Source organism: Triturus cristatus, chromosome 10 (assembly GCF_964204655.1).
Source record: "Triturus cristatus chromosome 10, aTriCri1.1, whole genome shotgun sequence".
NCBI lineage: Eukaryota > Metazoa > Chordata > Amphibia > Caudata > Salamandridae > Triturus > Triturus cristatus.
In genome coordinates, this window is record NC_140593.1 from 298,417,194 (window position 1) to 298,489,282 (window position 72,089).

Here is a 72,089-nt window from a genome sequence, read left to right on the forward strand (position 1 = left end):
CGATTGAGAATATATTTTAAAATATATTTGTTCTGATCTGGGATAAATGTTAGTTTCTGATATGAAAAAGAAGACTGCAAAAGACTGTTAGTGTGGCAGCAGAAACTAAGCCAAAGTAGTGATGTTATGACATGCAAGCACGATGGTTGAGAAAGAGATGTGAGAGCAATGCGACTATGAAAGTAAAGACGGAGCTTCTGATTATATAAAGTAAGGTTGTACAAGAATGTCAGACTGGATGTGCTTTGATGGGAGAGGAAATATAGAGTAAAATCAAAATTAGAGACGAAGGGGCATATCAGCGATAATTTTATCACCTACGCTAACGCGTGAAAACTTGCGTTAGCGTAAGAATTCCTAATGCCCAGTTTTGCATCTCTAATGAGATGCAAAGTGGGCGTTCCTGACATGACATGACAGGAGAAATGTCGCTAAGCGACATTTCTCCTATCATCAAGCCCCACGCTATGAAACATTGCGGCAAGAAAAGTAGCGATAACCCCTGTTATCACTACTTTCCTTACGCCTGCTTCAGGACTGACTTAGCCATGATATCCTATGGAAGGTGGATATCATGGCTATGTTTGTGAGGCCCTATCATCAAGCTAACGCCACATTGCGTGAGATTATCGCTGGGTTTCCAGCGATAATCTCACGTTAGGCAGCTAGTGTGAGGATTTTTATCGCTTTTGAGATAAGCGTTGCTAATAGCACGCTATCTCAGTGATAAAAATCCACGCTAGCCGGCGATAATTATCCTAGCGCTAAGTGCGCTTAGCGATAATTATCGCCGGTTGTTGCTGATATGCCCCGAAGGGGCATATTATCAAGCCAGGCGATAAAATTATCGCCGCTTCTGCTTCGTAATATTCATTCTCCCTTATATTGTAGAATCATCACAACAAAAAGGAATTCATCTGCAATAGCATTGACTATTGGTTTTGTCAATGCTTGGTTCCACATTGAGGTCGTGTCTGTTCGCAACAAATATCTCAGGGAGTTTGCTGGTTTTACCTGAGTTAAGGACTTCTGTATGAGCATGTTCACCACATATTCTAAATTCATTCACGATGTTTTGCATCTTAATTGCCGTTGATCTTTTACAAATACCTTTAGTACAACATTAATTTCTGGGAAAATATATTTTTGAATCTATGTGAGAAATTATCCAGTTAATTCTGCATTGATGAATCATAATAAATCATAAGCAATTAAAAGATTTAATATAGCTTTATTCATTGGAGTGACTTATCTCATCAGCAATCTTATCCTGTTTATTACAATGAAAAGCTGAAGATTTGGTTTAAATAAACAGAGACTGCTCAGTGACTGGTAAGATAAATTGGTTTTTATATCATAGAAGAAGAAACAAAAAACAGAATATGTGTTTCCTGCTGACAAAATAAAAAATAACAATGGGCTTCAGCTTTATTGTTTTACTGCAAGGATGTAGTAACAAAACAATGATAATGATTGACTACACAAACCTATCACTGTACCTGGCTTTAATGCATTTTTTTTCAAATGCACACATAGATATACTTTCTTCCGAGGCTATACAAGAATTACCTCTTTTCGTGTTATGGTCTCTTGTAGTCCGAAGGAACAGCTCCATTTAGATCTTGTCGCTTAATTGTAGTTATAAAAGAACGACATTAAGATTCAATGAATACATTTTTTAAGACAAAAAGCAACGTTAATCCTAAAGGATGCAGTTATTCATAGTTCAGTTTACCTTAATGACCACTAATTCATCAGATTATTATAATTAAATCTATTTTTCGTTAAGCATCTAAACGCCATATCATTTGCCATGTGTTCAATATTGAGACAGAACTCTAGTATTGTTTAGTTACATAAGATTGTTCACAGGGGATATCGACTTGCAGGAACACGGGATTGAAGGTAAACATGTAAGCTGGATAATGGAGAACCCGCCTGCACTGTCTACCCAACAAACAGGAACAATGTTGGACAGTTGTAAGAAAATGTATTATTAATTGTGGTGGCTGGAAGTTCTTCATACCTTATACATTTACTAATCTGTTAGGCCTAGTCAAAGGTTTCAGTAATTTAAACCTGAGGTAAACCCCTGGTAGATATGGTTACAGAGTAGAAAGGCTTAAATTACAGAAAATATGGAAAAATAGAAGTTCCAAGAAAGTTAAAATGTCAAAATGATAGCTCACTAAAAATATGCTATAAGCAAATTAACATTAAAATAACAAACATCAATTAAGAGGAGCAAGAGATATGAATTTAAAGAAAAAGGGCCAAGAAAAGAAGCATCAAGGATAGTTTATGGTTGTAATTACAGGAATCTAGGAGTTATTTAAGCCTGTTGGACCAGGCGCTCTCTGGAGGGTTACCTTTAGCTTTTTGCCTCCAGCCCTCATGCTTTGCTTCATTTTTCTTCGGATTAAGCTAACCAGTGCTAAAGTGCTCATGCTCTCTCCTTAAAACATGGTAAAATTGAACTACACCTAACTGGCACATTTAATTTATCTGTAAATCCCTAATAATTGGTACAATATGTACCAAAGGACTGTAAATTAAATGCCACTAGTGGGACAGCATGCAAAAACAACAATTGATGGACAGAATGCAGAACAATGTCATACATTCACCCCAGTACAGAGATCTGGGCCTAAATCCATCGTTTTTTTGCTCACCATGCCGTTCCAGTTTGAACCCAACCATATGCAAATCAGTCTTGACCCTGTGCCTCATGGGAACAGTCCAGCCCGAACTGCCAAGCCAGGTCCTCCCTGGATTGGAAACAAGCATCCTAGGACCGGTTTCTGGCTTTTCAGCCGTCTTCAGCCAGGCTTGCTTGATTTCCAGTGGCATGGAGAGCAAGGGACCCACGTCTGGGCATACCCTTCCCACTCGGGGTGACAAATGCAAAAACAACAATTGATGGACAGAATGCAGAACAATGTCATACATTCACCCCAGTACAGAGATCTGGGCCTAAATCCATCGTTTTTTTGCTCACCATGCCGTTCCAGTTTGAACCCAACCATATGCAAATCAGTCTTGACCCTGTGCCTCATGGGAACAGTCCAGCCCGAACTGCCAAGCCAGGTCCTCCCTGGATTGGAAACAAGCATCCTAGGACCGGTTTCTGGCTTTTCAGCCGTCTTCAGCCAGGCTTGCTTGATTTCCAGTGGCATGGAGAGCAAGGGACCCACGTCTGGGCATACCCTTCCCACTCGGGGTGACAAATGCAAAAACAACAATTGATGGACAGAATGCAGAACAATGTCATACATTCACCCCAGTACAGAGATCTGGGCCTAAATCCATCGTTTTTTTGCTCACCATGCCGTTCCAGTTTGAACCCAACCATATGCAAATCAGTCTTGACCCTGTGCCTCATGGGAACAGTCCAGCCCGAACTGCCAAGCCAGGTCCTCCCTGGATTGGAAACAAGCATCCTAGGACCGGTTTCTGGCTTTTCAGCCGTCTTCAGCCAGGCTTGCTTGATTTCCAGTGGCATGGAGAGCAAGGGACCCACGTCTGGGCATACCCTTCCCACTCGGGGTGACAAATGCAAAAACAACAATTGATGGACAGAATGCAGAACAATGTCATACATTCACCCCAGTACAGAGATCTGGGCCTAAATCCATCGTTTTTTTGCTCACCATGCCGTTCCAGTTTGAACCCAACCATATGCAAATCAGTCTTGACCCTGTGCCTCATGGGAACAGTCCAGCCCGAACTGCCAAGCCAGGTCCTCCCTGGATTGGAAACAAGCATCCTAGGACCGGTTTCTGGCTTTTCAGCCGTCTTCAGCCAGGCTTGCTTGATTTCCAGTGGCATGGAGAGCAAGGGACCCACGTCTGGGCATACCCTTCCCACTCGGGGTGACAAATGCAAAAACAACAATTGATGGACAGAATGCAGAACAATGTCATACATTCACCCCAGTACAGAGATCTGGGCCTAAATCCATCGTTTTTTTGCTCACCATGCCGTTCCAGTTTGAACCCAACCATATGCAAATCAGTCTTGACCCTGTGCCTCATGGGAACAGTCCAGCCCGAACTGCCAAGCCAGGTCCTCCCTGGATTGGAAACAAGCATCCTAGGACCGGTTTCTGGCTTTTCAGCCGTCTTCAGCCAGGCTTGCTTGATTTCCAGTGGCATGGAGAGCAAGGGACCCACGTCTGGGCATACCCTTCCCACTCGGGGTGACAAATGCAAAAACAACAATTGATGGACAGAATGCAGAACAATGTCATACATTCACCCCAGTACAGAGATCTGGGCCTAAATCCATCGTTTTTTTGCTCACCATGCCGTTCCAGTTTGAACCCAACCATATGCAAATCAGTCTTGACCCTGTGCCTCATGGGAACAGTCCAGCCCGAACTGCCAAGCCAGGTCCTCCCTGGATTGGAAACAAGCATCCTAGGACCGGTTTCTGGCTTTTCAGCCGTCTTCAGCCAGGCTTGCTTGATTTCCAGTGGCATGGAGAGCAAGGGACCCACGTCTGGGCATACCCTTCCCACTCGGGGTGACAAATGCAAAAACAACAATTGATGGACAGAATGCAGAACAATGTCATACATTCACCCCAGTACAGAGATCTGGGCCTAAATCCATCGTTTTTTTGCTCACCATGCCGTTCCAGTTTGAACCCAACCATATGCAAATCAGTCTTGACCCTGTGCCTCATGGGAACAGTCCAGCCCGAACTGCCAATCTCTTGACTGGGGGAGAATGTATGCATTGTCAGCATTCCGTCCATCATTTGTTTGTTGTAACGCTTTTCGCCCTAAGTGGGATGGGTATTCCCAGACGTGGGACCCGTGCTCACTACGCCACTGGAGTCAAGCTATCCTGGCTGATGACGGCTGATAGCCAGAAACCGGTCCTAGGATGCTTGATTCCGGTCCAGGGAAGACATGGCTTGGCAGTTCGGGCTGGACTGTTCCCATGAGGCACAGGGTCAAGACTGATTTGCATATGGCCATGTCTAAACTGGGGTGGTGTAGTGGGCAAAAGAACGATGGATTTAACCCAGATCTCTTGACTGGGGGAGAATGTATGCATTGTCAGCATTCCGTCCATCATTTGTTTGTTGTAACGCTTTTCGCCCTAAGTGGGATGGGTATTCCCAGACGTGGGACCCGTGCTCACTACGCCACTGGAGTCAAGCTATCCTGGCTGATGACGGCTGATAGCCAGAAACCGGTCCTAGGATGCTTGATTCCGGTCCAGGGAAGACATGGCTTGGCAGTTCGGGCTGGACTGTTCCCATGAGGCACAGGGTCAAGACTGATTTGCATATGGCCATGTCTAAACTGGGGTGGTGTAGTGGGCAAAAGAACGATGGATTTAACCCAGATCTCTTGACTGGGGGAGAATGTATGCATTGTCAGCATTCCGTCCATCATTTGTTTGTTGTAACGCTTTTCGCCCTAAGTGGGATGGGTATTCCCAGACGTGGGACCCGTGCTCACTACGCCACTGGAGTCAAGCTATCCTGGCTGATGACGGCTGATAGCCAGAAACCGGTCCTAGGATGCTTGATTCCGGTCCAGGGAAGACATGGCTTGGCAGTTCGGGCTGTACTGTTCCCATGAGGCACAGGGTCAAGACTGATTTGCATATGGCCATGTCTAAACTGGGGTGGTGTAGTGGGCAAAAGAACGATGGATTTAACCCAGATCTCTTGACTGGGGGAGAATGTATGCATTGTCAGCATTCCGTCCATCATTTGTTTGTTGTAACGCTTTTCGCCCTAAGTGGGATGGGTATTCCCAGACGTGGGACCCGTGCTCACTACGCCACTGGAGTCAAGCTATCCTGGCTGATGACGGCTGATAGCCAGAAACCGGTCCTAGGATGCTTGATTCCGGTCCAGGGAAGACATGGCTTGGCAGTTCGGGCTGGACTGTTCCCATGAGGCACAGGGTCAAGACTGATTTGCATATGGCCATGTCTAAACTGGGGTGGTGTAGTGGGCAAAAGAACGATGGATTTAACCCAGATCTCTTGACTGGGGGAGAATGTATGCATTGTCAGCATTCCGTCCATCATTTGTTTGTTGTAACGCTTTTCGCCCTAAGTGGGATGGGTATTCCCAGACGTGGGACCCGTGCTCACTACGCCACTGGAGTCAAGCTATCCTGGCTGATGACGGCTGATAGCCAGAAACCGGTCCTAGGATGCTTGATTCCGGTCCAGGGAAGACATGGCTTGGCAGTTCGGGCTGGACTGTTCCCATGAGGCACAGGGTCAAGACTGATTTGCATATGGCCATGTCTAAACTGGGGTGGTGTAGTGGGCAAAAGAACGATGGATTTAACCCAGATCTCTTGACTGGGGGAGAATGTATGCATTGTCAGCATTCCGTCCATCATTTGTTTGTTGTAACGCTTTTCGCCCTAAGTGGGATGGGTATTCCCAGACGTGGGACCCGTGCTCACTACGCCACTGGAGTCAAGCTATCCTGGCTGATGACGGCTGATAGCCAGAAACCGGTCCTAGGATGCTTGATTCCGGTCCAGGGAAGACATGGCTTGGCAGTTCGGGCTGGACTGTTCCCATGAGGCACAGGGTCAAGACTGATTTGCATATGGCCATGTCTAAACTGGGGTGGTGTAGTGGGCAAAAGAACGATGGATTTAACCCAGATCTCTTGACTGGGGGAGAATGTATGCATTGTCAGCATTCCGTCCATCATTTGTTTGTTGTAACGCTTTTCGCCCTAAGTGGGATGGGTATTCCCAGACGTGGGACCCGTGCTCACTACGCCACTGGAGTCAAGCTATCCTGGCTGATGACGGCTGATAGCCAGAAACCGGTCCTAGGATGCTTGATTCCGGTCCAGGGAAGACATGGCTTGGCAGTTCGGGCTGGACTGTTCCCATGAGGCACAGGGTCAAGACTGATTTGCATATGGCCATGTCTAAACTGGGGTGGTGTAGTGGGCAAAAGAACGATGGATTTAACCCAGATCTCTTGACTGGGGGAGAATGTATGCATTGTCAGCATTCCGTCCATCATTTGTTTGTTGTAACGCTTTTCGCCCTAAGTGGGATGGGTATTCCCAGACGTGGGACCCGTGCTCACTACGCCACTGGAGTCAAGCTATCCTGGCTGATGACGGCTGATAGCCAGAAACCGGTCCTAGGATGCTTGATTCCGGTCCAGGGAAGACATGGCTTGGCAGTTCGGGCTGGACTGTTCCCATGAGGCACAGGGTCAAGACTGATTTGCATATGGCCATGTCTAAACTGGGGTGGTGTAGTGGGCAAAAGAACGATGGATTTAACCCAGATCTCTTGACTGGGGGAGAATGTATGCATTGTCAGCATTCCGTCCATCATTTGTTTGTTGTAACGCTTTTCGCCCTAAGTGGGATGGGTATTCCCAGACGTGGGACCCGTGCTCACTACGCCACTGGAGTCAAGCTATCCTGGCTGATGACGGCTGATAGCCAGAAACCGGTCCTAGGATGCTTGATTCCGGTCCAGGGAAGACATGGCTTGGCAGTTCGGGCTGGACTGTTCCCATGAGGCACAGGGTCAAGACTGATTTGCATATGGCCATGTCTAAACTGGGGTGGTGTAGTGGGCAAAAGAACGATGGATTTAACCCAGATCTCTTGACTGGGGGAGAATGTATGCATTGTCAGCATTCCGTCCATCATTTGTTTGTTGTAACGCTTTTCGCCCTAAGTGGGATGGGTATTCCCAGACGTGGGACCCGTGCTCACTACGCCACTGGAGTCAAGCTATCCTGGCTGATGACGGCTGATAGCCAGAAACCGGTCCTAGGATGCTTGATTCCGGTCCAGGGAAGACATGGCTTGGCAGTTCGGGCTGGACTGTTCCCATGAGGCACAGGGTCAAGACTGATTTGCATATGGCCATGTCTAAACTGGGGTGGTGTAGTGGGCAAAAGAACGATGGATTTAACCCAGATCTCTTGACTGGGGGAGAATGTATGCATTGTCAGCATTCCGTCCATCATTTGTTTGTTGTAACACTAGTGGGACAGCAGCACTCATTGTGCCACTAACTAAATTAACCTTTACAAAAAGTTTCAGGCTTGCCACTACATGGAATGGAATTCTGCATAGAAGGTGACATTTCAATGTAAAATATAGCATATACGTGGGCATTCAGACATGAAACAAAGTTTAGCCTCTTCACCCAGTTAAAAACTATCCATTGCATACCCATAATTGAGTCCCAAATCAGTGTCAACCTACACATGGAATCAATCAATTCCAAAGCCAACAAAAGGGATGGGGGTTCAATGACAGCTCCTTTTCACAGAAAACCCATTCAAAACCTGCAAACTCTCTAACCCTGTTCACATTTTTTTAATGCATTTTTATATAGTGCAAACTTTACCCGAACGTGTCAGAGTCCTACACAATAGAATCAGTTACATTACATAAGGACTTCAGAGTACATGATTTACATAAAACATACAAACAGATAAACTCTAAAATCACATATGAATGGTAGTAAGTGCATAAGTCTGCTACAGATACTAGTGGTAGAGTTACATACACAAAAGCTGCAAATTCATTCGAGATTACATTTTAAGAGGAATTCAAGTGATTAGGGTTGCACAATAATGTATTACATATTTGCATCTTCTCGCCATTGCTGGGCTTCTTGCGGTGCTCGATCAGCCAGCTCTCAGGGCAGTGACCTTGGGCCTGGAGGGATCCAGGAGTTGGTGATGGCCAAAGGGGCAGGCAGATCTGTGCCACAGAGTGATGCCTCCCGCCGGGTTCAAGCACCCACAGCTGCCACTGGGTCCTGACCTCCACAGCACAGGGTCTGTCCTTGAGGCACCCCTGGTGGGAGCTCTCTTGCTGCTCCATCACTTCTTCACCTAGTCTCAGGCTCCGGGCATTTCTCTGCAGCAGGTCTCCGGTGCTGATGGGTCTCCTAGTCACAGCTCTCCTCCACCATCTTGAGGGCCGCATCTCCGTAGTAAGGGGTGCTGACTGCTAAAAACAGCACTCTTCGTTGCTCTGAACATGGCAGTCAGCACTGGTGGGTCCAGAGGGGTTCCATCGGAGCTCCATGTTGCTCCCCAGGCCCTTATCGTCTGCAGGATTGGATTGGAAGGGGGACTCCGGTGGGAGTTCACCCTGTGAAGCTCCCACTGGAGCACCGGAAGTGGTACTCACTCCCCCATGCTGACCCCCTACTACATGCAGCCATTGTCATATGGACAACTGGTGTTAACAGAGCGTGCATACCAGCCACATATGCAAACCAATTTAGGAGTCCAAACTCTTTGCAAAAACTTTCGCTTATTAACAGCGCAGAAGTTATAAAGAATTTGCTCCACATGTAGCTCACTAAATTACCATCAGAGTCAAAAGTGTATAGCAAACTTTGGATCTAAAAAATCTGAATAAATAATCACACAGAGGATAGCACCACACGTAACTGAACCTCACACAATGGGGACGATTCACAAAGGGCTTCCGCAATCATTGCAAAGGCCCCAAAGTCGTGGCAGGGTTCCTGAACTCGTGGAGGGGGCCCACAATTGGTAACTGCAGTACAGAGGTCCACCATGAGTGTGCAGGCCTTTTGTGAATTGGGCCCAATATTTCTATAATGAGGGCATCAGTCTTTGCAGCAAAGCCCTTGATTCTGTGGAGCAACCAGATAAGGAAACAAGGAATACTTAACCAAACAGCAAACTATCATAGTGTTTAGACTAGCTGGGGTAGAAGTATTGGTTAGCTACTGCTTCTCACTAGGTGTGCTTCTGGACATGGTTGTGGATGGAAAACTAGAGCTAACTTTATCACCCCCACACACAACCTGCACTCCTGCCATCCCAGTCCATTTCAAGATATTCATTTCAATTAAATTTCCTGTGGACCAGCTGACATCTCACAGCCAAGCCTACACCAGGTATTGCATACAGTAGGGCATCATCCTTCTGAAATTCCAGTCTTGTTCTATTACTTCCCGCAAGAATTTGAATCACTTGACAGCTCATATTCCGAACTGCAGTAATCCAACACAAAACCCACCCATACAACAATCAGCACTGTTGGAACTCCATCAGTGCCTAAGCCATCTGCAATGTTGTGGGCTACATCTCACATGTGGATGTCACATTTCCTGGTGTACCACATGAGTCAGTAAATGCAGCTCAAATGGATGACAGAGACTACAACAGAGACATATGGTGAGTTATACAAATGCATATATTAATACATTTTTCGGGTGCTCTTTTACAGTTAAAGTATACAAAAAGTGATGGCTTGAATGCTTGAATTAACCTAAACCACTGGCAATTACTTGAGGTGCATTTCAATCCATTGTTATTTTGCACAACATGCCACCTCAGTTTGGACGCAGCTATATACAAATCAGTCTTGACCATTGTCTACTGGGAACAGTCCTGCCAGAACTTCCAAGCCAGGTCCTCCCTGAACAGGAATATAAGCAGCTCATCACTGGTTTCGCCCTAGTTATGGGCTCATCAGCCAGGTACAGCTTGGTTCCAGTGACACAGGGTCAAGACTGATTTGCATACAGCTGGGTCAATCAGTCAATCAATCAGGGGTTTGTATAGCGTGCTACTCACCTGTGAGGGTCTCAAGGCACTGGCGGAGGGGGCGCTGCAGCTCCGGGTCAGTCGAAGAGCCAGGTTTTGATGTCCTTCCTGAACGTGTTCAGGGTTGGGGAGCGTCTGATGTTCACAGGGAGATCATTCCAGGCTTTCGCTGCGATGTAGGAGAAAGCTCTCCCGCCGGGTCTCTTTCTGTGCATGTGGGGAACCTTTGCCAGGGCGAGGTCGGCAGAGCGGAGGTTCCTCTTGGGTACGTGGAAGGATAGTCTCTCATTGAGGTTGTTGGGTACGATGTTGTTGAGGGATTTGTAGGCGTGGGTGAGGAGTTTGAAGGTGGGGAGCCAGTGGAGACCTCGCAGGTGTTGGGTCATGTGCTCATGGCGTGGTGTCCCGAGGACGAGTCTGGGTGCGGCGTTCTGGATGGTTTGTAGTTTGTGTAGAAGAGTTTTGTTGATTCCGGCGTAGAGGCTGTAGTCCAGTCTGCTGGTTATGAGGGGGTGGGTGACAGTCCTTCTGCAGTCTGGGGGGATCCATTTAAAGGTCTTACGAAGGATGCGAAGTCAGTTGAAGCTGGTGGAGGCGATGGCATTGATCTGGAGGTTCATGGAGAGGGAGCAGTCGAGGATGATGCTGAGGTTCCAGGTTTGGTCTGTAGGGGTGGTTGGGCTCCCGAAGGCCAAGGGCCACCAGGTGTTGTCCCAGGCAGTTGTGCAGGGTCCGAGGATGAGGATCTCAGTTTTCTCTGAGTTTAGCTTCAGGCAGATGTCCTTCATCCAGGTGGCCACGTACTTCATTCCTTCCTGGAAGCAGGGTCTGCTATCTTCGGGATTCTTCGTGAGTGAGAGGATGAGTTGGGTGTCGTCGGCATAGGATACGATGTTGAATCCATGCTGTCTGACGATGATGGCGAAGGGGGCCATGTAGATGTTGAAGAGCATAGGGCTGAGAGATGGTCCCTGGGGTACTCCACAGCTGATTTCCGTGGGTTTTGAGAGGAAGGGCGGGAGTTGGATCCTCTGTGTTCTGTCGGAAAGGAAGGACCAGATCCAGTCGAGGGCGGCTCCTTGTATTCCAGCGATGTGAAATCTGGCAGCGATGTGAGACGGTGTAGAATGGTGCGGAGAGGTCTAGAAGGATGAGGGTTGCGGTGTGTCCCTGGTTCAGTAGCATGCAGATGTTCTCGGTGGCATCCAGGAGGGCTGTCTCGGTGCTGTGGGTGATGCAGAATCAAGACTGAGAGGCGTCTAGGATGGAGTTCTCTTCAATGAAGGCAGTTAGGTGGGTGTCTCTCAGCGACCTTCACCACAAAGAGGAGGAGAGAGATGGGCCGGTAGTTTTTCAGGTCCGTAGGGTCGGCTGTTGGTTTCTTAAGGAGGGGTTTTACCTCTGCCCTTTTCCAGTCACCTGGGTAGATGCCTGACCTGAGGGAGGCGTTGATGGTTCATTCCAGTTCGGGTGCGATGGCTGCGATGGCCCTGTGGAATATGGGCAGTGGGCAGGGGTCCACTGGGGCTCAAGAGTGTGTTTTCTTCATGGTCACAGTGATGAGTTCGACGGTGGCGGGTTCCCAGGACGTTATGGTAGGTTTGTCCATGGCGGTGGGTAGGGGGGTGGTGTTAGTCGTTGGTTCGCTGAAGTTGTTGTAAAGGGCCTTGATCTTCAGATGGAAGTAGGTGCTGAATTTGTCGCAGAGTTCCTGGGTGGAAGTGACGTCCATGGATTCGCTGGTGGGTTTGGTGAACTGCTGTATAACGTTGAACAGTTCCTTTGCATTGGATACGTTGGTCTGGACTTTGTCTCTTATGAAGATCCGTTTGGTGTCTCCTATGCGTTGTTGGTAGTCCTTCAGGGCGCTCCTGCGGTTGTTCCGTGATTCTGTGGTTCTCTGGTTCTGCCAAGTTTTCTCTAGGCGTCTGCAGGCGCGTCTGGCTTCTTGAAGTTCTGCGGTGAACCAGGTGGCTTTTAGAGGGCGTTGTTTGGCAGGGGTGGAGGGGTGTGAGCTTGTCGGTGCAGCAGGAGAACTAGTGCTGGAATTCTCTGGCTGCGGAGTTGGAGTTGTTCGTGGTGACGGGTGGGCTTTGACGGAGGGCCATGCGGAGGTGTTCCACTGTGACCTTGCTCCAGTTCTGTCGTGGCGGGCGAGGAGCGGGTTTGGGTGCGGTTGTGGTGTTGAAGGTGAAATGGACACAGTGGTGTTCGGTCCAGGGGGGTTGGGTAGTGTGGCTGAAGCGGATGTTCGTCCCTCCTGCGAAGAGGGGGTCTAGGATGTGACGTGCTCTGTGGGTGGACGTGTTGATGAGCTGCTTCAGTCCAAGGTTGGTATGGTTGTCGAGGAGAGTGGTCCGTGGAGGTGATGGTGTGGGTTGCGGCGAGTTCGGCGATGGTGGTTGCATGGTGAGTGTGAGGTCCAGGCAGTTGATATATGAGTGTGCCGTGTAGCGTAGTCCTGGGGCTGGTCTGGATCTGGAGGTGTTCAGTGTTGGAGTGGGGGTCACTCGTGCTGGATGTGGCGAGTCAGAGGGGGGTCTTGTGTGTGATGGCGAGTTCTCTTCCTGGGCGGTCCAGCCGGTCTTTTCTCTGGATCTTGTAGCAGTCAGGGATGGCAGTGGCGATGTCGGGCCAGAGGAGGTGTTGGTCCAGGTTTCTGTGAAGAATGCGACATCGGGTGAGAGGGTGCCGATCAGGTCCCAGATCTCTACGGCTGTCGGTGTAGGGAGTGCACATTGAGAACGATGTAGGTCAGTGTATCAGTGGTGACTGCATCGGGCGTGCCTTTGGTTGTTGTGGGAGCTTTGTCGATGGTGAAGGATCTGTGGCAGGGTCTGTGTGAGAACTGCCCATGGGTGATGTTCGGTGAGGATCTTGCGCAGTTGGCGTGCCTTTTGGGTTTGAGTGCATGGAGGGTGGTTGAGTCATAGCGATGGGATCTAGGAGGACCAGGGATCCTGGCGCTGGTCACGGTCGGGTCGATGAAGGCCGCAGATGGGCTTGCCGTAGATGTGCGTTCGGCGCGCCAGCGGCGCGCCCACTGCACGTGGAAGCCATAATGAAGGGGAGGGGGAGATACAAGCAGCTGGGAGGTGGGAGCAGGACGGTAGGGGGAGGAGTCACAGGTCAGCAGCGGCAGCAAAAAACAGAAGGGGACAAAGCTAGGACTGTAACAAAACAAAGAGAAATATTACGAAACACAAAGCAGCAGGCACAATTAGAATAAAGATAAGCACACAATTAAGCAACACAATGCGACAGCAAGCACCGGAATCAGGGTAGACTCGAACCCTGCCACGGAGGTCTGTGGCTTCAGGGACGATGCAGGGCACAGCGGAGCTGCCGGGGAGAGTGAGATCCTAGGACCGAGGTCTGTGGGTCCAAACGAAAATGGCTTGGAGTGTAAAGTAACAATGGTTTGGGATATGGCCTGAGTAATTACCAGGGGCTGAGATTAATTGAAGCAGTGCAGGGTTGCTTGTGTTCCAGATATAGGTGGAATAGTGTGAGGCATTTCCCACACATGGAAAATACCATTTCCCCAGGGTGACATACATACCACATGTGGTAAATATCTTTTATTATGAGTTTTTAACTTGTGAATGAGGCACACATGTGGAGTCGGTATTTAACACGCCAAATTCTGTATATTTTGCCATTTTATGGGCCTTTTACTCTGATAAATGTTGGCAGGTATGACCTGCCAGCATGTACCAGCAGAAAACTGTGAGGGTGTGATAATTTTCACACAGCGCATAATTCTGATCCCTTTGTAAAAAAATATTTACACAGGAGTTTAAATTAAGACCTGCACCTGTAATCAGGTCTGTAGAATGTAGCAATCCATGGTAGTGGCAGATGTGTTGTATGTACTTATATGTGTTTATGTTATATATTTCCACAGTGCAAACTTAACTAGAAGGTAATGAGGAGGTGTACATGGCCAAAGATTACCATAAAGACAACATACAATAGAAGAGATAGCTGGGTTGTGGATGATTAATCCATTGTGATGTATTGTTTTAGAAGAGGTGTGTCTTCGACGATTTTTCTAAATAGGAGCAGTGTTGGGGTAGTCCTGATGGATGCAAGGATGTTGATCAAGATACTGGGTTCAAAAACAGAAAATGGCGGCTGCTTTGTCTTTCCTTGCTTACACTTAGTCTAGAGTGTGGTAGTGTCCAGCCTGCAGGTGTGCCAAGGACCATCAGAAAGGGTGAGCTTGTCTGCAAAATAAGCAGGGATGCAGGTAGTGATGGCTTTGTAAATGATGCAGTTGATTTGATGAATGCGGACCGGCTTGGGGAGCAAATAAAGTTCTATCAGGATGAAGGTAATGAAATCATTTGTTTTCAGGCCCTGGATGAGATGTGCTGTGACTTGTAGATTGCTCTCCTTAAGTAGTGCCAGTGTGGAGTCTGGGGGGCCTTGGGGCAGGGCATTTCCACCATCCATATCCGAGAGTACGAGGGGGCCTTGAATAGTAGATCTGAAGTTACTTTCTGGGAGAAACATTGCAACTTTCTTTAGAAAAGAGAGCTGGCACCAGGCCATCTTTGTTTATTCTGGCAATGTATTTCTTGAGGGTTTGTTTCGTGGTCAGGGAAATGTTCCGTGGAACTCACTTTGATGGGATGAGGTCTGTGTCCCTTGATGGTAGTGAGTGGTCAGTTCCTTCTAGGTTCTGTCTCTTTTATGTGAGTGGAGTTCTTCAAGTTAGATACTCGTCAGCTCCAGTTCAGCTAGGTAACTTTAAAGATGAGGAGCTGCAGCACAGAAGAGCACACCATTGTCAGAGAAGGGATTGGAAACAAAAACACAGAAGCCTAAAAAAACCTTCATTGTATTCTAGTGATATGTATATATCCACACTATATAACTTTTCAAGCATCATTTTCCAATAAAATTATATATTTAGTATTTTTAATTTAGCAATTTTCACGTTAGGAATTTCAGTTTTTGTTGAAAATAAGGCCCAACTAATATCATAGTTCAATTAAATCATAATTGAAAAAACATTTTTTATCACTAAGACTGAATTGTTTTTAACACACCCAAACCCCATTAGGTAGGCAAGACGCTACTACACACAGCCGTTGCTCTGTACAGAGCTCATTACAGGGAGCTCAGTCCCTCAAGGTACCCAAGCTAGTGGCTTACTCACCTAATGGGGTATAAGGTGAGTAAGCCACTAGCTTGTCCCAAAGATGCTCTAGAGGAGGGAGGCTGTGCACAGGCAGGTAACAATTTAGGCAGTGTTACTGATGTGGTTGAAACTCCAGATTCAGGGCGGGTCCCCTTAGTGTGTTCCATACCCTACCCTCCCCCACTAATAGAGAAAGGGGCACAGATAACCAGGGGAATATTCCTTGTGTTAAAATCATCTTGTGGAACATCGCAGGATTCCGCTCTAAGACTGGGAATGAGGAGTGGCTAGAGTATATCAGAGGCTTTGACCTCATTTGCCTACAGGAACCCTGATTTAAAGAAGATATATTCCTGGATGGCTATCGCGCCTTCTCCATCCCGGCCTTACCTTCTGGTGCAGGATGGGCTAAGGGTGGGATTACGGTTTTCATATCAGTAAAATATGGATCAATAAAAGTCACTAGTATAAGTACATCACCTTGCCATCAATTGATTATGATCCATAACTTAAGTAAGGTCAAAATACTCCTGGTGAATTGGTACCACAATATCTTTGATCTAAATTATTGTAACGCTATTGAGACCCTACAGCATGAGATCACGCGAATCACTGGGAAGTGGCAGCCGCTATGCATCATTTGGGTAGCAGACTTTAATTGTACAGTTTGTAAGCACAGTTTGCAACGTGTATGTGAGCTGGAAGACACGGAGGGACAACCGCAGCTCCACTTTTGTTCACTCACTCCAGGTAGAAGCCCTAAATTCTGTTTTAATAGGGAACAACTTAGGCTTCATAAATTGTTGGGCCAAGGATCTTTCATTACAGTGTCCCAAATGTCAAATGTCAAATGTCAAAGATTTTTGTATAGCGCGCAAATCACCAAAGGTCTCATGGCGCTAGCAACCAAGACAAAAGAACCGGAATGACTGAAAGTGATCATGTAACAACATTTATTGGGAAAACAGCCAAGTTTTCAACTTTTTACGGAAAAGTAAATGGTCAGATATAGAAAGCAGGTCCAGAGGAAGCTTGTTCCAGAGCAGAGGGGCCAGGTATGAGAAGGACCAACCTCCGTTACGAACTGTCCGAATGTGGGGTTGGACAAGAAAAAGTCTGGAACTGGACCGCAAAGGGCGTCGAGGGACATACCATTGAAGTTTTTTGCCAGATAGAGTGGACCAGTGCCATACATTATTTTATGCGTAAGACTTAAAAGTTTAAAATGCCCTCTTTGGCGGATCGAAAGCCAGTGCAAAGTTTTTAATGTGGGGGCAAAGGGGGTGCGGGAAGGAAGATTCAGAACAAGTCTGGCGGCCGTGTTTTGAAGGACTTGAAGTTTGGAAATTAGATCCTGATTGAGTGCGGTGAAAAGGGAGTTACCATAGTCCAAGCGGCTAACGATGAGACCCTGGACCAGAGGTTTTCTTGCTTCAATGGGTAGCCATTTAAAGATCTTGCGTAACATACGCATCATCCCAAAACAGGTCCCAAGCACTTGATTTATATGGGTCTTCAAAGATAAAGAATTGTCAATCGTAATGCCTAGGTTGCGGACTGCGGACTTAGGAGAGGGACAGGTGCCCAGTTCTGATGGCCACCAGGCATTGGTCCAGAGCTGTTCAGCTTTCCCAAATAGAATAACTTCAGTCTTTCCACCGTTCAATTGGAGCTTGTTTAGACTCATCCATTCGTTTACACGGATCAAACAGCTCTTAAAACGGGTTTGGACATCAGGATGGTCGGGGTCACAGGTCACTAGCAGCTGGGTATCATCGGCATAGGATAGTGTGTCAAAACCATAAGACCTGATGATATCAGCCAAAGGTGTTAAGTAAACATTGAACAGCATAGGGCTGAGAATAGAACCCTGCGGGACCCCCACTGTTACAGGATATGAGCTGGAAACGAACCCATCCACGGAAACCGCAGTGGATCGGTCAGCAAGATAACTGTCGAACCAGTCAAGGGCCCTCCCTCTGACACCAATCTCCCACAGACGATGTTTATCCCACTTATGTTGGATGCGGCAAGGCTAGTTCCATTGATTTTATGTTAATATCTAGAATTTTTTTAAAGCTTGTTCTTGATTTTGTGGTAGAAGAACCTCACTGTCTGAGTGACCACAACCCCCTGATAGTCTCCCTTAATTTACAGACCCGAGTGGGGAGGGCGATGATCGCCCGATCCATTATCACCGGAACAAGGGAGTTAGGCTAAATTGTGGTAAAATCAATCCCCTCAAATTTGAGGGTGATGTCATCAAGGGCAACTCCCACTTTATTATGGGGTGCTTGAACTCAGACTTGCCCCCAGAGGATGTTGTTCGGGAGTTTGGGTCATTTTGCGCTGAGGTAGCCATAAGGTTGATGAGGAGTCCTAAGCAAGGGGAATATTTACCATTTACAAAGGGAAATGCGTTTCGATTGCAACATAAGGTGCTGGGGTGTGGGGGCATCACAATAGCCGCCAGTTACAAGTCGTCGAAAATAAATTCATGAAAAGGCTTTTAATGACACCTAATAGTGCCCCTAACCGCCTATGTCATAATGAACTGGGGATAGAGCATATAGAAGAACGTGTATTGTGAGCCCCTCTATTCCTATGGGCGAAAATGTGGCTATCTGAAGAACTAGCATTCTCTCGAGAAATTATAAAAGATTGTCAAAACTTGGCCAATGCACTAAAAATACCATGGCTTCGTTTTGTGAAAGATAAATATCATGTAATTGGACTGGGGCAGTTTTATGATAGCCCTGAAAGCAACCCATTGAATGCTAGAGGCGCTATCAAAGAGGCTTTACATTCAAGGGGAAACATGCATTAACGCCAGCAAGATGAGATTAGTCCCCTGTATTTGTCCCCTCCCCCAATGCAATAATATTTAATATTTACTACTAACCTGCAGATTAGATTTTATTTAACTAGATTTCGGTTAGGTAACTGGCATGACCTCTCACCTTGTCCATGTGATAATTTACAAGTCAAAGCACTTTGCACTTTATCTTATTCTGCACTTTATATAAAACGCCAAGAAGCAATATTTTAATTCCACTGTTAAAGAAAATTCGCCCTTGTACATATACTGATGGTTTTACATTTTTGTACTCACTGGCTACCCCTGAGATTTGTATTGCGATAGCCAACTATATAAAAGTATCATTGGCCATTAGAAAAAGATATGAGTAATAACACCCCGAGCATTCTCACAGAAATCACCGTATACAAAGAGTCGTGGGACCTTGGCATTTTTAATAACTATTTTCTAACATATTGTTTAAACTGTTCGTTTGTTGTCATAATGTCTCTGGGAATTTTAATGGCTTTATCAATTGATACTAGGTGGTTTTCTCTGTTTCATTGAATTCAAGCAATGTGCACATTTTAATGTTTGGGATTTTAATTAACCTGGAAATATTGGAGGTGTATTCAGCTGCCACAAATGCCACAAGAAAAGCACCTCAACTTAGGAATTGACATCCCTAATAGTCTCCCTGTGCGATGTTTTTGAATGTCTGCCTAACTAGTTTATTTTGACGGTTGAAGCTATTATGCTTGAACCAGCAAATACATTTTAGTAAAGAATATAACAGTAGTGTATTGACGTTTGGCCTAGGCCAGGTTCAGACGCTGGGATTCTTGATGCACTAAATGTCTTTTGGTATTCATTTATGGCTGGTTAAGCCGAATAAAGATGATTGACTGACTGACTGAGTGAGCCACTACTATGCACAGCCTCTACCATATGCACAACTGTTCAATAGGATGCCACTCCCTACAGACACTCAAGCCCCATTAGGTCGCTGTGCCCCTACTACACATATTAGTTGTCATGTGAACAACTTTTCATAGACAGCCCACTACCTGCAGACTCTCTTAACCTTTTAAGTGCTGTACCCCATCTTCATGCAGCCATTGTCATGTGGACTACTGTTAATGTAGAGCGCATACCAGCCACGCATGCAAACCCGATTAGGAGGCCAAGAACTTTGCAAAAGTTTTCACTTATTAACTGTGCAGAAGCTATAGTAAATTTGCCCCACAAGTAGCTCATTAAATTTCCATCAGTGTAAAAGGTGTAACACAAACTGCCACTTTGGATGAGAGGAGGCATATTTAAGATAAAACAATTTCACTAAGCGCAGATTAACTCTTCTCATGTATTTCAAGCATATTTTTTGAGTAATTCTGCATGATTGCACTACAAGCAATTATACAAGTTACATCCACCCCTAGTGAAAATGTCAGCTTAAGCACATTTTAAACTAAAATTATTTGAGTTACATCCACCCCTAGTGAAAATGACAGTTGCAGTACAAGATTTTAAACTGAAAAATCACTGACATTTACCAATTATAGTTTACTGAGATAGCTCGACCATATCTTCCCACCATGACTAGTACTGTCATCAATGATATCATTGGAGAGATCATCAGTGAACTCATCAATTAAGTCATTGAACATGTTATGAGTGATTCAGTCATAAGCAGAGCATGGTGGGGGCACAAGTTACAACTGGGGAATTTCAGTGGTTTTATACGTTTAAAATGGTATGTTGCAACTGATATTTTCACTTAACTTTAACATCACTTTAACCTTTGTGTTTCTTCAGTGAATTTCTAGGGTTTCTTTAACAGAAAGTAAAATACTACCTCAGTACCCAAATCCCAGTAAGCAGCCAAAGCTTCACAGCTCTGCAGTGCAGAGCCTTTGGCCATGCACTGTGTGGAATTGGGAGTTGGTGCTGGGTCAAGCCTGCCCCCGTGAGCAGCCAGGCCTCATGGATACCCACACACAGTTCTTTTTGCAATTCATTTTCCTGGTCCCTCAGTAATCCTGCTGGAGTTCCACAGGATCATGACGTCCCCCAAAAATCACTACCATGCCCCCTTAAGTCCTTTTTCAAAAATCTTTTCAGGACAGGGGACCAAGGACCACAGTCCTGTAATGGCCACTGCAACATTTCTTTCCATATTGCATACAGCCAAACAGAGCAGAATTTACTCTGAAAAAGTAGCCTCATCTAATCAGAAGGCTTGAATTTTTTAATTTTAGACCAACAGTCCAGATATCTATATATTTTTAACCTTTGTTTAAGAAAAACTACTAACAAATTTACAAAAAATAACAAAAATCATGCTTTCTGGGTAAAGATCTAGCTTTTTTCCAAATTTAAGTCATTGCATGACTTTTTTTGGGTTGTTGCACTTTTCAAAAATCCTTATAAAATTGTATGGGGAATTTGCTTTTGGCTCCTTATTTTTTCGGACCCTGCTTGACGGATCACCCCAAACCTTTCTAGGAAGAAACTGAGGTGAATTAACTTTTTTTGAAAGTTTTGTGAAGAATCGCAAAAGTTATTAGCAAAACCTAAAATTCAATTTCCTGTGGCGACCACTACATTGTAACATATATTGACTGAAAAAAACAGTTGTGTTGACATTGTTAAGTCTTGAAATGAGATAACATCTAATGTTTGATGTTGGACCTGGCCCTTTTTTCAGGGTTATCCCCCAACATTTTTCCTTCCTTCCGTCTTTTTTCTGACCTGTTTTTGTTGTCTTTAGAATTCTGGGCATTTTACCACTGCTAATCAGTGCTAAAGTGCATGTGCTCTCGCCTTTAAACATAGTATGATTGGTCTACAACTGTTTGGCATATTTAATTTACTTGTAAGTCCCTTGTACATTGGTATCCCATATACCCAGGGCCTGTTAATTAAATGATACTGGAAGGCCTGCAGCACTGAAGTACCCTTTCAAACATGTCTCAGGCCTGCCTCTGCAGTGCCTGCCTTCACAGCTTACTGCCACATTGACTTGGCATTTAAAGTTACTTGCCAAGCCTGAAACTCCCCTTTTACTACATATAGGTCAACCCTGAGGTAGGCCCTGGGTAGCCCTATGGGCAGGGTGCTGTGTAGGTATAAGGTAGGACATATGCTTTTACTGTGTGGCATGTCCTGGTAGTGACAAACACCCTAATTCATTTTTCACTACTGTGAGTGCTGCGTCTCTCACAGGTTTGCATTAGAAATTCCCTGATATTTTTTTCAGTGGTAATTTCTGATTTGAAAGGAGTAGCATTGCCATGTTTGGCATGTTTAGATTAGTGATGATAAATCCTGCTATTGCATTTATATGTGCTTATTACTTTTTATGCCTGGCAGTCAGACTCAAATCCACATTTAGGGTAGAGTGACAGCTAGGATTTGTGCATACTTTCCAGACAACAAAACACAGGAACTGTTGGGTGTAACAGGATTGCAACTTCATTCATATGCTTATGGAACAGTCTTCCTGGGCTGCGATAGGCAGAGGTGGGGCAAATTTACATTTGTATAGGGTGGGACTTGCACACACACAAAGTCATGTTGATTATAAGTTCAGGGGCCGTGATCCCATGATTTTAGACACTGTGTGGACTTGTAACCATTTGCTGCTGGATCTACAGGCTGCACATTGCCAGAAAGATCTGTTACGCTGCCAGGAGGGACTGCCTTTGAACTGCATTACTTGTTCTGTAGACCTGTGGCCTGCTGGGATACAAGAAGTACTGCCACTGTGCTACAAGGACCCCAAAGTACTGGCCTACTGTTTGTTTCCCTGCCTACATGCTCCCAGTGCTCTCCAGGGGCTTGCAGGATTGTTTCTTCATGCCCTGTTTTGCTGGGATCCCAGCAGCCTAGATAATTCTATTGCCTACTGCTGGTTTTTGGAGTGCGCGGTGAGCGCTACAATTTGTCCTTATCTCCTACCAGGAACTGGTGTGTGGTGTGCATTTCATTTAAGGGAGCAGTATTTGGCCATCTTCCCGATCCGCTGCAAGTTGCAGGAGTGCTCAGCATATTCTAAAGAAATTGTACCGCTCCCTAGTAAGGCACGTTGCCTGCGTCACATGGAAGTTACCACCATTTTACTGTAAGCACTGCAGGGGCAGGTCTGGGGGGCTCAACCGCCTTGTGTACACTGCCCGAGACATTTACCATTCAGTAGTTTCCGACATTCCCCTATGTAGTTCTAGGAGACAGAAACATGTGGTCCTCGGATCAGCATGTGTCAGCAGTTGCCATTCTGGTCCAACGGGACAAAGGCTGACATTCATGTTTGTCCGCACGTAGCCCCAGCACAGAAAGGCTTGTTTTCCATTGCCATAACTCCCCTAGTGGGAGAGCCTGCAGCGTCAGTAGTTGCCTTTCAGTGGTTAGGGCCGAGGACCCAGGGAGGTCTCCCTGCCGAAGTTGGCCATGGGTGTGTGCCCACCCCCTGTTAGAAGAAATACATGAGAGCTATGGATTGCATATCATAGAGGTCCTGATCTTCCCATCGGGACAATTGCCACGTTCCTGGTAGTAGGAGCCCAGATTTTTCTACACCTACACTTTGTTTTTAGTGCCACATTACCAAATAGTGTCTAATAGTAGCACAGGAGAGCTGTGCTCTATTATGTTATCGTGATATGTATGGTAGCGATGTGTTCTTGGGGATGTTTGGGTAATTCTTTATGTTTTGCATTACTTGGCCCTGATGTGAGGAAGTATGGCATGTTTATGCCTTGCACCATCAAGATTACTTGTACTTATGCAGGATTGCCTGTTATGCACAGCATTTATGATTCTATATTTTATTAATAGCTGCATTTTATGCCCCGATGTTAAGATATGGGCCGTCTTTACCTTGCATTTTCAGGATAACAAGTATTATTTCAGGATTTGCCTTGTATGCACAGTGAGGGTGTTTTTCATGACTGGTACACTAATTAAGTCTGTATCTCATTGCACTAACTGTGATGTAATGACAATTGCCTAGTTGATTCTTCTTGTTTTGGTCTATGTTTGTATACAACACAGAAACATATTTTTATATAATACTTTTATCTAATACTGTGTAGAGTCTCTTTTGTGGTGCTTTTGTGTCGCTGGTGTTAGTTTACTCATTGCATTTGGGATAAGCTGGACTGCTCATGACAAGTTACCAAGTGGGTGAGCAGGTGTTCGTTTTGGTGTTTCACTCCCTTACCAGGACTAGAGTGGTGGGTTTTGCCTTGCTTAGGCACATACCCTAACCAACCAGAAATCCCATTTCTAACATTTGAAAAAAAATAAAAAGAGAAACTTGCCAGTTATTGTTAGCTGAGTGTGAAAAACTAGAATATTATTTGGGGTGGGCGACTAGCCACCTCAAGGAATAATCACACCACTTAGTCAAGGTGAACCCTGAAAGTCACTGAATTATCTGAATTAACCTGAGCTGAACCCATTGGCAGGTATGGCACAGAGCAGACAGTCTAAATTTATGGCAATATGTAATTATTTATGCAGTACAAAAATAGTAATAAAGTCAAAATGCCAAACAATAAAAACCCAAAACAAATTAGAATAGTAGAGTAAAATGTCATAAGCTGTATGAAATCAAAATGTCAAAAATCCAATAAGGGGAACTAGATATATATTCTTTTTTAAGTCAAGTCAAGGTATTTTGTTTTTTTAGACCATTGGTCCTTAAACATAAAAGTAAAGGAAATATTCCTTTTTCCATAATACAATATTATAATCATTTGTACACATGCCATAACAAATAATTATTACCTTTCATAATTTGCCCAATTATCCTAAAATGAATTTCATAAAATCCCGGTTTTATATACAGTAAAAGCTTTTTTAAACTACAACATAAATCTCCCCAGTGCACAGGCGATATCTACTGCCTGATCAGTTCTACTGCCTGTGCATGGTTCTTTATACCATATTTCATAAATACTGTTCGTAAAAACAATTTCCGTGTATCAAGGACCTTAAGACAATCTAACAGTAAGTGTAAAATATCGCCTTTCGTACCTAAGCTGCAGGTGCAATTACCTTCAGGATCCATCATAGCCTCTGTTATCCCGTTATTCATATAACAAGGGTTAATTCCTATTCGTAATTTTAACATTTCCCTCCTCAAATAGTGGTTTGGTAATATATCTATATTTGGGAACTGTTGGTTGGATTTCCAAGTATTAATCAAGAAACCCACCCATTTCTTCCACTCCAGCTACTTGTCATCCTGGTCTTGCGACATTTCTTTGTCCAGCACCCTCAGTTCTCATCGTGCAACATCAATTTGCAAGTCCTGCAGGTCCAGTTTTATTCCTAGTTCCCTTCCAACTGTCTATAGCATTTTCTTAAACCTTTTGCCCATTTCAGTTCACTCTGCAAAATTTCCCTTTTGCACCAATCTGCTATTTTTTGCTCTTCCCCATTTCCCAGACGTTGCCAAAACCTTATTAATGCCATTCGTACCATTACCTCCCAAGATACCATTCCTGTTTCAATTCTTACTGCCTGGATCATAGATGATCTAGGTAGGGATAATATTTTTTTTCTACATTTTCCTTCTTCAATATCCCATCTTCTTTTACCACTCATGTACAATACTTCGGCTCCATATTGGAACTGAGGTGGTATCATGACCATATAAGCATTTAGGACAGGTTTATCTGACCTTTCTCCGTTCTTCCAATTAAACATTTTCAACCTGCTAACTGAGGCCAGGGCTCGGATCCTCAATGTATTCAGAAGAGTTTCCCAAGTTAGGGATTTTTCAAACCATATCCCCAAGTATTTGTATTCATTTACTTCTTCCACTTTAGTGGAGCCCAGAAACCAACTAAATGTCTTCCTTTTCTTGCCAGAACTTAAGACCTTGGTTTTATCTAGATTCACAACACATTTTTTCTGGTTGCAAGTATTCATTGAACACAACCAGCTTCCTCTGCAGCCCTATCTCTGTTTGATCTAAAATTACCAGATAGTCTGCATAGAGTAAGCAAGCGATGTGTTTCCCATCTATTTTTGGGCTAGCACCCTGTACCTGCTTTAGTATATTAGGTATATCTGCCGTGAACAAGGAAAAGAGCAGGGGGGGCCAAGACACATGCCTGTCTTACCCCATTTTCGATCTGTATTTTCTCTTACAATGTCCCCTCTGTGTCCAGGATGACCTACACCCAATTGTTTACCAGAAGAGCTTTAGGCGTATTGATCTTTATCAACATTTCCCACAGGCGATTGCAGTCAACCGTGTGAAACGCAGCCTGAAAGTCAATAAAACAATTGAACAGCTTACCCTCTTGCTCTACTGACTTTCGTACGAAGGACCATAGGGAGAAACAATGGTCTACAGTAGAATGCCCCTTTTAAAAAAACCTGTTCTGGGGGTAGCACTTGGTTGACCTCTGCCCATTCTCTCAGTTTAAAAAAAAATATTTTGGAAAATACCTTCTCTCCCTCATCCAAGAGGTTGATTAATCTATAGTTTTTGGACATTTTTACTTCACGCTTGTGGATGGGCCTGATGATCACACGTTTTGAGATCTGGGGCATTTTCCCTGTCTCTAGTATGCCGAAGAACATATTTGTAAAAAGTTTACCCACCAGTCCGAATTTGTCTTTATGATTACTGCCAGAAGGTTATACGGACTGGCTGCTCTAGTCAATTTTAAGTTTGCTACAATACGTTTAACATTACTCTCAGAAAACAATAATGTGCTATCCTCCCCCATCTTTGGCCATATTACATGTACCATTGTTTCTTGCCGTTCTCCTATACAGTATATTTTGCTAAGTAACCTTTCCAATCTTCTTCTGTCACTACACAATTCATGGTTGCCTGTGTCTTTCCCGACCCCTCCTGGATCAATTTCCAAAATGTTCTACCAACCTTAGTATCTATTGCCTCCAGGATGTTACCCCAACATTTCTCTTTATAATTTCTCTTCTGATCTCTTAAAACATTTGTATACATTTTCTTTAATTTCTGTAGAGTAGTCACCATCTCTATATCATGCTTCAATCTCAAACTTCTTTCCCCTTTTCTTATATTAGCCTTTGGCTTCCTACATTCCGCATTGAACCATTTATGGCCTTTTTTGTTAATATCTCCCCTACCGGTTCCCCCTGTGAGTTTAACTTTTAGACATTCAACCACTTGAGTAATTACATTTTCAAACCAGCCTATGGTACCATTCCATGGGACACCATCTAGTGTTTGTCTCTGTTGAAAAGTTCTCAGCTTCTCCAAGCCCTCCTCCGCCATACGAATAGTCAGCCTTTTGGGGTACTCCGTTTGTATCGGAATAATTGTATCTCTTCTTTTTTTAATCCCTCCAGCAATCTTAGCACTAAGATAAAAGTGATCACTTCCTCCAACCCTCATCACCTCAAAATCCATCAACAATACAAAATTCCAAGCATGAATAAACATGTATTCTAGTGGGCATAATTGGTTGCCTCTCTTAAATGTGCGACTAGCTGGCTGATCTGACTCAATTCTTCCATTCGCACAGGCAAGGCATGAGGCGCTCATAAAGTTACATAAGGCCATATCACGTGCAGTAGGTCCTCCCCTCCGGAAACTGGCAGTGTTTATATTGTAGGCCATCAGTAACCCCCCACATCCTAGATCGACTCTACTGGGGTCCAATTTATGATTAAAGTCCCCTAATACTAATACCAGGTCCTTCTGATAGGCATCTGTGAACCCCTCAATATCCTCTTTGAAATGGCTCATGTCTACATTATATTCCTTGTATCCACCTCCTTGCATATAAACATTAATGATGATAATACCCTCATAATTGGGGCTTGGATCCCACTGGTTCACTCTTCCCACCATCAACCATTCACTTTTAACTTTCAAGGGTACCACTTGTTTAGCTATTTTAGTTGAAATCATAATTATTTGTCCGCCCGCCGGCCAACCCAGCTTACCTCTTCTTGCTCTTAAATTTAGTTGTACGTACCCTTCTATCAGGGGGGTTTCGTCGCACAGCCAGGTTTCTTGTGAGCATACAATTTCAAAGCTCTTGATTGTTTGTTTAAAATCGTCTGGTCTAGATATACTGTTGCACCCATTGATATTCCACGTAAGTATGCCCAGGCTGTGCGGCGACCCTGCCTCCTAATCAACTTCATCTAACCAACTTCTTTCATAAATCTCCAAAGGTGTCAAAGATCTATCCCTGTTTATTCATTTTACTCCTTCTCTGAACGCCTGACTTTCATTAGTACGCAATGTAATTTTTAAATCTTCTTTGTTCCCATATGCCTGCTCGATCAATTGGACCTGCCTCATTCACAGTCCTGCACGGTAATTTAGGAAAGGATGTGTCTCCCTGGGTTCCTCTCTCTTAGTTCATGTTCTGGGACTACTCTGATTACTTCCTCTAGTAGATCCATTTCTGCGCTCAAATGGACGGTTTTTACCAATCGTGAATAGAGCAAGACCTTTGTTACTTCTTGTCCCTGCTTATTTTCTGTTAAACCCACTTGTTTAAGGTCTTATGTCCCTATACTTTTCAATCCTACGCATTTGGTGAAGGTATGGAGCAGTTGTGTTTGGTTTATGGGGTTTAATTTCCTTCTACTCTTCCCCCTCTTCCCCCGATTTACCGGTTCAAGGTGTACATAAATCCTTCTCTATTTCATTTCCTTTTGCGCAGGTTCTACTGGCCTTCCCATTCCCTCATTTCTCTAGTCCTTCCCCTACCCTCATTTGTTCTTCAATTTTTTTGTTGTTCCCATACTTTCCCACCCGCTCGGTGTTGTTCATAGGTTGTGTTATAGGGCTCAATAACCTTTTCTTTGAGCAAACATCTTGTCTTCTGCGCTTGATATTCATATATATTGCATTATTAATCATCACTCTCTGTTCGTGATCTTTCTTTACATCTTTCAGTGGACCCTTATATCCTACTACTGTTATCGCCTCATACTTATCCTTTTGTTTTACGCATGATCCCCTCTTACCCCTTCTCACTTGTCTCCTTGTTCTAGGAATATATTGGTTATAATTCATTGACACTCCCCATTTTTTTTATAAGCATCGGGTATCGTGATATATATACGCTCTGTTTCCCCGTATCTGCCTGAATCTTTTCCTCCTCTTCCGCCTCCCTCTCAGACACTATTTCGTCACCTGTAACTGCTCTCATAAGTGAGGGAATATGATCCTTTATCTGCTTTAACTCCCCCACAATTATTTGTAGTTGTTCTTTTTGACCTTTCAAAATATCATTGGTGGAGAAGTGTGGCTCAATGGTTAGAGCGGCAGACCCTGTTGCAGAGGTCTGGCCCGAGACCAGGGTTCAATTCCTGCTTTGGCGGGTCTTGGGCTTAATTTCCTCGGACCTGATATTTCTTGCCTCGGTGCCTATTCTAATCATGGGTCCCACTCTGCAACTCTGGGCAATAGCTTGCTTAATCTCCACAACGGCCCCAACAGCGCAGGGGATGCCTGGCTGCACATTGGGGGTGCCCAGGAGTGGACACTTCACAGGGAAAGCCAGGATGGGTTCCTCTGCGGTATAAGTACAGCGCCGGGACACCTCCGTTGGTAGGTAGCTGCGCGCTTTACAAATGTCAGATTATTATTATTACAGAGACTTCAAGCTGTCCTTGCAGAGTCTTTTGGAGGATCAACATTACTTCTATCATCGAGGCACTAGATGAGGCTGTAATTGCGAAGTTAAATATGGACCCTTCCACGTGGCCGTTCGCTCTTGCTGGATGTGGGCTCAGTCCCTGAACTCTTCTTCCTGCTGTTTCTCCTGTTCCTCAATTCCGGGGTTATCCTGTTCCTTATCTATACTTCTCCTCTCCACCTCCCTTTCCACTGAGTTTTGCCTCTCGAGTGCTGAGTAAAGTAGAGGAGATGACGAAAGTCTGTGTTCCAATGTCAAATCACTTATATTTGAAGCATCATACTGTCTTAGGTCTGGCAACTCCTGATTCTGTAGTGTGGAATTGTTCTACACCGCTTGTTTTCCCTCACTTGCATTTATCTCCAATGATAAATTCTTTTTAAAGTGTTCATCAATTAAGTTCTTTATTGATTTGGTGACTGAGGCTCCATCTCCCTGTTCTCCTCCTGACCCCCTACTATCGTACATTGTGACGTATTAGTTCGGGGCAGATTTTCCTGGGATTTGCCACTAGTGCCTGGGGCTGTTTCTTCCATGGCATTTTTGTGTCTTCCTTTCTTCTCACTCTGTAGTTCTTTCACCTCTTCTTCCTTCTCTGTGGGACTGTTTGTCTTTCCACGGCTAATCTGTCTCGTACGCACTTTAGCTTTCCGTAGCGCCATATTTTCCTTTGTCTTGTCAGTCCTTCTGATACACTTATTTCCAAAATAAACAGCTTTAGCAGTTCCCCGCTCTGTCTTCCGACCTGCTGCTAATCTTCACTCCACATCTACACGTTTTTGTATTTGATCAGAATAATTAGTACTTACCTCTGCTTACCTGCCTTTCACTACTTCCTCCTTCTTTGCTTCTTGCTCTGCCTCTATGCTCTCCGCAGTTACTGCACCTTGTCTCCACCTTTCAATCTTTTAGCCTGGTTTCCAAACTCCTTACTGTGTTTCAGTGCCTTATGCTATAACTTACTGCTACGCTCAATTTTAAGGGTTGTTCCTCTATATGAGTCTTTGGGACATAGGTAAAGTAAAATAAACTTAACTATTACCTTCTCTGGGTTTCCTCCTTTGTTACTCCTCTGCCGTCATGGCCACTATCTCCGAGGTAGTACACAAGGGGGTAGGCACACTATCCTTTCATTAGGCTAGACTGACCTTTCTGGCTCTCCCCAGCACCTGGCTTCTCTGTATGTTAGTGGGCCTCCAGTCCCCACAGTCCCTTACTCAGGGGCGGGGTTCGGGCCCGACCCTGGACTGGTGCTGCCTGCGCTCCCACCAATCCCCCAGGGTTAATTTTCGCCACCACCACCTGGGAGACGGGGGTACACAGGAAATCCTAGCAGCCACAGCTCCCCACATGAACTCCTAGTCTTCCTTCGGGGGGGTGACTCTTTGAGGGAAGCTTCTCCGAACTGGCAAGGTCAGACTGGCTCAGCTGGCTTCGACTGTCATTGGTTACGGTCTTAATTGACCAGCGCCGTATACTGACCAGTTACGTTCTCCGTCCCCTCCCGTCCCTTCCTATCAGGACTCGGGGTACGGATACCGGCTTCCCGGCCTCCCGATCTCCTGGTGATGTTGGGGTTCCTTCGTCGGTGTTGACGCCACCAGCTGAGTTGCTGAGCGAGGTCAGAGCAGAGAAGCCTAGCGTCCTACGTACTGCATCTACGTGTATGTGTGCATCCTGCAGGTGAGATATATTCTTTTATAATTATACTTTTAGTTGAAATAGTGCTAAAAAGCACACATCACCAATGTTAGTAAAAGGTTGCTGTAGACTGGGACCTAGTTGCAATTGTAGGCTAGCCATGATAGAGCGTCGGTTAGATGCACCAACCAGGTTCGTCCTGATCAAAGATCTTCTGACTTAGGGCCAGATTTATGTCTTGGAACTGCAAATGGATCCTTCAGAATCAATGTTGCATCCATCTACCACCAGGACTGTCCTCCCTATGGATTTCTATGTTAGCGGTATGATGGATGAAATTCCAATAAACCTCTGTCATCTTTGTCACTCTCAAACTACTCCGTTGATGGAGTCTTTGCTGCAAAAATGTCTGACAGAGCCATTTCAGCTAGAAATCTGCCCACCAGATTAAGACTTTGCTTTCCAAATCCATGTCCATGTTAGTTAAATCTGCACACCTAGCCATTCCAATAAAAGGGGATAAAGCAACTCGCCTACATTTCCAAAAACATCTTTTACCATGAATCTGATGTTGCAAGGCTTCGCTTACCCACTGTTTGATATAGATGATGAGCAACGATGACTGAATCGAAGGTATGGTATTTTATATTTATCTTAAACTTCCCCATTCTGAAATGTGATGTATTTATTTAAACTTTAATTATTTATTCATATATTTCTAAGTCAACTTATTTATTGTGTGTTTTTTTCTTTTAAATGCTCACCAATAGGCTTTAAATTCAAAACAAAAGTTACAACATCCTTCTATATCCTTGTTGTTTTCCTGTATTACTATGCATCACCCATTTGTCATATGCCTCCATCAATACGACTGAAGCGAACACCAAATAAGCAATGTTTACTATACATTTAATGTACTGCTTAAATAACTCTTTCTGATTTAATCTTTTTGAACTTGTATAAGACATTATGTATTTGATTGTTAACCCCTTCGGTGCTCATGACGGAACGGTTCCGTCATGAGCCACGGTTGAGCTGTGCTCATGACGGAACCGTTCCGTCATGACCACGCCCGCGCAAGAAACCGTCAGCACAGCGGCGGAATTTGCGCAGCATGGAAGGGGTTAATAAATATTTTAGTACAACATTCCTCTCATATCTTTATCATGACGTTACCATATCAAAAATAACATGGTGATTTACAGTAAACTTCAAATTTATAGGCAGAAAAACAAATTGCTTTTCTCCTTAGCTTACCTTCATTTCAGTCTTTTTTACTCTCTTCATCTGTGTTTTTTCACATCCTATGATATTTAAATTTATTTACATGGATATTCACAAACGTGTCAGGTTTACGTGTCAAAACTATATGTTATGGCAAATACTCAAATTTAAATTAATACAGTTTTACATTGTGTATCTGAAGGAGATAAATGAAACCATGTGTGTATAAAATTGTAATTTAAGTTTTTGAGATCATTTTCTCACTTTGATAAAGAAACAAAAAAAAAATATTTTTATCTTGAAAATAATAAACATGCATATTTACCACTTTGTTTGATTCTTATAAAGTTTTGTAATAAAAGTTCCTCCTCCTAAAGGGGCTTCTCTCACTCTGCATGCTGTTTAAGCTCAGGCACCTGAAAGAATTATGGAGGGGTGTTTAAGGAGTTTGATCATAGGAGGTAGTATCTGTCAGGGAGGTGTAAGGAGATATTGGGTGGGTGAAGTGGGTCTTTGGGAAGTACTGGGTGCTGGGGTGGGTGTGGGGCTTTGTAATGGCTGTGCGTGTTGGGGTGAGTTTTGTATGTGTGTGCTGGCTTCACTTGTGGTGGTGGTTTGAGATGGGACATTGGTTGTGGGTGTGATTCTGGTTTTGGTTAGGTTTTTGAGTGTGGGTTTGAGTGATTAGATGAGTGTGTTTTTCCCATCTGCTCTCTGTTGTCCATGTGCATTGACCCGACCCCTCCCTTTTGCTTTCCATTGTCCGTTGTGCTGCACTGCTGTCTCACATGCCCTGTTTGGTGTATTGTGTATTGTGCTGCTGAAAACCCTGGTGCCTTGCTTGTAAGTTCAGTTTAGTGCCTCTGTGCATCTCCCTCCTGCCCTGTTATCTGAGTTCATGTCCCTACCCCATTCCTCCTACCATCCATAATCCAATGTACCTTATATGCCAACATTTTGAACTTGTTAAGAGGGATTTTCTGGGGAAAAAACCTGGGGAATTGATTTACCTCATTGATTTACATTGAAAAAGAGGAGATTTTAGGCAGGAGACTGATACAATAAAACCCTTTTGGGCTTAAAAACATCAGAAGTCTCATGCCTGAATTGGGTCTGTTGGCCTGTATGGTTATAGTTCCATTGCCTCTTCCTTCTGCCTTCAATGGTCTAATATATTGTCAGATCCTCTTTTGGCTATCCTGCATGCCTAGTTTGTTGCCCCTGCCCCCTTTTCCTCTGCCCTCCATGGTCTGTTGTGCTGTCACTGTCCCTCCCGCTTTCACAGTGTGGTCAACTTGTTGCTTCTGTACCCTCCTCACTGCCCTCAATTTTTCAAGCCTGTGTCCTGACTTCTGCCCCTGCACAGTATTCAAATGAAGACTTAATTTGCCAACATTCCATTTGTGGCACGCCTGACATCATGATGATGAAATCAAAACTGTAATACCTAAAGTATTTCCTTTAGAAAGGTCTTATTACCATAGACATTATGGTTAGTGCTCTAAAAAACTAAAATGAGGACATGCTTTCTGAGTACTCAAATAGTGAGAAAAGACTCTTAAAATATTTGCTATCTTTATGTTTTTGTATCCAGTTGATCACTTGATGATATGTTTCACAGAATATATGGTGTTATGGCCAGAACTGCAGACTTTGCAACTGGGGAACAAGTTGGGCATCTTGTAATTCTGGGCAAATGCCTTATTCACCCAATGCCTAAAACCAAAATTAATATGTTCCTATGTAATGTAACTTATGCTCATGTAAAGTACTACAATACCTTTGGGTCAAGTCTTTGCTATATAAAACTGCAAAAAAACAAAACAAATAATCTGGCACATGCATCAACAATGCCATTTGCGATTCCTTATTAGCGAAAAATAAGGATTCGCTAATAAGGAATATCAAAAGGCTATGCATGTAGAAATCGCTTAAATAATAGCGATTTCTAAACATTCCTTAATTGCGACTCGCAAATTGCGAGTCGCAATTAAGGAATACCTCCCCATTCATTCTTATGGGCCTAGAGGCCCACAGGAATGAATGGGAAGACATTCTCAATTTGCGATTCTCAATTAGAGAATCGCAAATTGCTCATGCAATTTCAAGGGTGCCAGGGTGTCAAAAGGACACCCTGTTACACACCTGAAATCTGCATATGAGTACATCCTGCACACACACATGCGTGTGTGTAAAATGGAACTTTGAAAAATGCACTTTAGTGCATTTTTAAAAGTTTTTGCAAATTACCATGAAGTTCAACTTCATGGTAATTTGCTCCCCCTATTAGCGAAATCGCTAATTTTTTTACTTTAATGCATTGCATTTAAGGAATCTCAATTTGAGATTCCTTAAATGCAATCGCAATTTAAGTAATCACAATTTAGAGATTACTTAAATTGCGATTTTTGCATTTGGGATGATGCATCCCAAATGGAAAACTACCGGTCGCAAAGGGGCAGATTCTGAGAATCTGCCTGTTTCCGACCGGTTTTTGCTTTGATGCATGTGGGCCTAAGTGTTTTTGTACAGTTCTGTTATTGGGTATACATATCCTGCAATATCCTCAGTAGAAAATGCTTTCAATTTTCCACTTTGATTCTATCCAGAAGGCATTCAGATGTGCCACAATTGTTTCATAAATTCTGAATTTGAGCACTCTAGTTGCTTATTAGAACACTTTAGTAAAGCTTCTGAACACCAAGCAGTTAAATTGCAGTCTGCTGCTGGTGTTGACAGTGCATGTTTCAGTCAGTATGTCGGAATGTTTTAACAAAATAGAAGAAGAAGACATTTAAAACGTGCCCTAATTTTTCTTTCTACAGCACTAACCATAATTTCTATGACACAATAAACTCCCTCATTTTGTTCCTTTCTAAATTAAATGTTTTAAGTTTTACCAGTTTGATTCAATAAAGATGGCTTCAGGTGTGCCATACGTTTGTCATATGTAAGACTGTCAGCGCTCCGGTTGTTCTTTAGAACACTATGTGAGGCTGCAGCAGAACAGGAGGGAATCAACTGATAGGCTGCTTCTGTTGGAAGTACATTTTTTTACTGAGCATGTCAGCCTTCTTTCTTATATGGCTGAGAGCAATAGTGTGAATTTAGAGAAAATATGCTTTCATTCTAGCTTCATGAGCCCCTTCCAAAACCTCTATGGGAAAATCATGATGAAACAGTTTTCTCTCAAACATGATTTATTAAATGCCAGCAGAAAGCTTTTTCACAGTGTAAAATCACCATAGAACACACCACAATTCCTGAAATTAGTATGGTAGCATCAACAAATGATTTATATTGTAACTAAAGTCTGTTATCACCCTTTATACGTTCTCCTTTTTGTGACACTCAAAACCTGCAATTCACTACAAGGCATTTCAATGGGATGTTATCATGTATATTGGTCCCAAGATGGCTGCCAGAACTTCTGGGTTGAAGTGCTGACAGCCAATCAGATGCCTTGAACCCGGTCCCTGGATGTTTGTTTCTGGTCCAGGGAGGACCTGGCTTGGCAGTTCGGGCAGGACTGTTCCCTTGAGGAACAGGGTCAAGACTGATTTGCATATGGCTGGTTCCGAACAAGGGTGGAATGGTGAGCAAAAGAACAATGGATTAAACCAAGGTTTTTGTGACTGGGGTGAATGTTTGCAATGTTCAGCATTCCATCCAATATTTGTTCCTTTAGCCAATCAGATCGCACCACAAAATCTGTGCTTAGGCTTCGCCCAGATATACAAATTTGGATTACCTTTAATATCTCAGAAACTACTCAACATATTAACACCACATAATGAAAAGCGTGCTTTCAGGACAAAGAGCTACCTTTCTGCCAAATTTGGTGCAATTCTGGCTAGCGGTTAGGGCTGCAATCATGTCTAAAATTTCTATGGGAATTTCTATGGGAAACAAACTTTTTTTGACAATAACCTTTTTCTTGGCCCCCGCTTGACGTATCACCCCAACAACACTTTCCATGCACAACTAGAATTACTGGCACACAATTTTGGGAACATTTTGCAAGGATTTATCAAATGGTGCCAAAGAGAAATATATGTATATATATATTCACTGAATAAACCATAGGTTTCAGGGTCGTTATAGTTAGCTGGACTTTTCACTCGTACAAAACCATTGAAATTCCCCTGTTATAGTTAGTTCAGCTAACTATAACTTGCGCGCCCGCAATGCACTGCTGATGACGTCACATATTACATCACTCATGACATGGTCAGTGACATCACTCATGACATCACTCATGACATCTCAAATGACATCATTGGTGACATCACTGATGACATCATCCAGTGAATGTGTGTTTTTCTGAAAATTAAATATGTTTTATATATGTATATCTCAAGGTCGATGGAAGAATAAATGGGTATATAAGTGTCTAAATGGATGATTTGTTTTTGAAAAATTGATTGTATAACTGACTGATTAAGTGTATCTTAGTGAATACATGGATTAGTGAGTAATGTTTAAATATGTAAATATCTGTATCAGTCTCTCACTTTGTGTATAAGTGGCTGCATGGGTTGGTGAGTAGCTGAATGAGTGTTTGTAACTCATATTGCAAATGGTTTTAAGTAACTGTGCAATACAAATAAAATTCATTCATTCATTCATACATGAGTGTCTATATAGGTTATTAGTTGGTTTTTTGAGTATCAGTATGATTATCAGTATGAGTGTCTGAGTGTCTGTATGGTTCGGTGGGGGGTATTACGTAGTGCATAGGTGCATGAATGAGTGACTCACTGTTTGTATGTGTTGAAGACAGCATGTGTGCAGGACTGTATGGGTGGATGAGTGTGTCCATGGGTATGTTAGTGAGTGAATGACTGTCTCAATAGTGTCTTTATGAGTAACTACATATGTTTTAAACTAGTATATGTGACTATTGGTGTATATAAGTGAGTATATGTGAGAGTGAGCGATTGGAAGACTTCCTGTATGAATAAGTATGTGTTTATATAAGTGATTGTTTAAAATATTAAGTATGTGTAAGTTTCTGTAGAAGTAAGTGTGGTGGTGTGTGTATAACTGTATATGCAAGTAAATGGATGTTTGATTCTTTATTAGCATGAGTGACTATGTGAGGGGCGTTGTGTAGCAGGATGTATAGGTGTATGAGTACATATGATGAGTGAGTACATGTATGAGTGACTGTATAGGACTGTTGGTGAATGAGTGTATGTGTATGTGGATCTTAGAATTACTGAATAGGTTGTTGTAACTGGTATTGGTATGTCCATTCTTTTGAAAATTTTAGTTTCTATTTTTGAATGTGTGTATCAAAGGTTATATTAGGGGGAGAGGAGGTCTTCCACTCTATCACAAGGATGATGTCATCAGGGATGTCATCAGTGATGTCATTTGAGATGTCATCAGTGATGTCATGAGTGATGTCACTGACCATGTCATGAGTGATGTAATATGTGACGTCATCAGCAGTGCATTGCGGGCGCGCAAATTATAGTTAGCTGAACTAACTATAACGGGGGAATTTCAGTGGTTTGGTACGAGTGAAAAGTCCAGCTAACTATAACGCCCCTGAAACCTATGGTTTTTTCAGTGAATTTTTAAGGGTTTTTAAATGCTAATTCCTATCTATAACGTGCCTGAAACCTATGGTTTTTTCAGTGAATTTCAAAGGTTTTTTAAATGCTAATTTCTAACTATGCCTACAGAGATAGGACATGTGAAGAAAGAAGAAAAAAGGCACAGAAAGAAAAAAAAGAAATGCAGAAAGAAGCAACAGAAGTCCTCAAAGACGAAGAAAAGTGCAGGAAGAAGGATAACGTGCAGAAAGAACAAACAAAAGAGCAGAATGAAGCCCTGTTGCAAAATCATCCTGTATCCTCAACGGATACTGGTGGTAAATGAGTCTGACTAACCAGTCCTAGAGCCAGTGCTATGTTAAAATACACTCAGAATACAGTGAAAACACCTACATACACTAGGGAACACTATGCGTTGGGGTCTCCCTGTGATTAGCATGACCTCCTCTGTACGCCCCTAGCATATAATAGGGCAGGGGATTAAAACTACCTCTTAAAACGCGCCACAGGGCGTATTTGCACACGTCACCTCAGGCCCCGTCCCCTCCCTTCCCCACTGTGTAAACACGCCCAGTGGCCGTTTTAAGTTGGGAAATTAAGTCCCCTTGAATCCTGAGGGTCACTAGGGTCCAACTAGCCCACTAGGTACCTCCAGTAAGCGCCACAGAGCTGCGTTGCAGAGAGATGTAAAAAGGGGCACGGCCTAGATCACCTCTCTGCAACGCAGCGCAGTGGCACTTACTGGAAGCACCTGGTGGGCTAGTTGGCACCCAGGTTCCCTTAGGATTGAAGGGGAATTATTTCCACAACTTAAAACGCGGCACAGGACGTGTTTGCACATGTTAACTCAGGCCCCGTCCCCTCCCTTCACCACTGTGTAAACACGCCCTGTGGGCGTTTTTAGTTGGGAGATTAAATTCATTTGAATCCTGAGGGTCCCTAGGCTCCAACTAGCCCACTAGGTACCTCCAGTAAGCGCCACAGAAATGCGTTGCAGAGAGGTGTAAAAAGTGGCACTGCCTGGACCACCTCTCTTCAACGCAGCTCAGTTGCGCTTACTGGAAGCAGCTGGTGGGCTAGTTAGCCCCCAGGCGCCCTCAGGATTGAAGGGGAATTATTTCCCCAACTTAAAACGCGCCATAGGGCGTGTTTGCACACGTCACCTCAGGCCCCGTCCCCTCCCTTCCCCACTGTGTAAACACGCCCTGTGGCCGTTTTAAGTTGGAAGATTAAGTTCCCTTGCATCCTGAGGGTCCCTAGGGACAAAATAGCCCACTAGGTACGTCCAGTAAGCGCCATTGCAGAGAGGTGTAAAAAGGGGCACGGCCTGCACCACCTCTGTACAATGCAGAGCAGTGGCGCTTACTGGAAGCACCTGGTGGGCTAGTTGGCCCCCAGGGTCCCTCAGGGTTGAAAGGGAATTATTTCCCCAACTTAAAACGCGCCACAGGGCTTGTTTGCACACGTCACCTCAGGCCCATCCCCTCCCTTCACCACTGCGTAAACGCGCCCTGTGGCCGTTCTAAGTTGAGAGATTAAGTCCCCTTGAATCCTAAGGGTCCCTAGGGTCAAACTAGCCCACTAGGTACCTCCAGTAAGCGCCACAGAGCTGCGTTGCATAGAGGTGTAAATAGGGGCGTGGCCTCATAACACCTGTCTGCAACGCAGCTCCCTGGCGCATACTGGAGATAGCTGTTGGGCTAGTTGGCCCCCAGGGACCCTCAGTATGGAAGGGGAATTAATTGCACAACTTACAACTGGCTAGGGGGCGTGTTTGCAGAGTGCTGCAAGGAGGGGGCATAGCCTCCGGCGTGATGCCGGTCTTTTATTTATTTAATTTTTTTAAGAAGGAAGGCTGTGTGGCCCCCCTTCTTTTTCTAATGTATTGGCATGGGGACCCCAGCCCCCAGGGCCTGCACCCTAATTTTTTGTTGTTGAAATAATACATTTGGTAGGGGGCTGCGTGGCCCCCCTCCCAAGGCCTTAATCGGCCCCGGGGACCCCCTCCCCCGGGTCATGGCCTTTTAAAAAAAAAAAATCTTTAGGAGGGGGCTGCGTTGCCCTCCTCCTCAGGCCACTTATGGCCCCAGGGACCCCATCCCCCGGGGCCGGCCTCTGTTTTTTATTATTTTTAAAAAATATATATTTATAGAAACACCTAGGACATGCTGGACAAACCGTATGTACCTAACACCATGACGATTTGCGTGATATTCATTAAAAGGTGACTATGCATACAATGAATCCACGTGGAATGTATTTACACAGCTAGTGAAGCTCTGACGTGTCTGACGCCCTATCGTGCCTAGTCCCGGGGCCCCCGCCGATGGGTACTCTCCAAGTAGACACCCTTGTCGTTTATTTATAGAAACATGGGTAGCTATTGACGGGCACATTTTATACACACGCACACCAAGCCATTCAAAGGGGATTCGACAAAAATTTGACCAAACTATGCAAGAAATCCCCCTCACAGTTAATAAAACACACAACCACCGCCGGATGTGTAATACTTTTTATTTTACTCTCTGGAAAGGAGACGAGCCTCACTTGAGAGTCACAGCGTGCTCCTGGCTGAGCCCAATGCTGTGTTACACCCACCAGTGCCCGCCGAGTGCCACACACCTCTGTGTTGTATTCCACCAGCTAGTGCGTATGCTATGACACTCTCTAGCCCATGTGCACTGTAACACCATGCCGTGAATATGTCATGCCACACTTGCCTTCTCACAGGTCATATTGCCCCATCTAATGTGCCTTCCTCGATGCCTGTGTTATAACGCACAGCGCTATGCCATACATATTACAATCTGGGATCCATATCTTTGTCACAGTGCATATGCAACGTTACACTCCCCAGTACATATTTTGTATTACAACTTTAGAGACTAGTTAGGTTACACAACACTGCCCTGTGCATATTACACTCCAAGGCGCATATCGCATAGCACGCGCTAGTGCCTGTGCTATCTCGCGCTCTCCAATGGATCTGTCATTGCGCACAATGTATTGCATATTATATTTCACGCCCCGGTTCATCTTATATCACACTTTTTGGTGCATAGTTTATACCATATACTATATCTAGTTTTCATTTTCAATCGTGCTCTCAGGACTATGTTCTATATAACACTGCGTCCACCTACCCTTTTCACGGGCATTACATTTTGCGATGGGGGGTGGAGGGTCAGGGGGTGTTTCTGCCAAGTGAGCCCAGAGTCACAGTCACAAACGTCCTCTTCTTCCTGAATAAAAGTGAGATTATGCTGCATACTTGTTCATATTTTAAGTAGTTTGCACAGACACACATTTTAAAAACAATAACATTCCTAATACCCACCTTCTCTGAACAGTTAGCTTGCTGCCCCGTCCACCATCCACCTCCTCCCTATCCTCTGTTGTCTGAATCCATGGACTAGTCTCCTCCCTCCTGCCATGCATGGTCTGATGTGCTGCCAATGTCCTCCATTTAGTATGATGTACCAGTCCACTCCTCCTGCCCTCCATTGCCCAATTCTATGGCCCATCATTGACCTCCTGCATGGCCTCTGTGCTTAGCTTGCTGACCCTATTCTCCTTCCCCCTGCTCTCCAATGTCTTTCTGCATGCCCCTGCTCCATCCTTTTTGCCACCATGTTCCATGGACCTGCCACTCCTATCTACTCTGAGTGTTCTGTTGAGCTGCCACTCCCCTCCCACCTGCCTAGCATTGTCTTATGACTGTAACCTGTCCCTGCCACCTCCAACCTGCCTGTCCACATGCCATGCCCCTATCCCCTTTCTCCTGTCCTCCATGGTCCATTTTACTGCCACACCCTTCTGCCCTCCCTGGTCTGTTGTGCTGCAACTGCTCCTTCTGCCTGCCCCGCGCGGTCTGTTGTGAGGCCCCTTCCCCTGAACTCTCTTGTCTGTGCCCAGGTCCTGACCCTCCCTTCTATCCTCCATGGTCCTTTGTGCATGCCCCTGCACCCTCCTTCTTGCCCATCATAGCCATTGTGGTGCCACTAACCCTCCCTCTTGCCATGCATGGTCTTCTGTGCTGCCATGGCCCCTCCCACCTTACCTGTGTGGTCAGCTAGCTGCCCCTGACCCCCTCCCACCTTCCCTCCATGGTCTGTGTGTCTGCCATCATAGTGTCACTGTTGCTCTCCATGGTGTGTCTTGTTTCTAGTGACCATCCTGCCTGACCTCCATGGTCATCTTGCTGCTCCTGCCCTGCCCCCTTGCCCCCAGCCCTCTGTTTCCATGTGCAGATCCCTATTCCTTCCCTCCTGGCTTGTCTGTTCCATTGTAATGCCCCTGATCCGTCCCTCCTGCCCTTTATGGTCTGTTATGCTGCAGCTTTCTCTCCTGTCTTTCCATTATGGTCAGCTAGCTACCATTGCCTCTTTCCCCTCTGTTCTCTGTTGTCCATGTGCATGGTCCTGTCCTCTCCCTATTGCTTTCTATGGATTGTTGTGCTGCACTCCCGTCCCGCATGCCCTGTGTGGTGTATTGTGCTGCTGCAAACCCTAATGTCTGCCCTGTAGGGTCAGTTTGGTGCACCTCTCCATGTCCCTCCTGTCCTCTGTTATCCGAGCCCATGTCCCTACCCCAATTCCTCCTGCCTACCATGATCCAATGTACCATACTTGCAAACATTTTGAACTTGGTAAGAGGGAGATTTTGAAAAAAAACTGGGGTATTGGTTTTCACCTTGGAGTTACATTGAAAAAGAGGAGATTGTAGACAGGAGACAGATCAAATAAAGCCCATTTGAGCTTAAAAACATTGGAAGTTTCCTGGCTGAAACGGGTCTAATGGCATGTATGGTTGTACTACCACAGCCTCTTCCTTCTGCCCACAATGGTCTATTATATTGCCACAGCCTCTCTTGCCAGTCCTGTATTGTTGGTTTGTTGCCCCTGCCCCCCTTTCCACTGCCCTCAATAGTCTGTTGTGCTGCCACTGCCCTTCCTGCCTGCCCAGTGTGGTCAAAATATTGTCTCTGCAGTCTCCTACCTGCCTTCAATTTTCAGAGTCCGTGCCCCTGTCCTCTGCCTCTCAACAGTGTCCCAATGAACAACTAGATTGCTAACATTCTATATTTATTACAAAAGTGTGGAACGCCTGATGTCATCTTGATGTAATCAAAACTGTAATACTTAGAGCATTTCCTTTAGGAATTACATATATGAGAGGGTCTTATTTGCATCAAAATTATGGTTAGTGCCCAAAAAAACTAAAATGAGGACATATTTTCTGAGTTTTCAAATAGCGACAAAGAACTTTTAAATTATTTGTAATCTTTATGTTTTTTTATCCAGTTGACCACTTGATTAAATGTTGCACTTAGGGGAGAGGATGTAGTGTTACTTCCAGAGCTGCAGACTTTGCAACTGGGGAACCAGGTTGGAGTTTCTCCTTCAGCTCAACATTCTGTGATTCTGGTCAAATCACTTAATCTCCCCATGTATACTACCAAAATGAATTTGATCTTGTGTGATGTAACCAATGCCCATGTAAAGCACCCCAATACCTGTCAAGTCTACACTATATAAAACTGCAAATACAGAACAAATAAGTGTTTTGCACACTTCTGTCATTGGGCTACATGTGGGCTACATCTGGGTGATATTTGTGCTGCATTTGGGCTCTTTTGTCTCTGGTGGCCATCTTGGGAGATTTATTTGTTATGAAGTTTCCTAATTTCCGCATTCACTGCAGTCTCCTCAGTAGGAAATGCTTTCAGTGTTTTACTTTGATTCCATCAAGAAGGTATTCAGATATGTCACACAGTTGCCATAAATTCTGAATGTTAGCACTCTAGTTGCTCATTAGATCACTGTAACAAAGCTACTGCTCACCACGGAAGTCTGCTGCTGGTATTAAAAGTGCATGTTTCAGTCTGCATATCAGAATTTTTTAATGAAATAGAAGAGGATTTGAGAAGTCACTCAAAATGGCCCAAATGTTACTTTCTTCATCACTAATCATAATTTATATGGCAAAATGAACCCCCTCATTGTGTTCCTTTTTAAATTAAATGTTTTAAGAGTTACCACTTTATTCCAATCAAGATGGCTTCAGGTGTGCAATATGTTTGTCATAAGTAGGACTGTTAGTGCTCTAGTTGTTCTTTAGAATACTCTGGGAAGCTGCAGTAGAACACAAAGGAATCAACTGGCAGTCTCTGCTCTTGTTGGATGTACATGTTTTAAGTGTTACCAATTTATTCCAATCAAGATGGCTTCAGGTGTGCCATACTTTTGTCATAAGTAAGACAGTAAGCGCTCTAGTTGTTCTTAAGAACACTCTGGGACATTCTGTTATTGGGTTATACTTGGGCTACATCTGGGTGATATGTGGGCTACATTTGGGCTCTTTTGTCTCTGGTGGCCATCTTGGGAGATTTATTTGTTATGCAGTTTCCTAATTTCCTCATTTACAGCAGTCTCCTCAGCAGGAAATACTTTCAGTTTTTTACTTTGGTTCCATCAAGAAGACATTCAGATGTGTCACACATTTGACATAAATTCTGAATGTTAGCACTCTAGTTGCTCATTGGATCACTGTAGTAAAGCTACTGCTCACCAGGGAAGTCTGCTGCTGGTATTCAAAGTGCATGTTTCAGTCTGCATGTCAGAATTGTTTTATGAAATAGAAGAGGATTTGAGAAGTCAAAATGTGCCCTAATGTTTCTTTCTGCAGTACTATTCATAATTTCAATGGCAAAATGAACCCCCTCATTTTGTTCCTTTGTTAATTAAATGTTTCAGGTGTTACCACTTTATTCCAATCAAGATGGCTTCAGGTGTGCCATATTTTCGTCATAAGTAAGACTGTTAGCGCTCTAGTTGTTTGTTTGAACACTCTGGGACATTCTGTCATTGGGCTATACTTGGGCTACATCTGGGTGATATTTGGGCCACATTTGGGCTCTTTTGTCTCAGGTGGCCATTTTGGGAGACTTATTTGTCATGAAGTTTCCTAATTTCCTCATTTACTACAGACTCCTCAGTAGGAAATACTTTCAGCTTTTTACTTTGATTCCATCAAGAAGGCATTCCGATGTGTCACACATTTGCCATAAATTCAGAATGTTAGCACTCTAGTTGCTTATTAGATCACTGTTAAAGCTACTGCTCACCAGGGAAGTCCGCTGCTGGTATTGAAAGTGCATGTTTCAGTCTGCATGTCAGAATTGTTTTATGAAATAGAAGAGGATTTGAGAAGTCAAAATGTGCCCTAATGTTTCTTTCTGCAGCACTATTCATAATTTCAATGGCAAAATGAACCCCCTCATTGTGTTCCTTTGTTAATTTAATGTTTCAGGTGTTACCACTTTATTCCAATCAAGATGGCTTCAGGTGTGCCATATTTTCGTCATAAGTAAGACTGTTAGCGCTCTAGTTGTTTGTTTGAACACTCTGGGACATTCTCTCATTGGGCTATACTTGGGCTACATCTGGGTGATATTTGGGCCACATTTGGGCTCTTTTGTCTCAGGTGGCCATTTTGGGAGACTTATTTGTCATGAAGTTTCCTAATTTCCTCATTTACTACAGTCTCCTCAGTAGGAAATACTTTCAGCTTTTTACTTTGATTCCATCAAGAAGGCATTCCGATGTGTCACACATTTGCCATAAATTCAGAATGTTAGCACTCTAGTTGCTTATTAGATCACTGTTAAAGCTACTGCTCACCAGGGAAGTCCGCTGCTGGTATTGAAAGTGCATGTTTCAGTCTGCATGTCAGAAATGTTTAATGAAATAGAAGAGGATTTGAGAAGTCACTCAAAATGTGCCCTAATTTTTCTTTTTGCAGCACTAATCATACTTTCTATGGCAAAATGAACCCCCTCATTTTGTTCCTTTTTAAATTAAATGTTTTAAGAGTTACCACTTTATTCCAATCAAGATGGCTTCAGGTGTGCAATATGTTTGTAATAAGTAGGACTGTTAGTGCTCTAGTTGTTCTTTAGAATACTCTGGGAAGCTGCAGTAGAACACAAAGGAATCAACTGACAGTCTCTGCTCTTGTTGGATGTACATGTTTTACTGAGAATGTCAGACTTCATTCTCACATAATGAGAAAGATAATGTGAATTTACAGAAAATATGCTCTCAGTTTAGCCTATAGATCACCTTCCAAACCTCTGTGGGAAAAGCATGAGAAAATAGTTTTCTCTCAAACATGACTCATGATATCACAGCAGAAGGCTTTTTCACAAGTTAAAATCACCTCGGAACACACCACAATTCCTAAAATGAGTATGGTACCATCAACAAATGATTTATAATGTGACTAAAGTCTTAAAACCTTCTATTAACTGCAATGCTTTTCAATGAGGTGCTATCATGTATATTGGTCCCAAGATGGCCGCCAACACTTCTTGGATGAAGTACTGAGAGCCAATCAGATCTCAGGATGAGATGTGTGGTTAGGCTTCGCCCAGATATATCTATCTTTTTAACTCTAATTTTCTCAGGAACTACTGAACGGATTTACCCCATTTAAGCAAAAGGCATGAGTCTGAACTGAGGACTACCTCTTTGCCAAATTTGGTATAATTCCATTCAGCAGTTCGGGCTGTAGCTGCGTCAACAGGTCCTATGGGAAAATGCATGGGGAAAACAAATTTTGGGACCCCCTTTTTTCTCGGCCCCCGCTTGACAAATTACCGTGAAATTCTCAGGATAGGAGCGGACTGGAGCTGGCCAAAAGTTTGTAAAATTTCACAAAGATTCATCAATTGGCGCCAACGTTATTCCAAATAGAATGTTGCGGATTTCCTATGGAAAATAGGTCCTAACTATAACTACCTATTGACTACCGATTGACGAATCTTCGCGAAATTCACCAAACTTTTGGCCAGCTCCACTCCGCTCCTACCCTGAAAGTTTTGCGTTGATCCGTGAAGCGGGGGCTGACAAAAAATAGGGGTCCCAAAACATGTTTTCCCCATGCAATTTCCCCTAGGATCTGTTGTCGCAGCTACAGTCCGAACCGCTGAACGGAATGACACCAAATTTGGCAAAGAGGTAGTTCTCAGTTCGTACTCATGCCTTTTGCATATTTAGTGTGAATCTGTTCAGTAGTTCCTGAGAAAATTAGGGTAACAATGTTAGTGATATCTATGGCCGCGGAGGATCCGCGGACCGTACCCACACCGTAAGCGCACCCTCCCCGAACGGAGCACGCACCCTCCTGATCGCGCGCTGAATGCTAATTGGCTGTCGAGCATCTCTCTACATTCGAAACCAGGAACTGTTGGCGGCCATTTTCTACCTCGGTAGAAGCGAGGCTGAAGATGGAAGGGGAATAAGTGTGTAAAAGATATAAAGGGGGCAGAGTGGAAATACTCTGACCCTCTAGATCTGCTAAGGGGGTCCCAGAAGCACCCCCTGTGGCCCCCATTTAAAAAAAAAAAAAGCGGTGAAATGCACGCACGGTGCGCGCATTCCACCGCGTTGGATGCTCGGATTCTCTCACGGTGGGTGCACAGATCCACGGCAACGTTTTTTGAAAAACGACAAGAAATCATTGGTTGTATAACAACTTTCTACACTGAAAAGTAGGGTGTATATTTTTGTTTTTTAAAGGTATGATTGTTATTGGTTAACAAAAACAGATTGTAAGGAACATTCTATATGATAAGCTGATATGTTGAAAAGTCAAGCACACTTCCTGTCTTGTGTAGTAACATTGTGTGCTGAACTTGTGACCTGTGAGCTCAGTGCAGTGTTCCTTGACCTGTTCCTATGGTAACAGGCTGAAGGCAGATTGGGGGAAGGGTTGAAATGTATTTCAGTTGGAAAGGGTTGAAATGTTTAACCAATAGAAATGTGTGTTTACTTTTGAGTTTATGTGCGAAGGATTGTGATTTGATTTGATTTATGTGTGGAAAATGAAAGGGAAACTTGTTCATTCTTTGCTTTTGCTGAGAGGTGCACAGTGCAGAGATTCTGTAAAAGAAAATATGGTGTGTGATTGATATACTCCTTAATCTACAAAATAACTTGAAAGATGAGTTATTAAATTGTGAGGGTATGTATGTAGACTATTTTGATTTTAATCAGACTAATGTATTTTTCCTGCTAAAGTGTAGGGAGTACTTTTTTTCTCTACAATGTGTGTGCATGTAGAAACCATTCTGTGATTGGCATTTGTGTTTTTCATGTGTTTGTAGACAGATAACTGTGCAGTTTTTATATTTTGGTAGAATTGGAAACCAGTCATTGTTTATGAATTTGTGAAATGAGTTATGTTATGTTTCTATACTAAAATGTAGTACTACTTCTAGATGAAGAAATGTGTTTTGATATAGTGCAAGGGATAGTGTTGTTTGTCTAGAATCACACAGTGAGTCTGTGTGCATTTGGGAACCACTGTGAGAGAAGCATTTGGTAACATCGTGTATTTGCTGACAGATAACTGTTTTAAAACCAGTCAGGTTGTCAAGTTTTAGTAGCATTAGAAGACAGTTATGGCTTATGCTTTCATTAAATGAGTCAGGCATTGACAGTAAATTGCAGTCGTGAAATATGTAGATTGTGTGCAGTTCCCTTACCACTTGCACTGTAGTGAATGAGTTTTGGTAAACTCATAGGGATAGTGGTGCTTGTCTAGAATCACACTGTGAGTTAGTGTGTATTTGGGATCAGTGTGAGAGAATCATGTGGTAACATCATGTATTTGCTGACAGATAACTGTTTTAAAATCTGTCATGTTGTGAAGTTTTAGTAGCATTAGAATCCAGTCTTTGCTTATATGTTGATTAAATGAGTCATGCTTTGACACTGATGTGCTGTACTTAAATATGTAGATTGTGTGCAGTCCCCTTACCCCTTCCACAGTAGTGAATGAATTTTGGTAAAGTCCTAGGATAGTGTTGATTGTCTAAAATCACACAGTGAATCTGTGTGCATTTGGGCAAGGATTGTGAGAGAAGCATTTGGTAACATCGTGTATTTACTAACAGATAACTGTTTTAAAACCTGTCATGTTGTCAAGTTTTAGTAGCATTAGAAGCCAGTCTTTGCTTATGCGTTGATTAAATTAGTCAGGCATTGACATTAAAGTGTGGACGTGAAATATGCAGATTGTGTGCAGTTCCTTTACCACTTCCTCTGCAGTGAATGAGTTTTGGTAAACTCCTAGGGATAGTGTTGTCTGTCTAGAATCACACTGTGAGTCTGTGTGCATTTGGGAACCACTGTGAGAGAAGTGTTTGGTAACATTGTGTATTTGCTGACAGATAAGTGTTGTAAAACATGTCACGTTGTCAAGTTTTAGTAGCATTAGAAGACAGTTATGGCTTATGCTTTCATTATATGAGTCAGGCATTGACAGTAAATTGCAGTTGTGAAATATGTAGATTGTGTGCAGTTCCCTTACCACTTGCACTGTAGTGAATGAGTTTTGGTAAACTCATAGGGATAGTGGTGCTTGTCTAGAATCACACTGTGAGTTAGTGTGTATTTGGGATCACTGTGAGAGAAGCATTTGGTAACATCATGTATTTGCTGACAGATAACTGTTTTAAAACCTGTCATGTTGTGAAGTTTTAGTAGGATTAGAATCCAGTCTTTGCTTATGCGTTGATTAAATGAGTCATGTTTTGACACTGATGTGGTGTACTTAATTATGTAGATTGAATGCAGTTCCCTTACCACTTGCACTATAGTGAATGAGTTTTGGTAAACTCATAGGGATAGTGGTGCTTGTCTAGAATCACACTGTGAGTTAGTGTGTATTTGGGATCAGTGTGAGAGAATCATTTGGTAACATCATGTATTTGCTGACAGATAACTGTTTTAAAATCTGTCATGTTGTGAAGTTTTATTAGCATTAGAATCCAGTCTTTGCTTATATGTTGATTAAATGAGTCATGCTTTGACACTGATGTGGTGTACTTAATATGTAGATTGTGTGCAGTACCATTAACTCTTCCAGAGTAGTGAATGAGTTTTGGTAAACTCCTAGGATAGTGTTGCTTGTCTAAAATCACACTGTGAGTCTGTGTGCATTTGGGTAAGGATTGTGAGAGAAGCATTTGGTAACATCCTGTATTTGCTGACATATATACCTGTTTTAACCCCTTCGCTGCTAGGCCTTTTCCCCTCCTGTGCTAAGCCTTTTTTGGGCTATTTGGGGTAGTGCGCGCTTAGGCCCCTTTAACTTTTTGACCACATTAGGTATCCACGCAAAATTTGCATCCTTTTCTTCCAACATAATGCGGATTCTAAAGGTACCCAGGGTTTGTGGATTCTCCTAGAGGGTTCCCAGAAATTAGTCAAAATACAGCAAAATTTAGTTTTTTTGTGAAAAATGGGGAAAAGTGGCTGCAAATGAAAGCGTATGGGTTTTTCTCTGCAAATGATATCAAAAAAGGGTTTGTGGGGCTGAAATCACCATTTCTCCAGCTTTTAGGGGATTACAGATTTTTGTCAGAAATCCAACTTTTTTTACACAGTTTTGAAATTTTTCTGCTACATACCCTATTTTTGCAATTTTTTGTGCTTTCAACCTCCTTCCAGATAATGGTAGAAATGGGTAGAAAAGCAATAATGGATCTTGGAAAGCTATACATTTTTAGTAAAGTAGACAAAATTCTGAATTTAGCAAGGGGTCATTTGTGTAGATCCAGCAAGGTTTCTTTATAGAAACTAACAGTTAAATATAGGAAAAATTAAAAATTAGTTGAAAAAAGCAGCCTTTTCTATCAACGTTTTCACCTGTAACTTCTTCTAATTATGACATCTCTTAGAAAGCAATGTACCCTTGCCTGTCGCGGGTACTTGGGCCTCCCACACAAGTGAGGCCCCATTTTTACCGGGAGACCTGGGGGAACGTTGGGTGGTGGTAAATTTGTGTGAGCCCAGTGATGCCACAACTTTCCCACACCAAAATGTGTGAAAAAAGTGAGTTTTTCTGCTAAAATTGAGGTTTGCAGGGGATTCTGGGTAAGGAAACGTTGGGGGATCCATGCAAGCCATACCTCCCTGGAAGCCACCTGGTGTCTAGTTTTCAGAAATGCATGGGTTTGGTAGGTTTCCCTAGATGGCCGCCGAGCACCGGGCCAAAAACCCAAGTGACCCCCCTTGCAAAACCAGGTGGTTTTGCGATAGGCCATTTTGATGTCGCCTCACTACGTTTTGGGCCCTTGCCTGCCGCGGGTACTTGGGCCTCCCACACAAATGAGGCACCATTTTTACCGGGAGACCTGGGGGAACGCTGGGTGGTAGTAAATTTGTATGAGCCCGGTGATGCCACAACTTTCCCACACCAAAATGTGTGAAAAAAGTGATTTTTTCAGCTAAAATTGAGGTTTGCAGGGGATTCTGGGTAAGGAAACGTTGGGGGATCCACGCAAGCCATACCTCCCTGGAAGCCCCCGGGTGTCTAGTTTTCAGAAATGAAAGGGTTTGTTAGGTTTCCCTAGATGGCCGCCGAGCACCGGGCCAAAAACCCAGGTGACCCCTCTTGCAAAACCATGTGGTTTTGAGATAGGCAATTTTGATGTCGCCTCACTACGTTTTGGGCCCTTGCCTGTCGCTGGTACTTGAGCCTCCCACACAAGTGAGGCACCATTTTTACCACAAGACCTAGGGGAACACTGGGTGGTGGGAAATTTGTGTGAGCCCGGTGATGCCACAACTTTCCAAAACAAAAATATGTGAAAAAAAGTGTTTTTTTTGCTAAAATTGAGGTTTGCAGGGTATTCTGGGTAAGGAAACGTTGGGGGATCCACCCAAGCCATACCTCCCTGGAAGCCCCCGGGTGTCTAGTTTTCAGAAATGTGTGGGTGTGGTAGTTTTCCAAATGTGATGGATGCGCAAGGGCCCTAAATCCACAGGTAGGCATATTGCTAAAAACAGCTCTGTGCCTAGTTGACTTTCTGCCACCCGGGGGGGGGCATCGGGGGGAGGGGAATGCCCGATATGCCCCCAAGGGGGGCAGAAACACTGTGGCTATTTTTTGGGGGATGGGGGCATTGGTATGCCCATTCTGGGCAGCCCCCTCCCCCACACATAAAAAAAGCCAGCGTAATCGTTGGCGTCCAGTGGGCTTTTTGCCCCCCAAGGGGGCAGATTGAGGGCTACTGCCTCTATCTGCCCCCCCGGGGGGCAGAAAGTCCACTAGATGCCAGGGATTTTTTTGGGCAAATTTTAATTAGGGTGGGGGCTGTTCAAAACGGACATGCCAATGCCCCCACCCTAATTAAAATTTGCCTAAAAAAATCCCTGGCGTCTAGTGGGCTTTTTGCCCCCTGGAGGGGCAGATTGGGGACTACTGCCCCATCTTTCCCCCAGGGGGGCAGGAAGGCTGTAATTTTTGCAGGGAGGGGGTGGGGGCATGGGCATGACCGTTTTGGGAAACCCCCACCCTAATTAAAATTTTCCCCAAAAAACTCCCTGGCGTCTAGTGGGCTTTTTGCCCCCCCCGGTGGGGCAGATTGGGGGCTAATGCCCCCACCAGCCCGCCAGGGCAGGTAGAAAGTCCACTAGGCGCCAGAGAGTTTTATGGGTAAATTTTAATTAGGGTGTGGGTTGCCCAAAACGGGCATGCCAATGCCCCCATCCTAATAAAAATTTTCCCCGAAAAATCTCTGGCGTCTAGTAGGCTTTTTGCCCCCCGGGGGGGCAGATTGGGGGCTACTGCCCCATCTGTCCCCCACGGGGGGCAGGAAGGCTGTAACTTTTGCAGGGAGGGGGTGGGGGCATGGGCATGTCAGTTTTGGCCGACCCCAAACTAATTAAAATATGCCCCAAAATAATCCCTGGTGTCTTGTGGGCTTTTTACCCCTCCAACAGGGCAGATTGGGGGCTGATGCCCCCATCTGCCCCCCAGAGGAGGCAGAAAGTCCACTAGACGCCAGGGAGTTTTTGGGGCAAATTTTAATTAGGGTGGGGGCTGCCCAAAATGGTTCTGCAAATGCCCCCACCCTAATTAAAATTTGCTTTAAAAAAATCCCTGGCGTCTAGTGGGCTTTTTGCCTCCCGGAGGGGTAGATTGGGGACTACTGCCCCATCTGTCCCCCGGGGAGGCAGGAAGGCTGTAATTTTTTGGGGCAAATTTTAATTTGGGTGTGCCAATGCCCCCACCCTAATTAAAATTTGCCCCCATTAATCCCTGGCGTCTATTGGGCATTTTGCCCCCAGGGGTGGCAGACTGGGGGCTACTGTCCCATCTACCCCCCGGGGGGCAGGAAGGCTGTAATTTTTGTGGGGGTGGGGGCATGGACATGCCCTTTTTGGGACCCCCCACCCTAACACAAATTTGCCCCCAAAAAATCCCTGGCGTCTAGTGGGCTTTTTGCCCCCCTGGTGGGGGCAGATTGGCGGCTAAAGCCCCCATCTGCCCCCAGGGGGAGCAGAAAGTCCATTAGATGCCAGGGAGGTTTTTGGGCAAATTTTTATTAGGTTGGGGGCTGCCCAAAACGGGCATGCCAATGTCCCCACCCTAATTAAAATTTGCCTAAAAAATCCCTGGCATCTTGTGGACTTTTTGCACCCCTGGTGGGGCAGATTGGGGTCTACTGCCCCATCTGCCCCACAGGGGAGCAGGAAGGCTGTTATTTTTGCGGGGGAGGGGGGTGGGGGCATGGGCATGGGCATGCCCGTTTTGGGAGACCCCACCCTAATTCAAATTTGCCCCCAAAAAACTCCCTAGCGTCTATTGGGTTTTTATGCCCCCCCAGCGGGGCAGATTGGGGGCTAATGCCCCCATCTGCCCGCCAGGGTGGGCAGAAATTCCACAAGCCACCAGGGAGTTTTTTGGGCAAATTTTAATTAGGGTGTGGGCTGCCCAAAACGGGCATGCCAATGCCCCCACCCAAATAAAATTTGGCTAAAAAATCCCTGGTGTCTACTGGGCTTTTTGCCCCCCGGGGGGGCAGAAAGGCTGTCATTTTTGCAGAGGGTGGGTGGGGGCATGGGCATGCCCATATTGGACAGCTCCCACCACAAAGTAAAATAAAAAATTAATCCCTGGCGTATAGTGGGCTTTCTGCCCCCCGGGGGGGCAGATTAGGGGCTACTGATGCCCAACTGCCCCCCAGGGGGGGCAGAAAGGCTGTACATTATGCAGGGTGGGGCTATGGACATGCCCTTCATGGGCAGCCCCCACCCTAAAAAATTATGTGCGCAAAGTAAATATCCCTGGTGTTTAGTTGGCTTTTTGCCCCCCTGGGGGGGCAGATTGGGGGCTGCTGCCCCCATCTGCCCCCCAGGGGGGGCAGAAAGACTAAATGACACTAAATATATTTTGCGGAAGCAAAAGCCCTTGCCTAAGGGGCCGCTCCCCCCTCCCTGGTGTCTAGTGGGTGGATCCTTGGGGATCACCCTCCTGGGGCAATCCCCAAGCAGGGGAGGGGTACCATTTGAAAGGGGAGATTCTCCCCTTTCCACTGATGCCTCTCCCGTCTTTCTACGTGCCCGGGGGGCTGAGATAGCCCCCTGAGCACATACAAAGTTAAACTGAAATGAGCCTAAAGGCTCATTTCAGATTCGTTTTCTGTGCAATGAAGACAGCGCGACCTGCGCACTGATCTTCATTGCACAGAAACCAGGGAGGGGGCCTCGGGAGCTGGGGAAGCTCTTCCCCAGCTTCCAAGGTCAAAGGCATGAAATAGAAATCCCTCTGCTGTCTGCAGCAGAGGGATTTCGTGCCCCTGGCCTCATAACGGAATGGTTCCGTCATGAGCACAGGGGCACCGATGCTCATGACGGAACCATTCCATCATGAGCATCGAAAGGGTTAAAACCGGTCATGTTGTGAAGTTTTAGTAGCATTATAAGCTAGTCTTTGTTTGTGCTTTGATTATTTGAGTCAGGCTTTGACACAAAAGTGCAGTCCTGAAATATGAAGATTGTGTGCAGTTCGCTTACCACTTCCACAGTAGTGAATGATTTTTGGTGAACTCCTAGGAATAGTAGTTGTTGTCTATAATTACACTGTGAGTCTGTGTGCATTTGAGAACCACTGTGAGAGAAGCATTTGGTAACATTGTGTATTTGCTGACAGATAACTGATTTAAAACCTCTCATGTTATCAAGTTTTAGTAGCATTAGAAGCTAGTCTTTGCTTATGCATTGATAAAATGAGTCAGGGTTTGACACTAAGGTGCAGTACCATATACTATTCTGTTCACTGTGGCAGAACTGAAAATTTAAAAGTTTTACCTAAGCACTGTCCTAGAAGTAGTGTGATTATTTAGTCAGTTTCTAAGTACCAAATAGACTGCTTCAAATGTCTATGCAGTATGCATGTAGTGTTCTAACATACTATAGACTTGTCTTTTACACCTTCAATTCCCTAGTCAGTATCCATACACTTCCAGGAAACATCCTGTCACTTCCTTTGCAGTCCTCTAGAGACCCCTTCAACAGTATGTACTGATCCATTCTCTGTGCCAAAACCCAAACACTTATAAATTCACCAAGACACTCTCTTTCCAGTACTCTTATGATTCAGTCACTGCCTAAGTATTCATGCACTGAGCCAGGTCTTAGCACATGGACTTCTTCTAACCCCTATCCACTATGCATGCAGTCCTCTAAGCACCTACACACTTGTCTTTCACACCTTCAATTCCCCAGTCAGTATCTGTTCACTTCCAGCATACACCCTGTCACTCCATTTGCTCTCCTCTAGTGACCCATTCAGCATCATGTACGAATCCATTCACTGCGCCAAACCCTAATAAATTCACCCAGGCACTCTCCTTGCAGTACTCTAATCATTCAGTCAGTACCCAAGTACTCATCCGGTGACCCAGGCCTTAGTATATGGACTGTTTCAAACCCTTATCCACAATGCATGCAGTCCTCTAACCACCTACACAATTGTCTTTCTCACCTTCAATTCCCTAGTCAGTATCCATACACTTCCAGGAAATACCCTGTCACTCCCTTTGCAGTCCTCTAGTGACCCATTCAGCACTGTGTACTAATCCATTCACTGTGCTAAAACCCAAACACTTATAAATTCACCAAGATGCTATCTTTGCAGTACTCTAATCATTCAGTCAGTGCCTAAGTATTCATACACTGAGCCAGGTCTTAGCACATGGACTGCTTCAAACCCCTATGCACTATGCATGCAGTCTTCTAACCACCTAGACAGTTGTCTTTCACACTTTCAATTTCCTAGTCAGTATCCATACAGTCCAGCACTTGTGACTGCCTTTGCACTGCTCTAGTGACCCATTCAGTACCAAGTACTAGTCCATTCCCTGTGCGAAAAGCCTAGCACTTATAAATTCACCTAGGCACTCTCCTTGCTGTACTCTAATCATTCAGTCAGTACCCAAGTAGTCATGCAGTGAGCCAGGCCTTAGCACATGGACTGCTTTAAATGCCTATGCATTATGGATGCAGTCCTCTAATCACCTACACAGTTGTGTTTCACACCTTCAATTCCCTAGTTAGTATTCATACTCTTCTAGCAAACACCCTGTCACTCACCCAGTGTGTCTCCTTATAGTACTGTAATCATTTAGTCAGTTAGCATGTAGTCTTTTAGTGAGGTAGGCTTTAGGGCATGAACTGCTTCAAAGTAGTATGCACTATGCATGTAGTGTTTTAACGATCGTCACACTTGTGGTTCAGGGCTATAGTTTCTTAGTCAGTTTTTATATAAAATGTGTTTGTACACTAATGGAATAGTATAAATTTGAAAGTTATTAATATACATTTATTTGTGATACTTTTTTACAGATACAGAACAGGAGTGTTTCTCATCTATTTGCACTCTTCTCGTGCAAGATTGTTTGGATGAAGGGTCCTTAGGTGTTTCATCATACTTGCTGTGCCGCACAAGTATTTTTTGTTAGGATTCCCTCGTAACAGAACTCTTTGGCAAATCTTGCGAATGAAGAAGGTGGCATTGGTCTTTGTTTGCCCCTTGGAAAAAGTAAAAAATGTCTTCACCACTGAAGAAAAACGTTGTGGGCGTGGTGCCTTCTGCAAAAAAAATTCCTCAGATTCTGTAAATATTTTAAAACGGCAACATTTACAGTTTTTGTAAGTTAAGCTTATAAAATGTTGTTAGCTGTATACATTTTATATATCTGTAATTTGTTTCTTGTGGTATTTTGTTGAGAATACCATGTTGTTTTTTTTTTAACAATCTTTTTGATTTTCCAGGTCTGTCGTCGACATCCGTGGTTCCCACAGGAGTGTTCCGCTTTGTTGTTTTGTAATATTGTTGTTACATTTTGTTTATTAGTTTATTGTTTATATTAATGTTAATAAAAAAATTAAGTTTGAAAATAGTTTATCGTTTATATATTTATTATTATAAAAAATAAAGTTTGAAAAAAAAATTAATAATTTTTCGGTTGTTCTCTTAACTGCTGTGTGACTCTTTCTTGTTCTTATTACTGTTATTTGATGGAGTCCACCATGGTGTTAAATTTTGGGGAACTTATCACTGGAATACTAGTGATATCTGCAGTTTGCACCAACTTCTGAATAGTGTGTTAGATTTATCTCAACTTTACTTCCGTTAAAGTGCTGATAATGAAATGGAGAGTAGCCGTTCCCATGCAAAAAGACATGAGGTGCACCTTTGCGATTTATTCTAAATGCTAAAATCCTGTATTGTATTGCACTGAGGTATTGGCTGCACTTGCAGTGTACAAACACAATCTATTAAGAAATCTCATTTTATTTATATTGATTGGGAATAGTGCGTCAGGTGCTGGATCTTGACGAGATACACTGCTCAGTTCGTATATTGTTGTGCACACGAAAAAAATCACATCACAACTTTCACACCAATTGCAATGCGAAACAAATGCCGGCGATAAGACACGTTAGTACCAGGGATTTTACACCTGCTTTCTGCTGGTGTTAAGCAGGACAACAACCTGCACCATGAAAGGGAACACAGCCAAGAGCCACACCAGAACACCCACAGGTGCCATAGAGTCAATGAGCATGATACAGGGATACCCATGAGGGCCAGAAGACTCATCTCAACAACTCCAGGACCGCCAATGCCCCCCAAACCCGCATCTTAGTAAGTGTGTCCCTGTGGTCATTGTCTTAGCATGATAGGCACGAGCCCTGCAACATCATAGTGTGCTGTCACCTCAGCGTTGGCAGTGAGCCTGGATGCGTAGCTACGTACGCATCCTCCTACATGCACAACTGGCGTGTGCTGGTCTGGGGTTCACAGGTCAGTGCAGGGGTGTGCCTATCCAGCAAGGGGAACGGGGTGTGTCGGACATGTCCGTGTACAGGAAGTGCAGTAAGTATGTCTTTGTGATCTGGTGTGGCCTGTTACAAGAGCCGCAGCAGTCGATGTTGTAAAGTGGCATGCACCACCTCCAAACGGCACTGTGATGTTGTTGTTGGATTGTAGCAGGACATGCGCAAATAGGCATTACAATGGCATGCCGTACGAGTGCACGAGATACAACAGCTCACCGTACAAAAGTGTGGGGGCTCGTGGGAGGGAGGAGCAGCTGTTTGGCAACATAACACACAGTGAACTCGACCATGTGCCACATGCTGGGCATCTCATCCATGATGACCACGGTCGCAGACATCCCACAACACCAACGACTGGCCTTTGTACACATCCTGTATGAATGCAGCGTGGTTTTCACTTCTCTGCTCGTTCAGTGGTGTGATGTTGGCAGGTTGTGTGACTTGTTCTCCTTGTTGGTGTGTTTCATTTTGGCCATTGTTAGTGTATATGTGTGTTGTACTTAATTGTGCATGTGTGCCATTCTGCCCATCTCCCCCCTTCCCCCACTCCCTGCTTCTTCCTCATCCTAGTGCTGTTGTGTCTATAATTTTGTTGCTGCACACACAAATACATGTAAAGAATAAATTAGAATAGTTGCTTGATTCTTTTAGGTTTCAAAACTTCTCTATTGGTTTCTTTTTAATTTTCCATATGAGCCGTTTTTTTTAATATTCAACAACACATAGAAGTCAGAAGTGCAACGTATTCTATCAACACACTTTCTAGAACATTATACAATACGTGCAGGTTAAAAGTTCATCAATTTTTTAAAACTTTATGATATTTTTTTGTAACATTTTCTTGAACATTTAACGACACATGCAGGTTAAAAGTTGACGATTGTTTTCAGTTCGAACAGCGCCTTCCAAATGCAAGTAGCAGGTGTGGTTGAGCTGAGCAAACTTTATCCTATGATATGTACTCCACGTTGAAACAGCTTTTTCTTAACCAAACACAAAGATGCTTTTCCACAAAACTAATGTGCACCCTACTTTTAAAAAAGAATGCTTTTCATGATATCTTCAGAGATAAGTTATAGATATGAATTAGCATTTAAAAAACCTTTGATATTCACTGAAAAAACCATAGGTTTCATGCACGTTATAGTTAGGAATTGGCATTTAAAAAACCTTTGAAATTCACTGAAAAAACCAAAGGTTTCGGGGGCGTTATAGTTAAGAATTGGCATTTAAAAAACCTTAGAAATTCATTGAAAAAACCATAGGTTTCAGGGGTGTTATAGTTAGCTGGACATTTCCCTCGTACAAAACCCTAGAAATTCTCCTGTTATAGTTAGTTCAGCTAACTATAACTCGCTCCCCCGCAATGCACTGCTGATGACGTCACATATTACATCACTAATGACATGGTCAGTGACATCACTGATGACATCACTGATGACATCTCAAATTACATCACTGATGACATCACTGATGACGTCATCCATGTGATAAATTAGTGCATCTTCTCACACCCTAATATAACCTTTGATACACCGACTCAAAATTTCAGACGGTTATTTTTGACAACCATAGATACTCCAATACCAATAACTACTCACCCACTCATTGACTTTTATGTCTACATACATCTCCACTCACTCACCTGTACAGTCACTCATACTTACAGTCACTCTGTGCATTTATACACCTATATAGACACTCACACACCGCCAATCATCCATTGAGGTACTGATACATCTAGTCAGTCATGCAAATAATTAATCACAATTAAAATTTACTCACCTATACAGTTAAAAACACTCAAGTTCACTTACTCATAAAAATACTAACAAATTCTGTGTCTTCCTGCAGAAAAACAAACAGCACATGACACAGATATCCTTGCACTATGGCGCATACAGCCACTCCCAAAATCGCACACTCTCACATGTAGAAAGTTATATACTCTTACACACATATACACTGTGTTTCACATATGTAGTTACTGACACATGTACAAATGATATATACATTCAATCACTAACACACCCATACATACACTCACCCAACCATACAGTCCATCACAGATGCACTCTTAAAAATATGCACCCTCTGAATCACCCACTCACACATCTAGTCACAGAGTCACACACACACTACCCACACAAACACTCAGGCACCCATACAGACACTCAGACAACCAATCAATAACCCATATAGACACTCATACAGCTATTCACAAAACCATGCAGCCACTTATACACCAACACACAGACAGACATTCACACAGTTTAGTCACTAGTCTGCAGTAAGATACATTTAATGACTCACTTATAGACTCAGTTACGCACCTAGAAAATCATCCATTCACACACTTGTACACCCACTTATTTTTCAACAGGCCTTTCCCTATATATATTAAACATGATAAAACTGTTCAGAAACACATACTCAATGGAGGACGTCATCAGTGATGTTTTCAGTGATGTCATTTGAGATGTCATCAGTGATGTCATCAGTGATGTCACTGACCATGTCATGAGTGATGTAATATGTGACGTCATCAGCAGTGCATTGCGGGGGCGCGAGTTATAGTTAGCTGAACTAACTATAACAGGGGAATTTCTAGGGTTTTGTACGAGGGAAATGTCCAGCTAACTATAACACCCCTGAAACCTATGGTTTTTTCAGTGAATTTCTAAGGCTTTTTAAATGCCAATTCCTATCTATAACGCCCCTGAAACCTTGGGTTTTTTCAGTGAATATAATATATGTATACACTCTCGCTTGCTGATAGCAGAGCAGTGTCTGTTTCCCTGCCCGCTGTGAAGTGAGCAGAGAAATAGACATTGCTTTGGGATCCCAGATTGTGGTTTGTTTTAGGTATTGCTTGCCCCAATATACCTTAATATGACTTTAAGGTCCGGTAAAGATCGCACAGTTCAACTGCAAACTTCTAAGGGAGTAGTTTCTGGACCGCTTGATGCTTTTATAATTCGAGCAACTGGGATTCTAGAAAAAGAAATAGCAATGACCGAGAAAAGGCTTACCCTAGATTTAGTCAGTGGTAAGCGTTCCTCCTTAGGTGCCCTTGCTACTATTTCTAGCCCTGTGGCTCAAGCCCCGTCTAATCGTTTACATTCAATAATGACGGAGGCATTAATGCATGTTGAGGGAGAAGGGGTGGGTTCCCTACATTCTCCAGACAATATCGATTTGAGCTCAGATGACATCCAGCATAGCGGGGTCCAAGATAGAGGCACAGATAGAGTGGACACAATCAATAATTTGGTGTTGAATCTACCGGAAGCGATTGATTCTTTTAGACAAATAGACTGTAAAAGGAAAAATATCCAGAGCAATCAAGAGGGGAGAGTACAGAAGCCGTTTAAATCAAATGTTTCTAATAGTACCTGTGCAGCTGGTTCGCAGCTGCCCACTGCTATGCAACTCCCCCCGGTACTTCCCAACGTACTATGCCCCACTCTAACCACCATTGGTTCATCAGATCCTTGCCCTACTTGTCTTAATAGCGACGAAATCCTGTTGGTAAAAATGGAGGCCATGATTAAAACCCTCTTGCTCCCCGTCCTGGAGCGAACCAGGCTGATGACCATTAAAATTGATGCTTTGGAGTCTGCCGCGAATATGAACATGCGCCTACTTCAGAAGTTATCCGTCCCCTCCATAGTAGCGGGGGCTTCCACTTCTCAGGCAAATCCAATTAAGTGTACAGATAATGTTAGCTTTGGTAAAGCAACGGGGGTGTAGTAACTAAGCCCTCGGCACTGGGGGGTTCCAGAAATAAAGTTAGCACTGTAGGTGTAGGCACCTTAGCGCAGGAATCTAGTAAAGCCACCTCCATGATAACTGCGCAACGAGCACAAGCAGGCAGGTCGGATGACAGGGCAAATGTTGCACCTAGCACCCCATCCCAGCCTTCTTTAGGAAAGCCAGCTATTACTCGTAATCCCACTATCCATACGGGGGGAAACATTTCTAAGTGTGCTTACCTCCGTACTGACTTACCCCCAGAAGCAAATCAATATACCATTGTGTTAACTGGGGCAGCACCCGTTAAGGAGGGTGTTAAAGAGACAGACAGGGACTTACGTAATAAAGCAGTATTCTGGCTTAATAAAAATCGCCCCCTCCCGCCATCAACTTCAACTGAAATTCTATTAGTGAGGAGAGTAGATTGGGTGGGTTTTGGGACCAAAGATTTAGAGGGTGATTGCATTTTGGTATCGTTTAAGGATCCTTGGGTGGTAGAGTCCATTCGAAGGGAAGCAAGGTTTGCAAGAATGGGGGATGTACAAACTCTGGGCCTTGCTTACTTTTATCCCGAAAGACATTCTAAATTCCCACCAGGTCCCCCACCTATGAGATTACTAGACAGGAGGCGTCCAATTGTTAGAACACCTTACCGCCCCCAACACCCTCTACTTTTCAATCGCTATGGCCCCCTTTCCGACCTTGAGGCTGTCGATTGACTACATCCACCAATTAGGGTCAACAGCACTGTTGAGTGTTGCAGGAATGTAGTAATTAGGCCTGAAAGGGGTTTGTTGAAGAGGGGGGTCCAATGTTAAATTTTATAGGGGGGACGGTCGAAGCGTCTGTTGAGGATATTTTAGAGGAAATTGTGGGGGTGGATAGTGTATGTATGACTCCCAGTTTCGAGATACGGGCAGAACCTGTGAAGGTAGTGGAGAACCCAGCCTCCACTGTGCCAATGGCTCAATTATCCAAAAGTAACGTAACAACTCCACACGATATACTAAAGGTAGCTTCCTGGAATGTGGCTGGGATCAAGGGTCGGCTACACTCAGAGGAGTGGTTGGAATTCATAGATACTTTTGATATCATATTACTTCAGGAAACTTGGGCAACGGTCCCAATCCATAGGGTTGGGTTTATTAATTTTTTCAAACCTGCAATCAGTGGTAGCAAAGGGCGCGCTTCAGGGGGGCTATTGATCTGGGTGAAGCAGGCTTTGGGAGTCCACCTGTCTGAAATACTTGTAGAACATCAAGACCTTTTGGGTATTAAATTGAGTAAAGCTGTCCATCGGGATCTGATTATTATTAACATCTATGCACGAGGCCTACCTGGAGGTCGCTGCCCTGGTATTGTTGATGTAGTGGACAGGTATCTCGATGGGTTGGGAAGTGAAAATGCTCTTGTTTTAGCGGGTGATTTGAACTGCACCTTTGAGCCGCTTCAGGCAGCTGGGGACAGTTGGGGGTCTGCAGAGGATGCAGTCTGGAATATTCCGGACTTATCAATTGATAAAATTGACAAAGGGACTGAGGCTGCTTTGAACTGGATGGCCTTATGCTTGAATCGGGGCTTAAGGGCAGTTAATGGTCGCTCCATATCAGATCAATGCGCCTGCGATACCTATGATAATGGTTTAAGGAAAAGCCGCATAGATTATATCTTGCTAAAGTTGGAATTCTGGCAATATATGATCGACATGGAAGTGGTATCCCGCCCAGAAAGCGACCACAATCCTTTGTCGCTTAGTTTAAGGTTCCCGGGCACAAACAGATTGAGGAATCCAGATACTCTTAGGACAGGAGATGTCACCTTGACCAATGACCGAAGAAGGCTGAAATGGTCTAGGTTAGTGGGTGACGCCTCTCTCCTTGTAAACATTAAAAATTTGGTCACCAACACGGTGAATGAACCCATGCCCACTGTGTTTGAGGGGGTCGGTGTTGATTATGTTACCGAGACTCACGAATATTGTTTTGAGCAGCTTAAATCTCTTTTATGCATTCCATGCTTAGAAGGCCCGTCAAAAAAACTTGGTTCCTGTCAGAAATGGTACAATGGGAAATGCAGGGAGGCCTATAGCCAACTAGTTAAAGCGGTAAAGTCTCGGGTTATGAGTGATGTCAAGTTAGCAAGGGTACAGTATAAAAAAAACCAGTGGGATGCTAAAAGAGAGTGGGAAGATAGGCACTGGTCCGATCTTCTGGATGCATCCACTTCCAATAACCAGACTAAATTCTGGGAACTTGTAAAGTGGGGCAGAGACCCAGATTCGCAAACGCCCACAAATCATGTCTCCCCCGGAACTTGGGTGGATTTTTATGCTGCCCAATTTAGGTCTGAGATCTCGGAATCCTCCACCATGTTAAGTAATGAGTATACACTGTCTGACCAAGGTGGGGTCCTGTTCTTCACAGAACAAGAAACTGAATTTGCCCTGGGTTTGACTCAGCGGGGGAAAGCACCGGGGATGGACCTAATCCCCGCTGACCTGTTTAAAGCCAACCTAGAACTTTGGGTACCGTATATTACCAGGTTAGCCAACACAATTGCTAAAGGAGCTAGAATTCCAAAGAGTTGGAAGGGGGCTGAGATCCTTCCAATCCACAAAAAAGGAGATCGGTCTAATCCGGGCAATTATCGCCCGATCAGCCTTATTGATTCTCTTCAAAAGGTCATTGCACAAATGGTCTGAGGTAGAGTTCAGGGTTGGATGGTCTCTGAGGGCATTTTGTCTCCCATGCAAGCAGGCTTCAGATCCGGTACCAGCACCATCGACCAGGTGTTTAGATTTTGTCTAATTTACTGGAAGGTGGTGCTGTTGGGTGGGGGAAAAATTTTCGCCGCGTTTATTGATCTAAAAGCGGCTTTCGACATGGTGCCGAGGGCTAAACTGTGGCGTGTCTTGAGAGACTTGGGTTTGCCCTTGGAACTACTGGATTTAATTGTTAAATTGCATGAGGACAATTTTGCAAGGGTTCGGTGGGGAGGTCAAGGACAAGTGACGAACAGCTTCCCGGTAACACGCGGGGTTCGTCAGGGGTGGTCCTGGCGCCCACATTCTTCCTGTTATTTATTGACCAGGTGGTAAATTTTTTTAAGGCTTTCCCCACTGATGCTCCATCCCTGGCCGGGAAGAAGTTCCCCATGCTTACCTTCGCCGATGACACCCTGCTCCTCTCTAAGACCAGAAGCGGTTTACAGCGGGCTCTGAACCGCTTTGAGGAGTTCTGTGTCATCAACGATTTGAAGGTAAACATGGGCAAAACTAAGTTCATGGTTTTTACTAAGCACCTTTCGGTTCGGAGCTCGGTAAGCATGGGTGGGGTTAACTTGGAACAAGTAGATCATATGACCTACCTAGGGGTGACCCTAGACTTTCACCTGCGATGGAAGGAGCAGGTTGTCGAACAGCAGCTAAAACTGGCACGCTTAACTGGCTGTCTCCTTAGGGAACAAAAGAGATCCATCACCAAACGTGTGCACCCAGCGCTAAAAATTTATGACGCAAAGATTAACGCTGCTATTTTATATGGAGCGGATCTCTGGGCGTATATGGATCTTTCTAGTCTGTTTAAAGCACAGTGTAAGTTCTTGCGGAGTTTAGTGGGGCTACCGCAATCTACTCCATCTATACCCCTTTGTTTGGACTTAGGATGTAATCCAATAAATGAGATGGCAAGGTTCAGATTGGTAGCCCTTTGGAGACGGATTTGGACTTCTCCTGACCTTGTCATATTTGCTAACGAACTTGTTGAAGTTAGGTCCATTGAGGAATCCGGGAGAATTCCATGGCTACGTACGGTGAAAACCATTTTGGTTGAAATGGGATTGGAACAGCTGTGGGTGTCTCCAGAAACTAGTGTGTTTCCCACCAAACAAGAATTTAAAGCATTGTACTGGGCCTCAGTTCGACAAACCCTAGTGTCTGCTTCTAGCTCTACAAGTCTAACAGGAAGGTTCCTGGCTAACAAGTTGGATCTTTCCCGCGAGAACTACTGGGATATTATTACCAGGCCTCTTGACAAGAAACTCTACCATCAGTTTCGGGTGGGATCTCTGCCCTTGAATTCATTCACTAAAAATTGGGCTTTTGGAGCAACCGAATTTTGTCAATGGTGTCCTGGCCATAAGGAGACTGAGGGTCATCTTTTATTTGCCTGTCCCATGTATCAAGACCCACGTAGAAAATGGATAAAACCTCTGTTCCAACGCCTTACTTGCAGTAGGTCTGCGGAGGCCATTCGGGCATTGAAGACCAATACCTCAGAGTTGTTTGTGGTGAGCACAGCGAAATTTCTTGGCTGGGTTTGGATAATCAGAGCTAATAAACAGGTAGAAATGATTGCTCATCCGAATTGTATTTAAAATATTTTATCTAATGATGGATATTGTATAGTATTTTGAGACGGTTTTTACCTACTGTTTTTATGCTTTTAAAAAATACATAGACGGATTGTCTAAATACAAATGGGATGCTTAACAAGGGTTTTTTTAATGTATAGTTTTTATTGTGTGTAAAAAAATATTTGTAAACTGGACAGTATATGGTGGTTGTAAAGCATGGTCCAAACTGAATGCGTTGATTTTGCTGTCTTTTATGATTTTATTATCGAAATAAAGACCTTAAAACCTGCAACCTGCATTCAGTCAGTACCCAAGTACTCATCCAGTGACCCAGGCCTTAGTATATGGACTGTTTCAAACCCTTATCCACTATGCATGCAGTCCTCTAACCACCTACACAATTGTCTTTCTCACCTTCAATTCCCTAGTCAGTATCCATACACTTCCAGGAAATACCCTGTCACTCCCTTTGCAGTCCTCTAGTGACCCATTCAGCACTGTGTACTAATCCATTCACTGTGCTAAAACCCAAACACTTATAAATTCACCAAGATGCTATCTTTGCAGTACTCTAATCATTCAGTCAGTGCCTAAGTATTCATACACTGAGCCAGGTCTTAGCACATGGACTGCTTCAAACCCCTATGCACTATGCATGCAGTCTTCTAACCACCTAGACACTTGTCTTTCACACTTTCAATTTCCTAGTCAGTATCCATACAGACCAGCACTTGCGACTGCCTTTGCACTGCTCTAGTGACCCATTCAGTACCAAGTACTAGTCCATTCCCTGTGCGAAAAGCCTAGCACTTATAAATTCACCTAGGCACTCTCCTTGCTGTACTCTAATCATTCAGTCAGTACCCAAGTAGTCATGCAGTGAGCCAGGCCTTAGCACATGGACTGATTTAAATGCCTATGCATTATGGATGCAGTCCTCTAATCACCTACACAGTTGTGTTTCACACCTTCAATTCCCTAGTTAGTATTCATACTCTTCTAGCAAACACCCTGTCACTCACCCAGTGTGTCTCCTTATGGTACTGTAATCATTTAGCCAGTTAGCATGTAGTCTTTTAGTGAGGTAGGCTTTAGGGCATGAACTGCTTCAAAGTAGTATGCACTATGCATGTAGTGTTTTAACGATCGTCACACTTGTGGTTCAGGGCTATAGTTTCTTAGTCAGTTTTTATATAAAATGTGTTTGTACAGTAATGGAATAGTATAAATTTGAAAGTTATTAATATACATTTATTTGTGATTCTTTTTTACAGATACAGAACAGGAGTGTTTCTCATCTATTTGCACTCTTCTCGTGCAAGATTGTTTGGATGAAGGGTCCTTAGGTGTTTCATCATACTTGCTGTGCCGCACGAGTATTTTTTGTTAGGATCCCCTCGTAACAGAACTCTTTGGCAAATCTTGCGAATGAAGAAGGTGGCATTGGTCTTTGTTTGCCCCTTGGAAAAAGTAAAAAATGTCTTCACCACTGAAGAAAAACGTTGTGGGCGTGGTGCCTTCTGCAAAAAAAATTCCTCAGATTCGGTAAATATTTTAAAACGGCAACATTTACAGTTTTTGTAAGTTAAACTTATAAAATGTTGTTAGCTGTATACATTTGATATATCTGTGATTTGTTTCTTGTGGTATTTTGTTGAGAATACCATGTTGTTTTTTTTTTAACAATCTTTTTGATTTTCCAGGTCTGTCGTCGACATCCGTGGTTCCCACAGGAGTGTTCCGCTTTGTTGTTTTGTAATATTGTTGTTACATTTTTGTTTATTAGTTTATTTTTTATATTAATGTTAATAAAAAAATTAAGTTTGAAAATAGTTTATCGTTTATATATTTATTATTATAAAAAATAAAGTTTGAAAAAAAATTAATAATTTTTCGGTTGTTCTCTTAACTGCTGTGTGACTCTTTCTTGTTCTTATTACTGTTATTTGATGGAGTCCACCATGGTGTTAAATTTTGGGGCACTTATCGCTGGAATACTAGTGATATCTGCAGTTTGCACCAACTTCTGAATAGTGTGTTAGATTTATCTCAACTTTACTTCCGTTAAAGTGCTGATAATGAAATGGAGAGTAGCCGTTCCCATGCAAAAAGACATGAGGTGCACCTTTGCGATTTATTCTAAATGCTAAAATCCTGTATTGTATTGCACTGAGGTATTGGCTGCACTTACAGTCTACAAACAAAATCTATTAAGAAATCTAATTTTATTTATATTGATTGGGAATAGTGCGTCAGGTGCTGGATCTTGACGCGATACACTGCTCAGTTCGTATATTGTTGTGCACACGAAAAAAATCACATCACAACTTTCACACCAATTGCAATGCGAAACAAATTCCGGCGATAAGACACGTTAGTACCAGGGATTTTACACCTGCTTTCTGCTGGTGTTAAGCAGGACAACAACCTGCACCATGAAAGGGAACACAGCCAAGAGCCACACCAGAACACCCACAGGTGCCATAGAGTCAATGAGCATGATACAGGGATACCCATGAGGGCCAGAAGACTCATCTCAACAACTCCAGGACCGCCAATGCCCCCCAAACCCGCATCTTAGTAAGTGTGTCCCTGTGGTCATTGTCTTAGCATGATAGGCACGAGCCCTGCAACATCATAGTGTGCTGTCACCTCAGCGTTGGCAGTGAGCCTGGATGCATAGCTACGTACGCATCCTCCTACATGCACAACTGGCGTGTGCTGGTCTGGGGTTCACAGGTCAGTGCAGGGGTGTGCCTATCCAGCAAGGGGAACGGGGTGTGTCGGACATGTCCGTGTACAGGAAGTGCGGTAAGTATGTCTTTGTGATCTGGTGTGGCCTGTTACAAGAGCCGCAGCATTCGATGTTGTAAAGTGGCATGCACCACCTCCAAACGGCACTGTGATGTTGTTGTTGGATTGTAGCAGGACATGCGCAGATAGGCATTACAATGGCGTGCCGTACGAGTGCACGAGATACAACAGCTCACCGTACAAAAGTGTGGGGGCTCGTGGGAGGGAGGAGCAGCTGTTTGGCAACATAACACACAGTGAACTCGACCATCTGCCACATGCTGGGCATCTCATCCATGATGACCACGGTCGCTGACATCCCACAACACCAACGACTGGCCTTTGTACACATCCTGTATGACTGCAGCGTGGTTTTCACTTCTATGCTCGTTCAGTGGTGTGATGTTGGCAGGTTGTGTGACTTGTTCTCCTTGTTGGTGTGTTTCATTTTGGCCATTGTTAGTCTATATGTGTGTTGTACTTAATTGTGCATGTGTGCCATTCTGCCCATCTCCCCCCTCCCCCACTCCCTGCTTCTTCCTCATCCTAGTGCTGTTGTGTCTATAATTTTGTTGCTGCACACACAAATACATGTAAAGAATAAATTAGAATAGTTCCTTGATTCTTTTAGGTTTCAAAACTTCTCTATTGGTTTCTTTTTAATTTTCCATATGAACTGTTTTTTTTAATATTCAACAACACATAGAAGTCAGAAGTGCAACGTATTCTATCAACACACTTTCTAGAACATTCTACAATACGTGCAGGTTAAAAGTTCATAAATATTTTTAAACTTTATGATATTTTTTTGTAACATTTTCTTGAACATTTAACGACACATGCAGGTTAAAAATTGACGATTGTTTTCATTTCGAACAGCGCCTTCCAAATGCAAGTAGCAGGTGTGGTTGAGCTGAGCAGACTTTATCCTATGATATGTTCTCCACGTTGAAACACCTTTTGCCTAACCAAACACAAAGATGCTTTTCCACAAAACTAATGTGCACCCTACTTTTAAAAAAGAATGCTTTTCATGATATCTTCAGAGATAAGTTATAGATAGGAATTAGCATTTAAAAAACCTTTGAAATTCACTGAAAAAACCATAGGTTTCATGCACGTTATAGTTAGGAATTGGCATTTAAAAAACCTTTGAAATTCACTGAAAAAACCAAAGGTTTCGGGGGCGTTATAGTTAGGAATTGGCATTTAAAAAACCTTAGAAATTCATTGAAAAAACCATAGGTTTCAGGGGTGTTATAGTTAGCTGGACATTTCCCTCGTACAAAACCCTAGAAATTCCCCTGTTATAGTTAGTTCAGCTAACTATAACTCGCGCCCCCGCAATGCACTGCTGATGACGTCACATATTACATCACTCATGACATGGTCAGTGACATCACTGATGACATCACTGATGACATCTCAAATGACATCACTGATGACATCACTGATGACGTCATCCATGTGATAAATTAGTGCATCTTCTCACACCCTAATATAACCTTTGATACACCGACTCTAAATTTCAGACGGTTATTTTTGACAACCATAGATACTCCAATACCAATAACTACTCACCCACTCATTGACTTTTATGTCTACATACATCTCCACTCACTCACCTGTACAGTCAATCATACTTACAGTCACTCTGTGCATTTATACACCTATATAGACACTCACACACCGCCAATCATCCATTGAGGTACTGATACATCTAGTCAGTCATGCAAATAATTAATCACAATTAAAATTTACTCACCTATTCAGTTAAAAACACTCAAGTTCACTTACTCATAAAAATACTAACAAATTCTGTGTCTTCCTGCAGAAAAACAAACAGCACATGACACAGATATCCTTGCACTATGGCGCATACAGCCACTCCCAAAATCGCACACTCTCACATGTAGATAGTTATATACTCTTACACATATATACACTGTGTTTCACATATGTAGTTACTGACACATGTACAAATGAGATATACATTCAATCACTAACACACCCATACATACACTCACCCAACCATACAGTCCATCACAGATGCACTCTTAAAAATATGCACCCTCTGAATCACCCACTCACACATCTAGTCACAGAGTCACACACACCCTACCCACACAAACACTCAGGCACCCATACAGACACTCAGACAACCAATCAATAACCCATATAGACACTCATACAGCTATTCACAAAACCATGCAGCCACTTATACACCAACACACAGACACATACAGACATTCACACAGTTTAGTCACTAGTCTGCAGTAAGATACATTTAATGACTCACTTATAGGCTCAGTTACGCACCTAGAAAATCATCCATTCACATACTTGTACACCCACTTATTTTTCAACAGGCCTTTCCCTATATATATTAAACATAATAAAACTGTTCAGAAACACATACTCAATGGAGGACGTCATCAGTGATGTCATCAGTGATGTCATTTGAGATGTCATCAGTGATGTCATCAGTGATGTCACTGACCATGTCATGAGTGATGTAATATGTGACGTCATCAGCAGTGCATTGCGGGGGCGCGAGTTATAGTTAGCTGAACTAACTATAACAGGGGAATTTCTAGGGTTTTGTACGAGGGAAATGTCCAGCTAACTATAACACCCCTGAAACCTATGGTTTTTTCAGTGAATTTCTAAGGCTTTTTAAATGCCAATTCCTATCTATAACGCCCCTGAAACCTTGGGTTTTTTCAGTGAATATAATATATGTATACACACTCGCTTGCTGATAGCAGAGCAGTGTCTGTTTCCCTGCCCGCTGTGAAGTGAGCAGGGAAATAGACATTGCTTTGGGATCCAGGGAGCTGCATGTCAGGAGCTCCCTGAATCCCAAAGCAATGCCATTCTCCCACAGGAGGAGGGGAGCAAGCAGGGACAGCGGTGGTCTTGAGACTCCTCCCATAGTCCCCAATATAGATTATGGGGTGTAAAAGCTAATGTTTTGATAGTAGGCCTAAATAGTTGTGAGAAAGTCATCCCTTTGCCCAGATCACCCACATTTTTTGACAAATACTTGAGGTTACTGGCTCTGATTGTGCCCTGGGCTCTGCTAACCAGGCCCAGTGCCATTGCTCTGTTTAAAAGGTATGTGGTGTTTAGGTGTATTTAAAAGTGTTCCTGACTAACCCTGGGTGTAGGACTACGCTACTCTCATGTAGTTTGCGTAGTTTGGGCAAATCCTCATTACGCGAATTGCACGTAGCACAGTGCAAAAACACGTAGCGGGCATTTTTTGCTTGCTCATGGCCCTCAACGTCAAATTGGCGACCGAGAGCGAGCAAAATAACATCCCGTTGAGACTTGTTCCTCGTTCGAGATCAGCAACATCAAGTTGCTGATCACG